General features: G+C 37.4%; 10 protein-coding genes and 1 pseudogene across 11 annotated transcripts; 8 read left to right on the plus strand and 3 right to left on the minus strand.

Moving 5' to 3' along the window:
• Positions 1-3,446: 3,446 nt before the first annotated feature.
• Positions 3,447-8,820, plus strand: LOC137742348 (phosphatidylinositol/phosphatidylcholine transfer protein SFH13-like). The gene is made up of 15 exons (XM_068482197.2): positions 3,447-3,753; positions 4,817-4,926; positions 5,078-5,381; positions 5,503-5,602; positions 5,908-6,174; positions 6,273-6,350; positions 6,501-6,605; positions 6,688-6,737; positions 6,844-6,943; positions 7,048-7,146; positions 7,246-7,359; positions 7,460-7,589; positions 7,726-8,111; positions 8,203-8,277; positions 8,531-8,820. Exons 2-15 carry the CDS (start codon positions 4,920-4,922, stop codon positions 8,549-8,551), a joined length of 1,836 nt encoding a protein of 611 aa, XP_068338298.2. The 5' UTR covers positions 3,447-3,753; positions 4,817-4,919; the 3' UTR covers positions 8,552-8,820.
• A 1,293-nt stretch (positions 8,821-10,113) lies between these two features.
• Positions 10,114-10,959, plus strand: LOC137743213 (putative CCR4-associated factor 1 homolog 11 pseudogene; annotated as a pseudogene).
• A 1,636-nt stretch (positions 10,960-12,595) lies between these two features.
• On the plus strand, positions 12,596-14,677 carry LLG1 (LORELEI-LIKE-GPI-ANCHORED PROTEIN 1). Its single transcript, XM_068483767.2, has 3 exons — positions 12,596-12,838; positions 12,969-13,025; positions 14,092-14,677. The coding sequence occupies exons 1-3, from the start codon at positions 12,739-12,741 to the stop codon at positions 14,451-14,453; spliced, it is 519 nt and encodes a 172-aa protein (XP_068339868.2). The 5' UTR covers positions 12,596-12,738; the 3' UTR covers positions 14,454-14,677.
• A 1,045-nt stretch (positions 14,678-15,722) lies between these two features.
• Positions 15,723-25,882, minus strand: LOC137741339 (putative disease resistance RPP13-like protein 1). Its single transcript, XM_088679410.1, has 5 exons — positions 25,800-25,882; positions 25,555-25,637; positions 25,042-25,326; positions 16,169-20,442; positions 15,723-16,005 (listed from the first exon to the last, which is right to left on the minus strand). The coding sequence occupies exon 4, from the start codon at positions 20,290-20,292 to the stop codon at positions 16,186-16,188; it is 4,107 nt and encodes a 1,368-aa protein (XP_088535536.1). The 5' UTR covers positions 20,293-20,442; positions 25,042-25,326; positions 25,555-25,637; positions 25,800-25,882; the 3' UTR covers positions 15,723-16,005; positions 16,169-16,185.
• On the plus strand, positions 23,111-24,352 carry LOC137743212 (uncharacterized). Its single transcript, XM_068483095.2, has 2 exons — positions 23,111-23,182; positions 23,420-24,352. Exons 1-2 carry the CDS (start codon positions 23,111-23,113, stop codon positions 24,350-24,352), a joined length of 1,005 nt encoding a protein of 334 aa, XP_068339196.2.
• Positions 25,883-26,397: 515 nt separating the features above from the next.
• On the minus strand, positions 26,398-31,190 carry ARP8 (actin-related protein 8). Its single transcript, XM_068483766.2, has 12 exons — positions 30,583-31,190; positions 29,876-29,961; positions 29,638-29,708; positions 29,405-29,472; positions 29,097-29,158; positions 28,874-28,971; positions 28,610-28,691; positions 28,085-28,227; positions 27,602-27,750; positions 27,179-27,312; positions 26,928-27,046; positions 26,398-26,671 (listed from the first exon to the last, which is right to left on the minus strand). The coding sequence occupies exons 1-12, from the start codon at positions 30,918-30,920 to the stop codon at positions 26,594-26,596; spliced, it is 1,428 nt and encodes a 475-aa protein (XP_068339867.2). The 5' UTR covers positions 30,921-31,190; the 3' UTR covers positions 26,398-26,593.
• A 2,263-nt stretch (positions 31,191-33,453) lies between these two features.
• Positions 33,454-38,155, plus strand: LOC137742580 (putative WD repeat-containing protein C2A9.03). Its single transcript, XM_068482489.2, has 10 exons — positions 33,454-33,707; positions 34,937-35,087; positions 35,285-35,452; positions 35,575-35,661; positions 35,882-36,016; positions 36,093-36,203; positions 36,605-36,696; positions 36,800-36,905; positions 37,171-37,257; positions 37,346-38,155. The coding sequence occupies exons 2-10, from the start codon at positions 34,959-34,961 to the stop codon at positions 37,757-37,759; spliced, it is 1,329 nt and encodes a 442-aa protein (XP_068338590.1). The 5' UTR covers positions 33,454-33,707; positions 34,937-34,958; the 3' UTR covers positions 37,760-38,155.
• A 960-nt stretch (positions 38,156-39,115) lies between these two features.
• LOC137742131 (photosystem I reaction center subunit V, chloroplastic) lies at positions 39,116-39,832 on the plus strand. Its single transcript, XM_068481891.2, has one exon. The coding sequence runs from the start codon at positions 39,225-39,227 to the stop codon at positions 39,714-39,716; it is 492 nt and encodes a 163-aa protein (XP_068337992.2). The 5' UTR covers positions 39,116-39,224; the 3' UTR covers positions 39,717-39,832.
• A 2,006-nt stretch (positions 39,833-41,838) lies between these two features.
• Positions 41,839-45,119, plus strand: LOC137743486 (high mobility group B protein 10-like). 2 transcript variants are annotated; one of them, XM_068483388.2, is made up of 6 exons: positions 41,839-42,227; positions 42,941-43,019; positions 43,398-43,560; positions 43,657-43,734; positions 44,123-44,478; positions 44,746-45,119. In XM_068483388.2, the coding sequence occupies exons 1-6, from the start codon at positions 41,980-41,982 to the stop codon at positions 44,833-44,835; spliced, it is 1,014 nt and encodes a 337-aa protein (XP_068339489.2). In that variant the 5' UTR covers positions 41,839-41,979; the 3' UTR covers positions 44,836-45,119. The 2 variants fall into 2 exon arrangements, with proteins under 2 accessions (XP_068339489.2, XP_068339490.2); XM_068483389.2 differs by having other exon boundaries at positions 41,900-42,227; positions 43,657-43,728.
• A 2,559-nt stretch (positions 45,120-47,678) lies between these two features.
• LOC137743211 (C2H2 type zinc finger transcription factor family) lies at positions 47,679-50,263 on the plus strand. Its single transcript, XM_068483094.2, has one exon. It carries the CDS (start codon positions 48,185-48,187, stop codon positions 49,940-49,942), a length of 1,758 nt encoding a protein of 585 aa, XP_068339195.2. The 5' UTR covers positions 47,679-48,184; the 3' UTR covers positions 49,943-50,263.
• Positions 50,264-53,521: 3,258 nt separating this feature from the next.
• LOC137742171 (WPP domain-interacting protein 2) lies at positions 53,522-57,375 on the minus strand. Its single transcript, XM_068481958.2, has 3 exons — positions 57,088-57,375; positions 55,707-56,897; positions 53,522-54,590 (listed from the first exon to the last, which is right to left on the minus strand). The coding sequence occupies exons 2-3, from the start codon at positions 56,812-56,814 to the stop codon at positions 53,854-53,856; spliced, it is 1,845 nt and encodes a 614-aa protein (XP_068338059.2). The 5' UTR covers positions 56,815-56,897; positions 57,088-57,375; the 3' UTR covers positions 53,522-53,853.
• Positions 57,376-69,193: the final 11,818 nt, after the last annotated feature.

The raw sequence follows: 69,193 nt of genomic DNA on the forward strand, positions 1-69,193 counted from the left end.
TGACAAATGATTAATAATGACGAACATACATTAGAATTATAACGGTGAGCAAAAATATTCCTGGAACTGATAACACTGTCATTCATTCATTCTGGGTTGGAGAGTTTGGCGTGCCAACTTCTTCCAAGAAAACAAAAATCTCATGATTACGAAAGGAAGGGAATCTCACTCAAAACTTGGTTAGCTTTTCCTTTTCCTCATTTTTCAACGAATCTATACCGCACGCGAGCATTAACAAAAATTCCTTTGACTAATTAATAATTATATAGGTTTTACACCTTCCGTTTCAAAGATAAGTTTATGATAAACTAATTAGGTTTTAGTTTTTATGAATTTCTTTTTATATACATTTAATGTTTTGTATATTTTCACCTTTTTTCTTCTTTTTTGGCTAGCACTTTTTTATTTTTAGACCTGTCTCACTTTCAAATCCATTAAATTAGTGGCAATTAGTTTGGTCAAGTTAGCCTTATTTACTTTCAAGTATATTTGGATTAAGAATATCATTTTTTATGTTTGTATTCATTATCAATACTATAATAAAACTGTTATTGTTTGGCGTAAAAAAAAAAAAAAACGTATTTAACATGGTAGGACTAGATAATAGGACAAATATTTTTGTGTTATGTGGGTTAACAAAAATAACAAAATTTGTGTTAATGTTGCTTTCATTTTCATCGTCATCAAGGTATGAAAAAACTACCCAATATCACACGCATTACCAATATGTAGTTTATCTTATTTTTATACTTGGTTAGCATAAATACGTACAAGGGAACTTATGTAATAATATAAGTAGTGAGACATTAAATAATAAACATTAAAAGTGAGACATATGAAGTATGTCGTCTATTTGTATAAAAAATTATAATATATCATCTTGTGTTTCAGGTACACATAAAACTTTCTTCACGTTCCATACGTTGACACAACATTCACCTTCTTAAAATATCCAACACTTTTGGAGTGAATTAATTAAAGTGATAGTGGTGCCAACACAAGAGATTTGTGAGTTGTAATGAATGCTTAATCTCCATCACCCATGAAGGAAGAAGTGGGACTGACCTAATTAAATTTGAAACCCTAGAATCTGTGGCTGTAGTAAATTCTCTGCAATAGTTTGGTGAATGAATATAATCTTTCAAGCATATATATGTAGCACCGTGCGGCGTATGTATGGACCGCAGTAACTAGGGTTTGGTGGTGGAAGTGTCGTCTTTGTTGTGTAGCTCCCGTTGTTAATAAATTTTTAACACCACGATCAACTAACTCTACAGAATTTTGGGGTGTCGGTTCATCATCCTGTACCATCCTAGGATTATTAATGAATGACTTGAACTAAACCTTGATTATGGTTGGAATTTCCAAGCCACACGATTGCAGCACATAATTGACCCATAACCCATCACTCATTAGTGAATGATTTTGTTTGCACTAAAAAAATTGTCATGTGATGTTATCAAATCACGTATTATGACCTGCTCGACATGTGAGTCTTACAATCAAGTCCCTTTATGTCTTTTGCACTCAAAGGCTAATCTCTATCTTGCCCGGGGAAACCTTTCCACACCTCTATCACCTTTTGGGAGAGCGACGCTCCCTACATACCATTTACCTGAGATCGTACCTTTGCCGGTTGGTCTTGACATACAAAATTAAAATTATAGCTCTTTTAGAATGGTATCTCGCTCATGGCTCATACAACATCAGAACTATGACATTCTTTGCTTTCCAACTAAGTTGTGTAAGAAAAGCCAAAAGCCACTCTCAGAGAATGAAGCTTTATGTCCAAAGTTTGACACGTTTACTTTAGAATTTATTTGAAACAATAACATTATGTGACGATATTTCATTATACGAAAAAGTACACATAACAGATCACTTATTTATCGCACATATAATTGGACGAGAGATGAGGATGTACGATCTAGCTAGCAGAACTGCCAAAAGCTGATGACTACAAAAGTCGTGCCAAGTTATAGGAACAACCAACCTACTATTTTGGTCGTATGGATATCCATTTCCTAATTTGGTCGACCTTTTATTACGCAACGATTTTTGTTGACTAGGAAATTGTTAAATTTTTTGACTTCTGTTTATGTTCTTCAGTTACTTGCATGCATGGATCCAACTTAAATGCAACCTTAAACTATACATTTAACACATAAAGCGAGTTGGAAGTAACTCTTCTCATGCAATTGCCGTAATTAACGACTACTTCAGGGATAGATCATCTATTACTGGTCTAATTAAGAGAATGTGATATATGTAGCGACTCCCTTTCTCTCTAAACTTTTCATGTATGTCCTTAGAAATTGTAGTGGGTAGACAATATATTAGTTAAGTTTTCCGTGTCAATTGGCAACGAAGTAGTTTGATTTGAAGAACCACCTGCTATTATTCAAGATCTTCTCCATCATTTGATGTAACTTGATTGAGTTCTTAATATATTGTCTTTTAAAAAAAAAAAATGAAACGAGTTGTAAAATCATACTTGTTGCTCGTAAAGATATGGATGCAAAAAATTGAGTTATATTGTTTTCACAAGAAACATTACCAAAACAAAGAGAAGGTCAAATTTTATCGTACATTACAACAAAACAAAGAAACCAATAAGACAAACCCTTTACAGTATAGAAATTCCAGAACCTCAACTCTCGTGGCACTTTTACAGTTGCACCGAAACCCCTTCCTCGTAGATTATTGAAGTGCGTTGTCCATATTAGATCCTCCTTACATAAGATTAATATTTGGAAGGGAAGTGTACGAAAATTTACAACTCAGCTTGAGGGCTCGCTTGGAAGTATTGATGTTTCTTACAGAAAGCACTTTAAGTTCTTTTAAATTTTAAAAAAACGTTTTTCTAAAAGAGTTTTTTATTTTAAAAACACTTCCAAACAAACTATAAATTAAGGGAATTGTTATGGACGTTCTACAAATCTCATTTTGTATTTCAAACTTTCTATAATTACAAATAAAAATATACTTGTGAGTAGTGTAGAATGAGATTTCTGAAGTGTTAATAAAAATTTCATAAATTAATTACAATTAGCTAATATAAGTGGCGGAGTATGACCACAATATTACTTATAAAAAAAAAATTAAAAATACATAAAAATAAGGCGCGTGAGTGATTAAGCAACAGCTAGAAAAAAAGTTACAACGAACCCTACGAGAAGCAAAGCGCACAAAACACTTTGCTTCATCCGACTCCAATCGCCACCGTCAATTCATTTTTCCTGCAAACACCTCCAAAATTAAATTAAAATTAAAAAAAAAAATAATTAATATACAAGTACAAAACACTAAAATTCTGAAAACGAAGGCAGAGGCCGCCACGTATGCAAATCTTTGGGGGCGTCGGTGCCAAATAAGCGGACCAAAAGCCATAATTTAATAAAAATAAAAATAAAAATAAAAATAAAAATAAATAGAGTGAGGAGAGAGAAAGAGAGGAGAGAGAGAGGACAGCTGGGAAAAAGGAGGAGAAGGAGAGAAGAGGAGAGAGAGCTCTTTCGCTTCCGAGAATTGTCTTTTGCTTTTTTCCTTTCCCTTGTGCTAAATTCTCCTACCGACTTCCATTTCAATTTTCTTGAGAAAATTCCTCATTTTTTTTCTCGGGAAAATCTCCTAGCGACTTTCAATTTTTCCCCCGTTTCTCTCTCCCGGCCCATCTCTGTTTCTGGATTAGATTCTCTGCGGGTGAAACCTATTGCCTGAGCTTCTCGGATTGCGATGCAGCTTCCAATCTAGGTTTCTTTTTTTGCTTTTCCCTCCTCATTTTTTTTCCTGTAAATTTTCGATCTTTTTGTGGGAAATTTACGTAGAGAGGGAGAATGCGTGTGATCCGGACGTGGGTTATCCGCATTGATGAGGTTTAATGCGTTTTGGGGATTCGAGAGCGTTTAAGAAGGTGTGAATGCGAGAGCTTGATAGTTCGGTTGCTATCAGATAGCTTTTGTGACGGTTTCACTGTTGTCACTAATTCGTAAAAGTTTCAGAGAGCTCCTGAGAGATTGATTGAGTTTGCGTGATGGGATTTATTTTTTCAGTTTTTTAGTTAGTCACCTGAAGTTAGAGAGATTGGTTTTTGGGAATTTGGCTGCTTTTTTGTGAGTTATTTTCTGTGTGTGTTAATATTTGTGGAAAAAGGATAGTGATATCTGGGAAAGGTGGCAAATTTGGAGATGATGAGATTGGAATCTGATTCTGGTGAAGGTAGAGAAAAATGGGGTTTTTGTAATTTGATTGGGGAATTTAGCTGCTGATCTGTCTGCCATTTGGAAAATTGGGTATTGAATATTAAAAGGGTGTGTTTTGTTGGCCTGCAGATGTTGGAAAGTGACATTTTTTTTTTGCAAGTTTTAATTGTCAGGAAGATGAGTTAAGAAGTTCAGGGGAGGCTGAATAGTGATAAGGTTCTTTTTATGAGGATATGAAGTTTTGGTGTAGGAAGTCACTTGGGAAAATACCAGAATACAATGCAGTTGTTTCTTTTTTCTCATTTTTTACCAAATGCAGTAAAGGAAATTTCACAAATGTGCATATATGATATATGCATTTACATTTACCTGGGTTGCTAATTTTGTGTTCTTTTTTTATTTTTTTGGTTAGAAGGATTTTTTTATATTTACACTTTGATGTTTTTTAAGGAGTTACTTTGGTTTTGTGTGCAGTCAAATTATTTAGTCATATTTCACCTTCTGCTGTAGATATAAAGTCAGTCAATATCAGTTCTTCAGCTTCAACTTCTGTATATTGAAGATGTATTTGTGTCTTATATTCGAATCCTAAGTCGTTGCTTGTATTTTGACAGAATATGGGACATTCATGTCAAGAGTTTGCGGTGGATTCGCTTCCTTTCTCTGAAGATTAAGGGCCAAGAGACAGTGGAAATCTTGCCTCTGCATTGGACTAAGATGTCAGGTATGCTTTCTGGTACGCTAGATGAATTTGTTATCTCCGGTTGAAGAAGGGAACATGATGCTTGTTTTATTAGAAAAACAAAATGCGAAATCGAGATAAAGGTTGCGTATGGTGGTACTGATGGTTATGCATGTTACTCTGTTCACTGAAGGCCTTGAAGGTTTTGGAGCTCTTGATGAAATCCGAGAGAGAAGATCAGATTTTGAGAATTCTGAAGAGGAGAGACGACGCTCAAGAATTTGCAACCTCAAGAAGAAGGCGATAAATGCTTCAAGTAAGTTTACCCATTCTCTTAAAAAAAGAGGAAAAAGGAAAATTGATTACCGGGTTCCAGCAGTTTCCATAGAAGATGTACGGGATGCGAAAGAGGAGAGTGTTGTCCAAGAGTTTCGTCAAAGACTCCTTGACATGGACTTGTTGCCAGCAAGGCATGATGACTACCATACTTTGTTGAGGTCAGTCAATATCCCTCCAATGTATTTGTTCATATTATTGACATAGTGGCCAATTCAGTTGACAATTCAGATGTAGTGGATTATAGTAACTTGATCTTATCTTTTTTTGACTCTCATGTAGATTTTTGAAAGCTAGAGACCTTAACATTGAAAAAGCACTCCAGTTATGGGAAGAAATGCTTAAATGGAGAAAAGAATTTGGAACAGACACCATTTTGGAGGTAATGAGGTTATTATTTTATCTGATGATGTAACTATAGATGTATTATCTTTTTAGGCAAGAGAATTCTTTGGTGTGCTAGGAAAATTTAAGGTCATCGTCTAATTAGGAAATTCGGAAGCACAAATTTAATTAATCTAAGACCTTGAAACGGGATGTCATCTTTGGAGATAAGCCATTATTATCTGAATTGTGATAGGGCTCTAACAGTCGGAATGTTGTAGCGTGTTCGAAGTGCAAGCTGTGAATAAAATTTTTCTTTTGTTGATTTAGTTCTAACTCATTCTCAAATTTATCAATTCGAAGGATTTTGAATTTGAAGAGCTTGATGAAGTATTGCAATATTACCCTCAAGGATACCATGGGGTTGATAAAGAAGGCAGACCCGTTTACATTGAGAGACTGGGAAAAGCTCATCCAAGTAGGTTAATGCAAATCACCAGTATAGAGCGATACTTAAAGTACCATGTCCAAGAGTTTGAGAGAGCTCTGCAGGAGAAATTCCCTGCTTGTTCAATTGCGGCAAAGAGGCAGATATGTTCAACAACAACTATACTGGATGTACAAGGCTTGGTATGCTTACATCTTTTCCTCCGCTTTTGGTACTTCCTTTCCTGCCACTGCTAATTTCCTGATTTTTAACTAGAAAACTAATGTTATTTGAAATACAGGGCATGAAAAATTTCACTAGAACTGCTGCAAATCTCTTGTCTGCCATGTCAAAGATAGACACCAATTACTACCCCGAGGTATCCAAATAACCTGAACAATATTTTGCTTTAATTTATTTTTGGTTTAAAGAAAAATATTTTTGTTTTATTTTATAAAGCAGCCACTTAGTGGGATAAGGCTTGGTTGTTGTATTTTGTAAAGCGCGTTTAACTCTTTGCAATACACAGACACTACACCGAATGTACATTGTCAATGCTGGTCCTGGATTTAAGAAGATGCTTTGGCCAGCTGCACAGAAATTTCTTGATGTAAAGACTATTGCAAAGATACAGGTAAAGGATACTGCTCTAGGCCCGTGGCATCGTATTTTCCTTATCCTGCAGCCATGATTGCTGATAATTATCTAAAATCCAGGTTTTGGATCCCAAATCCTTGTCTAAACTACTGGAAGTCATTGATTCAAGGTATTTTTAGCGCGTATATATATAATTATATATAAATACTCTGCAATATTTTTATCGACATTTGACAGTGCTTGTCAGCTCACTGTTAACATATCTCTCTTTTCAGTCAGTTACCAGACTTCCTAGGCGGATCATGTACATGTTCAGCTGAAGGAGGCTGCCTTAGGTCTAATAAAGGTCCATGGAATGACATCGAGATAATGAAGGTTATCATCATTTTACTTTCTAAATGAGTAGTATAGTGGCTTCAGGCTTCAATTTCTTTATTGAAGTGAGTAGCGAAGTTTAACCCAGTGTCTCTAATTTGTAGCTTCTGCATGCCGCCGAAGCAACATTTGTAAGGCAAATTTCTAGAGTGTCTGGTGATCAGGAGAAATTTGACTCATATATTCAAATATATCCACTGAAGGTTAGTTCAGAACTATTTTTTGTAGTACTTGATCTAGTATTGGTTCAGAAAAGGTGACACATAAATTCTTTTATTTATTTGTTTTAATTTTGTTATCAGGGTAGAACAAGCGATACATCAGTTGGAGAATCAGGATCGGATATTGACGATCCTTGTTCTTCACTAGGACAAAGGAGTTCTGCATTTCCTCCTTTGGATGCAGTTGATGAAGAAGTGAGTTTTAAGATTAATTTTCTTTATGATTTGTTTGGTTCAAAAGATGTGCTGCATATGTTGGTGTGTATATTGATTAATCTGTCTTGCACACGTCAAGGCATCAGATCCAAATGCTTACTACAGCTGTGATGATCTTCCTCTGGTTGAGAAAGCCGGAACAAGTGTTCAAGGAGTACGATGTCATCAGGATCATAATGTTTCTCTTGAAGCAACATCAAATTCCGAAGGTAACACATTATTATAACCTTATTTCCAGTTATTATTTACTAAATTCCTTTGTCGACACTTCTATAAATCTAAAAATTGTATTACCACTGCTTATGCATTTCGACTATTATTTCCTAAGTTCATGCGTCTTTTCAGGTAGTTCAGTTAACCTTAGGTTTGACGCAACTAAGGACAAAATTGAGAAGACGGACTTCACTCGTACGGCAAAAAAGCTGGTATCTTTCCTGGTCAGACTAATACCATTTTCTCATATTCTACAATTTGAATTTTGGAGAAAGCAGAACAACATTTACCCATCAAATTTGGTGGAAAGCAACACAAATAGTCATTTACCATCCCCTGAAGTTGTGAGTCAAGAAGACTATGTCCAGCCATGTTTACAGCGTCTTCAGCAACTAGAAAAAGCATGTGAGGAACTTAACAACAAGCCTGCTTCGATTCCTTTAGAAAAGGAGCGAATACTGATGGACTCGTTGGAAAGGATTAAGTCTGTTGAATATGATCTCGAGCAAACGAAAAGGGTATGCTATATTTGAATGCTTTTAGCCATTTGATTATTGATCTTTCAATTGCACAGATAACAATATTTTCTTTTCAATGTTGGCCTTACAGGTGCTGCATGCTGCAGCGGTAAAGCAACTAGAGATTGCTAGGTTGTTGGAGAATCTACAGGAATCTAAATTTCATGTAAGTCTATATGCAAAAACTTAACTTCCGTGGTTAAATTTATCTGAAAATCAACCGACTTTGATTTTCGGGTTATCAATTAAGCCTTTATTAGGAAAGTCTTATGGGGAGTTTTTGTCATCGAAATATGATCAATAAGAAGGTAGAAAAGCATATAGTTATAGGTAGCTACAATCAATGAGCTAATGTTCATTTCGTAGCATTTCGTTTTGTTGAGCCAAATCTGACATAGGTGAGGCCCTTTTTGATGCAGCGAAAGAGACCGTTTTGTTGAATAGGTAACAACTCATAGCGGGAAAGGCTATACACGCGTGGTTTAAGAATTATGATGCAGAGAAGGCCCCTTCTTTTTATCTTTTTTTTTTTTTTTTTTTTTTTTTTTTATTTTTTATTTTTATTTCTCTTGTTTTTTTTGAAATTGTCTCTCAATCAAAGCTATATGGAGCTGTGTAACCTTCTGCTGCTTTGAGACAAAAAGAAAAGTGCAGAGATAAACAGAAAAAAGGATTAATGAAATCTTGTACAATTTTGTACAATTCGGCATAGTGTTTTTTTTTTTTTTGGAGGAATTTGAAGGTCTAAACTCCCACACCAGATCCATTGCAATGTATATGATGGAATACTGAAATCACTAGAGTTCCTCCATGTTAATTGTATTCAATGGCGAACGCTGAGCTTGATGAACAAACTAGCCAGCATCATAACAGGGGATTTTTTTTCTAGAGTGATACTAACCACACATCCCTTTTTGGCCGTCTGAACGAATGTATTGAAGATTATTAAAGAACAAGAATTAACAGGAGGTGTACGGGAGGTAAAACGTGTGTAAATAGCATCACCCTCTTTTTATTTTCCAAAATTATCATATGCATTGTACAAAAACATGAGCATAAAATTTGTATATTGAGTGCAGGATGATCTTTTTGAAGTGGTAATAATAGTTCACTTTTCTTGGTGAAACTGTAAATCATTTATCGATTGATGCTCTGGTTATGAGAAAAAGACCCTCAGGTCTTATAAGCCTATGCAGTATTCCAAAGGACTCTCTTGAACACCATGGGAAATACCATTTGCATCCTGCCAATTTGATGTTTATGAGAAGGTAATGCGATTTTGACTTGGATATGATAAGTCTCGATGTTAAGATGATTAAGATTAGTTCAGATTAGTCGGTTAAGATTAAGACTCGCTCAGAGTTCGATTTCCTTTAACGTACCAAATAAAAATAAAACAAGCCTTGGATGTTTGGATATATCAAAGACTCGTCTTAACCAAGGCTTCAGTGCAAAGGTATGAATTTGAGTACAAAGTATGTTTAGAATGAAGGAATGAGGGAAAAAGATATTTGAGGCTACATATGATACGATTACAAGACATTTAGGTCATGTTTGGTGACAATGATTGAATTGGATTAGATAACTTAGGATTGTAGGATAAGATTTACTTAGGACCGGAGAGGTAACTTAGGATAGGAGTACCGGGATGATTTGTCCCACAATTTTGTAAGGATTAGTTGTCCCCTTGATCACCAAATATAGGATTGGATTAGCTAATCCAATCCTATATTACACTTGACTTTAGGTTTCAAAAATATCCGGGACTTCGGGACTTAGACGCGCAAAAGGTTTTCTATATCACATTTGCTTTCTTTTCGGCTAGGGTTTCCTACGTTCTCTTGGAACAAAGTCGGCCAGTAGGAAATAGAGACTACATATTTCCTAATTTCACCTGGATTCGGAGTATGAACTTCCTCTCTATATATATCATTATGCCAGGCCTCATTAGAGCATAACATCATTCCAAGAAAATTCAGCAAAAACCCTAATACCAAAGACCATGAAGAAAGTTGAGATTCGACATGTATGGCAGCACAATTTGGAATCCGAGTTTGCTCTAATGCAGTCCATGATTCGTTACTACCCTTTCCTCTCCATAGACACCGAATTCCCTGGCACAGTTTTCCAGTATTCCGATATCCACACCCCCTTACCAACCCCGGCGTCCAAATACAAGCTCATGAAGGCCAACGTGGACAACACCAACATAATCCAGTTAGGTCTAACACTCTCCGATAACAACGGAAACTTGCCCAGTTTCGGCAATAATAGCTGCTACATATGGGAGTTCAACTTCAGGGACTTCGATGTCCATCGTGACCTTCAGAATATAAGTTCTATTCAGTTACTTGAGAAGCAAGGAATCGATTTCTTGAAAAACAAGGAAAAGGGTATTCGTTCTTCCGACTTCTCCTTGCTGTGGCATAAATCCTCGCTGCTCTCCAAGAAGTCCCAGTTGACATGGGTGGGTTTCCATAGCGCTTACGATTTCGGGTACCTGATCAAGATGCTGACTGACGACTGGTTGCCGCCGGACATTAACAGTTTCATGTGCATGATGGACATATACTTTGGGAAAAAAGTGTACGACATCAAAAGCATGATTAGGGTTTCTCGAGGGATTTATGGAGGATTAGAGAGAGTGGCTAACAAGCTTGGGGTTGATCGTGTGGCTGGGAAGAGTCATCAGGCTGCTTCTGATAGTTTGCTGACTTGGCAAACGTTTCAGAAGCTTACACATGTGTACTACACAAGTATGCTAGGGGAAGACAACTTCAGTTTAGATTTGAGAGATTTAGATTGGTCCCAAAGGGTTTTGTATGGTTTGGAAGTTGAGGCTCATTGATCTAGCTAATTGCAGTACAAGGAATTCAGAATTTTGATTGTTTTCATTTATTTCATTCTTTTGTAGTATCCTTGATATATAATGAAATTGGATTTTTACCCTATTTCGAACTTTCATTTATGCATTTTTTTTTAGAAGTGCAAGATCTTGGTCAGGGGCAGAAATAGAAACAATTATTGGTATAAGACGCAATGGTTACAAAAAACCCCTTTCATAATAGTAACCAATTGGTTATGGTGGACTTTTTTTTTTTAACAAATAATAGTATTAGTGAGTTAAATAATTAGTCGTTAGAGGAAGAGAATCGGTAGGAATAAATGGACCGTATTATTCTATTAACATAATTAGATCATTATTTTCTTTGCGGTGACAGCAGCACTTTGGTTGGAAAAGGTTGATGCTAACGCGCAATTCTATTAAGATAAAAGCATATTGGTCGTTTTCGTGAGCAACGTGACATCCAAAACCCCACCAAATAACGTACCAAAAAAAAAAAAAAAAAAAAAAAAAACACCCCACCAAGTACCAAGTACAACTATAGAAAATGGAACAAAAATGATTTAGGTACACAAAATTTGCATATTTATTCACACTCTTTAATATGAATAGCATTTTACAAAAAATGATAGCGTATATCAATAAGAGCATCAATTTTATGCTTCCAAATAACATTATTGATTTGAATTTAAATGAATATGTGAAGATCGAGAGGTATTGGACTATACCATTACTTCAAATTGAATGGGATATGTATTGAATGTTATTGTTTAGGATATCCATTTTTCATAAAATTTAGATTCATAAAATTTAGACCGACAAGAGATAGAGATTTGAACTTGAGACATCTTTTAACATTGAGGTATATATATTAAAATGTGCTTTTCTTGAAGCAGTGGGGACGTAAACTTCACCATCTTTTGCAGGAACAAGAGAAATCGTAAAATATATCAGTTTTAGATTATTCACTTGAATGTAGTAGTATAGTTTTTTGTTGGCCAAAGGATGTAACAGTCCATTAGTTGAAAATCTCAGCCTAACATGATCAGAAACTAGAGATCAATATTTGACAATAAAAAACGACAAAAACAGAAACCACTAGTGAAATCCAATAGGATCCTCTCCGGATCGTTTTGGTGAAGATTCTAAGAATTTGTGAATCGTGTCCATTTATCGTATATTGGGCAGTCAATTTTTGTTAGATACTGTTTATGTTTAATTTTAAATAAAAATATTTCAAATGATTTCTGACTGCACGATATACGATAAACGGACACGATTTACGGATCCCCTTAATCATCACAAAGAGTATCTGAATTCTAGTTAAATGCTCAAAATAATAAAAGAAAAGGCTTAGTTTTAACTACAACACACGCACTCTACGCTTTTTATATTTTCTAACGATTACAAATGGCTCAATTTTCTGAAGATTGTCAACTAAACTCACTATTTTGTTGGCCAATCTCTATATTCGTTGTTAAAAGACCAAAGGGCACATACAAGGTTAGCAAAACTAATGGCTTCTCAGTTGAGGAAATGAGGTAAGGGCAGCACGAAGGATAAGGACTCGCCGTACTCACAGTTTCTAAATTCTATGGTAAATAAATAAATAACAATGTCTTTTTTGTTATCTTCCCAGAAAAAGAATATGGTGAATAAATAAAACAGAGAGAGCCAGCAGTCAGAGGAAAACAAAAGAAAGTAGTCCCCCGCTGACAAGAAAGAGAGATCTTTGATCTCTGACTTGGTTTCTCTTTTGTTCTCTCCAAAAACCCAGAAAGTATGGTGTTGAATCAGAGCTTCTGCTTCTGCTTTTCCGTTGTTTTCCTTTTCCTTTTTCTGGGTTTTCCTGCTTCTTCATCCTCACCAACTTTCATTTCAGGTACTGCCCGATTTAACATCTGAAGTTCTATATATGTATATGTATGTTGTAATTTTGCTGGGTTGGGGTTCAAATCAGCTTAGATTTAGCAAAGCTCTGAACTTTGTGATTTCTTTGTGTGTGGCTGCAGATGGTGTCTTTGAATCTCAGGCTTCTATTGGCCGGAACTTGCTGCAGGCCAAGACAGGTTTGATTTCCTTCACACCCTTCTCTGAAAAATTTGTTCTTTCTTTGTCGGTATCATATAATTTTCACTCTAGCAATTGAAATGCAGTGCTAAAAGGTGTAGAAGCGATTGTTTCTACTTTTGGAAAATATTGATTTGATTGATTTTTCTTGCTTCAGTTTTACTGTGTTGGAGGATGAAAGCGTATCGAATGTATGTGTTGTTTGTGAGCTATGATCTGTTAATGGAGGGTGATGGATTGGGCTTGTATCTTTTCTGGAATTTTGAGTTTTGGATTTGTTAAGTCCATGTCGAACTTATTTTGAGAAATTAATTGACGAAAATCAAATCGAAATTTAGTAATTAAATTGGATGAGTCTTCGTAGAATGATGTATGTTTGTAAATGCTTGGTGGCTCATCATATCTCTGCTTACATAGGATGTGATATATTGATATTTACTTTGTAACGCGCGCATATAGGAAAAAGAAAATAGAGGAGCTTTGGAGATGACGCTTTACCGCAGTGGCGGAAAACAATAATGCCTATGCACCCTAGTGCGGGTTCGATCTCCACCAATCCCCTTCCCATAACATTTAACAATTTAACTCACGAATGCTATTGTTTGTAAAATGGAAAGTAGAGAAACTTGAGATCGGGATCAATTTGAATCCAAGAAATCGATGCATAAACATTCTGCAGCTTGATTGTGCTGTGTGTATTGTCTTCCCATTGAAGCCTTTCATACAATTTGATTGCCCATATTCCGTATTGTAGTTGGAAAATGGTGTTACTTGCCCCTCTCTACTTTTTTCCATTGATTTGGGAATTATAGGTAGAAGGAGCTTATGTTTTGTTCCTTTGAGAGACCTCGAAGGCTAGAAGCATGTTTAGGATGGATCATGGGAAGTTTTTGGTTTTGGATTTTCTGATACAAACTTGGAAGCTTATGTCGTCACACCGAATCTCTTTTCGGTTCTGAATCACATAGACGCTTAATATCTTTCGGTTCCATTTTCCTTTTTGGTAGATCTTAATAGGAGGTAAATAACTTGGTCTGATGAAATTTTGGCTCCTGTTATCTGCAGGTTGCCCAGTGAACTTTGAGTTTTTGAACTACACGGTTATCACAAGCCAATGCAAAGGACCCCAATACCCTGCTAAACAGTGTTGTGGTGCATTCAAGGAATTGGCTTGCCCTTACGCAGATGTGCTTAATGACCTGACAAATGAATGCGCTTCAATTATGTTCAGCTACATCAACCTCTACGGAAACTACCCACCAGGACTATTCGCCAATGAGTGCCACGACGGTAAAGAAGGTCTGATATGCCCTGCATTACCACCATCTGCAGTGGCCAATGATGTAAATGGGGCTCATACCGCACACTATCCGTCTCCATTGCTAATGCTTGTTGCCGACTTCCTAGCATTGTCCCGGTTACTATAAATGTCCAGACCATTTTCCGGCAATTAGTATATTCTTATGACGTGAGAAATTTACAATTTTTTTCATTCATCTGGTTTTCATCTATGTTTTTCCTCAAGTGCTAGAGCTATAAGATTCTTTCCATTTAATTATCAACACTCTGTGGGTGGCATTTGTAATTTGCAATTTTATAAGTCCTTTTGTGCAATACCTTGACAGCCATAATACAGTGCAGAATCTTTCAATTTCTTGAGCTTTATCTCCTACTTCTTCCCTTGAACGCGTTGAATGATCTGTGTAAAATGAGCTGGATTTTGTGATGTGGGGACCACGCAGATTCAATTATCTTCATATCATCTGTTTGCTTTGGAATTTTGTTTCTGTAGCTCTATATAATTGCGTAACTCTCTTGTGCATCTGCAACAACCATTAACATTACATCCACTGACCGCGTTTTCGTGCTTTAGGCGGCTCCCATTTCGCTCTCCGCTGCCCTCCATTGCTGCTCTCGCTCCTCCGTCTCTTCCCAGTCAGAACAACTTGCCATCCTTCCCTCTGAAAATCACGGTTAGAATGCTAACCACTCTGGTTTTGCTTCAAATGTGCAGCAATTTCCAAAAAGTTAGACAAGCGCATGCTCAGTTGGTTGTCTCCGGCCTCTTTGACCACCCTCTAAATGCCGGGAGGCTTCGCCAGTTCTATGTGACAGTCACGCAAATTCACCATGCCTTGTCGATTTTCAATAGAATATCTTATCCTGATGTGTTTGCCTACAGTGTCATGAACACGGTTACGAAACCTTTTGGAAGATGTCACAAAAAGATACAGTTGCTTGGGGAGCTATGATTTCTGGTTTTGCCATACATGGCGAAGCTGAGAAATGTTTCGAACTGTTGAATGAAATGGTTGTGAACGGAATGTATCTGAACGAAGTCATTTTTGTGGCCATTTTATCTGCTTGTTCCCATGCGGGGCATGTCGAAATGGGATACGAGTACTTTGAACAAATAGTGCATGACTATCGAACATTATGGATGCATGGTGGACCTTCTTGGCCGTGCCGGGTGGCTGGAAGATGCGGAAGAGCTCATCATGTAAATGCCAGAAAAGCCTAATCCGGTAATATGGGGTGCGTCTTGGCGATTGCCGGATACATGGTGACCTGAGGAGAGGGAACCTTGCGTTCACGCACCTGACAGAGCTGGAACCAATGTCTGGCGAAATGAGGATTTACCGCTGCGACTGAGGTTTGGAGAAAGACCAGTAAAATATTCGATTCATTCATCATCGTGACAAATAAGATAGCTGTATATATTCAAACTTTATTGAAAGATTTTGTACACGGTAGAATTCTTACATAATCTGAGACGATCACAGTTATAAATATAGATAATAATACAATGATAAATGTATTCCAGTATCAGCATGTTCCTCTCTCTGCTCTCTGTGGGAGGATGTTATCAGAAGGTTACTTACCCATAGTGTCTGCATAAGCTCGATTCTAGACTTGTGCCGGAACTGGTTCATGTGTCACCCACGCGCTCATGCACCAAGGACCAGGCCGCTCGATCAGCTGCATGGAGAAAGCTCGATATGATCGGATAATGTTAAAAGAGTGTGTGGAAAACTTGCAACATGAAAGTTGTATATGGGTTACATGCCATGTTTTTGGCACATTTTGGACATTTGGATTTAAATAACATTAAATTCTTGATGTTGTTTGAAACAGAAAGTACCTGGATCTTTAGAGCGTCTAATCTATTTCTAGGTCAGGAATGTTGGATATTTTGGGCCAGTATCGTCCTTTTCCAGGTTGACATCTCTCTGATAGTAAAGGACACCCAAAGATCCAAAGTTGCCCAAGTGAAAGAGGCAGGCCCTCCTTTGGAATGGATGCGAGCCTTGGACAATTATATAGTCCCAGAGTCTGAAGAGAGGTGAGGAATTGAATGCCCTTGCCGAGTTTCTTCAGATTTGGGAAGCCACTAATTGTGAGTTTAGTGAGAGATTTGGGGAGCAACATCTCCTCCTTCCCATCAGGTGGAAATGACAACACATCTGGATCTTCACTTGTGATCGACAACTCTCTAAGAGAGGAGAGTTTGTGCAACTCCCAGAGCCGCTTACAACTCTTGAGTTCAGAAATTTCAAGTGATGTCAGGTTGGGAGGAAAGGAAGTCAAACCTTCCAAGCAGTCAATCTTCAATTCCTTAAGAGACGTGAGATTGCGAATGTCTTCCGGTAACACCTCCAATTTTTCGCAGTCGCAAACAATAAAAGCTTGAAGATTGGTGAGGTGGCATAGGCCCTCCGGTAAGGATTTCAGATTTCGACACATGGCAATGTTAATATATTCAAGACAATTATTAGTATTGTCGTGGAAGAACCGGTCTGATGCTATTAACTCTAGCCCTTCACATCCCTCTATCTCAAGGTGTTTAAGCGCCCTGTAAAGCTGGCCTCTCAGTGATAACGATGTCAGAGATCGACAAAAAGATATCTCCAAGTGCTCAAGAGAAACAGAAAAAGAAGATGAACAAGAAACAACGAGCTCCTTCTCCTCCTCCACTAATGATTTCAAACTTCCACACCCCTGTATCACTATTCTTTTCAGATTTTGGGGAATCTGATATTTTGCAATATACATCAGAGAGTCACAGTATCTAATCTCCAAGACTTTAAGAGAAGGTGGCAGGCCAACATCTGGAAAAGAAACTAGACTGTCACACTTGCTTATGCGAAGCTCTTGAAGAAACGACAATTGGTGCAACCCCTTCGGCAGCTTCGGAAGACTTCCACAATTCTTTATTTCCAGATATTCAAGCTTCCAAGCTAATACCTGCAGCAACCCCTCCAATTCTTTTCCTAGATCTTCAACCAGGGCAGAGTTGCCTTCAATAACCAAACGAACAAGAGAAATCAGGTGTGGGAAACATCTATCCTCATTTTTCAATGAAGACGTCAGCTCCTCACAACCACTAATCTCCAACTCCTTAATCTTGCCCATTCCCTTCGTAAGTCCCCTTGCTTGCAACCGCGGCTCCGAAATAATCGAAAGACGCAAGGTCTCTAATAAGTTAAAGTCAACCTCTGCGCTAGTATGCACTAGCGCTTTGCAACCATCGATGCGTAGTTCACTCGCGTGTTCGTAATTGGCAACTTCCACCACCAATTCCTTGCACCAACAAATCTCAAGCTTTGATAACGAATTAAGTTTCTTCGGCAACTCACCCTCCAGTTTAGGGCACTCTTCGATTGAAAGCACTTTTAGGCTAGGGAAAACACCACTTCCCTTATCCTGATGGAAAGGCAACCATTTCTCCCAGTGCTCCATCTTAGAAAACTCGAGAATCTCTAATACTCGAAAAGGCAAGCTACCCTTTCCGTAGAATTCGGGACCCACGGTTTCCACAGCAGTCATTCCTCTGATATGAAGTTCTTTAAGGCAAGGCAACTGTCCAACTGGTGGCAAGAGATGACAATTTGCACAATCATATAAGTTTACACGCACCATGTTAGAAAACGGAGGATCTCCAATCCACGATGAAAAATTCAATCCACCATAACGCGAAATGGTGAGCTTTTTGAGATTTTTAGGAGGTCGTAACATGTCAAGCACCAACTCCATTTCCTTCGATCCGCTCAAATTAGAGCATTCCAGCCCCATTTCCCTCGATCCGCTCAAATTAGACCATTCCAGCTTCAATGAATCAAGCCTCTCCTTGTCTATTAACTTGGCCCCACTAGCATGCTCAGCATCAACCACATTCTCCAATCTGGAGAGGCACAATGTCCCTCGGAGATGCAATAGGGACCCTATCTCTCTTATCCCAGACTGATCACTACCTTTGCCAACCACAAAATACGGCAAGGATTGCAGATTCGTCAATCGACCTAGATGCGGAGGCATTCCTTCCAATCCAATGGAACTGTTGAGATGCCGCAAACTAATTAGATTACTCATGTTTGCTGGCAATGCCTTCAATGTAGAACAACCTTCTAATAACAATGTTTGCAGATTGCAAAGAGTGGTTGTTGATGGAGGCAAACTCTTTATCCGTGTATAAGAAAGGTCCAGATACCGCAGATTCCACAATTTACCAATTGAATTGGGCAGCTCAGTTATTGCATAGCCATTCAAAGAAAGCACCCGTAAGATTCGCAGTTCTGGCAATAGATCAAATGTAACCCTACGAGTTAGACAGTTATACCTTGATTGTGGAAGCGGTAGGAATGTCCTCAAATGTTTAACTCTGGAAATGGCCTCAAATTTTTTAACCCCATCAATGATACCACTGACATAAGACATGTGACGAGCCATTGGATGCAAGTCACCATTTCCCTTGTCCTCCAATGAAAAGCATATTTCACCTGCAGCCCACCGCGCCAACTCACCAACAAGGTCATGCATTACATACTTATCATTGCTTTTGCTTGCCTTTTGAAATAATGACCGGGACAATAGCTCTTGAAAATAGTCACTGCCTACTTCTTCCAATTGTTTCTTGTCCTCTACTCGTTGTTGAATCAAACCTTCTGCCATCCATAAAAGGATCAACTGCTTCTCCCCAAATTCATAGTCATTAGGAAGTAGAGAACAATAGGCGAAGCACCGTTTCAAACTCGAAGGGAGATAGTGATAGCTCAATTTTAATACTGGGAGAATGCCACTATTGTCTGATAGACTCCACATCTTGTTGTTTAAGATTTCCTCCCATTCTTCTACTTGTTTACAACGTAGAAGACCTCCTAGAGTCCTTGCAGCCAATGGCAATCCGCGACATTTTGCAACAATTTTCTCCTTTATCAACTCAAAATTTTGCGGCCTTTTTGTAATGTCCAAGAGGGAATGCTGCTCAAAGACTTCCCAACATTGATCATCTGATATGCCACGCAATTCATAAATAGTGGATCCCATCATGTTTGCAACATTCTTATCACGTGTTGTCACAACTATCTTACTTCCTAATGCTCCAACATGAAAGGGGGACTGCAATTTTATCCACAAATCATAGGCACATGTATTCCAAACATCGTCCAAAACAATTAGAAACTTTTTTCCTGCGAGCTCCTTACTCAAACTTTCTTGAACCTGGTTGAATTCCTTGAACTCCTTTGCAAGACCAGATGTGGCGGATTCAAGAACTGCCTTCGTCACTTTTTCAAGATTGAAGTCATCCGACACAGATACCCATACCTTTAGGTTAAACTCTTTCGTCGCGTCATCATCATAAACATGCCTTGCAAGTGTTGTCTTTCCCACTCCAGGCATACCAACAATGGCAACTATATGAAAGTTAACGGCACGAGGTGCTTCTTTCAACAAGAAGTCAATAATCTTCGTCTTGTCTGTATCCCTTCCAATCACATGTCCTTCTGGCAGGTGGGAACTTGGCGGCATGTGCCATGCCTTAGTAGATGGCATCCCCTCATTTAAACCAAGTCCTTTTTTTCGTTCCAATATCTCATCTAACTGATCAGTAATCTTCTTTATTTCGGAGCTCAGGTTACAGTTAAATTTAACATCAGAAAACAAACCCCATACCTTGCTTGTGGTAGCCCCATGTTTCTCCTTTATTTGGCGTCGCAACATCTCGGTTGAAAACTTGTCCAATATGTCTTCCACATCATAGGCCAAGTTTGTGAGATCATCTAGCCACAATTTCACTGTTTGGTCAGTCAATTGCTTCTCCTCCGCATCATTCAGCACTGCTCGAATAGTACACAACATTGACTTCCATTTCTTCGGCTCTTTGCCAACGCCAAGTAGGCGTCTAAAGTAGCTCAGCGTCTCATGAGATGTCAACCTTTCAAGTAACACTTGAAGTAATCCAGAAATAAAGACCTCTCCCAGCGACATAGCTTATAAGAACTTCTTCAGGATAGTGTATATTAACAGCTTCTTCAGGAGAAATGAAGGTATCAAGATTGAAAGAGTGAAGTGAAGCAACCAATCCAAGAACAAGCAAGCAAATGTTATGGGGAAGCTTGAGCAATGTCAACTGTCAAACTGCAAAAAGTGAAACTCATTAAGAAAAAGTTACACAAAATCTAGTTTTGTTGTCTCACCGCATTTTCTCAAAGCTTTTAGTATTTACTGAATAAAAAATTATGATTTATGTCCTAGTTACAAGCTCAGAGATATGTCCTGAACATAGTAATCAAATTGGTTCGTGATTGTTTGAGTAAGATGTTCTTTTGTTTTTGCACATAAATTTGTAACACTTTTTTTTGCCAAAAATAAGAGCCAGCCATTTCCTTACCAACTTCCGTTGAAATCATAACAAGATGGTTTATGAAACATGATTCGTTATACATAGAGTTAGAATCAGGGGACACCCATGTCTTGAAACACACTTTGTAAAGCTTGTTAGGATTTTGCTCGTCAGTTTAGAGTTCTATTTTGTTTAGGATTGTATTAGAAAAGCTAAAGATGCACAAATTATTGTCGTACAAAGATTAGTAAAGAATCAAGAATATGAATGCAAGTGTGCTTTCCTATTACAAATAGATTAAGAGACTTAATCGAAAGATAGGCATGTAAACAGCACCTTGTACTTACAAATAGGGTGCGGCCAGAATTAGAAAAATTGAGACAAACAAGAGAAGAGAGGGAATGAGATTAGTTCTATGGTTTGCAAAAGTATTGTATAATCTATTATTAATTAAATAAGTCGTGATTTCTCTATCTAGAAAAATCACAACTAGGCGTAGGCAAAAGTTCTGCTGAACCAGTACAAATATTCTGTGTTTCTAGTTGTTCTCTATTTGTTGAGTTTAGTCTACTGACAAATACATCAAAGAACATAATCTAGAGGGCAGCTGAAATTTTACAATTGGTATCAAGAGCTTGGGTCAAGGTGTTTTGCGATGACAAGATGAATGAAGGTAGCAGGCTTAGGAAGCTTAAGGCCTACGTTAAAACATTTTGACGGCAAGGATGACTTCACGGATTGGCAAAGGATGATGAAGAATGTATTGATACCTCAGGATTTGGATGATGAACTCCTTGGTGAGAAGCCTACAACCTTGACAGAAACGACGTGGACCAATATTCTCAAGAAGGCCAAGAGTTCCATCGAGATTCATCTCACGAAATTAGTCAGGTCCTACGTTATAGAAAAGATGACTATTAAGGAAGAATAGGACAAGTTGGAGAAGGTTTATATGGGCAGAACCGTGTCTAATAAACTGTTTCTCAAGACTGAACTATTCGGTCTTTGTCTGGAAGAATGAGGTGATATTGAAGATCATGTATGCAGGTTCCATAATTGCTTAGCAAATTTTCAAAAGGTCGAAGAAACTTACAAAGACGATGATATAGCTATCATCTTGTTAAAGTATCTACCCTCGTCTTTTAAGCACTTTCGAACAACTTTAATATTTGAAAACGAGTCCCTGCAGCTTGAGGACGTAATTCAAGCCCTTAAATCAAGCACTTAAGAGTATCTCCAAATGAGTTGCCAAATTTTAAACATCAAAATGATATTTAATGGCTTATGTGGTAATTTGACATTTTGTACAATATTTTGCTTCATCCCATATGTTAAATAGTAATGTCGTTTAATAAAAAAAGTTATCTTTTTGTTGAGTCCAATAATTGAAGCAACCAATCAAATACATAAAAAACACAACATTTATTATATATTATATTAATCTATTAAAAAATCATTTAATAAATTTGACATCTGCTGTCAAACTTGGAGGATTGGGTTTAATTTGGCTATGCTGGCTAAAATCAGTTGGAGAGTGCTACAGAAATAGGACTTGATGCTTAGCATGGTGCTTGGGGATAAATATTTTCCAAACTCATACTTCCTGGAGGCGAGGAAACAAAATAAATCGTCGTGGGGGTGGAAAAGCATTTTCTTGAGGAGGCAAATTCTACACCGTGGACTATGGTGGAGGGTGGGGAACGGGGACACGGTCAAGGTGGCTGATATTTGGCTTCCTAAGCCTCATTCATTTAAACCGGTGTTGAGGAAGGGGGCTGTCACATCCCGGCCCGAGCCCCACCACATCTCAGGCTCAACTCCACCGTAGCACGATATTGTCCACTTTGGGCCCTGACCACGCCCTTACGGTTTTGTTTTTGGGAACTCACACGAGAACTTCCTAGTGTGTCACCCATAGTGGGATTGCTCTCGCGCGAACTCGCTTAACTTCGGAGTTCCTACGGAACTCGAAGCCAGTGAGCTCCCAAAAAGCCTCGTGCTATAGGGAGGGGAACATGTACATATAAGGCACAGAGGATCCACTCCCTTGGGCGATGTGGGATCTCACAATCCACTCCCCTTAGGGGCCCGACGTCCTCGTCGGCACACTTCCAGCTAGGGATTGGCTCTGATACCAAATTGTCACATCCTGGCCCGAACCCCCACCATATCCCGGGCTCGACTCGACTGTAGCACAATGTTATTCGCTTTGGGCCCCACCATGCCCTCACGGTTTTGTTTCTAGGAACTCACACGAGAACTTCCTAGTGGGTCATCTATCGTGGGATTGCTCTCGCGCGAACTAGCTTAACTTCGGAGTTCCTACAGAACTCGAAGCCATTGAGCTCCCAAAAGGCCTCGTGCTATAGGGAGGGGAGCATGTACATATAAGGCATAAAGGATCCACTCCCTGGACGATGTAGGATCTCACAGGGGGCTCCCAATTTAAAGGTGTGTGAGTTGATGACGGCGGATAGGCATGGGTGGAAAATGGAGGAGATTGCGACTATGGTGGACCCGGAGGATTTGGAATTGGTTCGAACTATACCGATTAGTTGAAGTGGGTGTGAGGATAAACGAATATGGCATTATACTAAGAATGCGTTGTATTTGGTGAGGTCCGGGTACCATGTTGAGATGGAGATGATGAAAAATGGCGAGTTTGGGAGGAAGGGGAGCGGGATGTCAAGTTCACCAGGTGCATTGTGAGGGATGTGGAAAAGGATATAGACTCTTGCAGTCCCGAATAAACTCCTGTTTTTTCTTTGGAAGGCTAGTAGAAAAGCTTTGGCGGTGAGGCACAATTTGGAGCGTCGGCGGATCCGAGTAGTGAATTGGTGTGAACTTTGCGGAGCGAGTGATGAAACTGAGGCTCATCTCTTCTTTGATTGTGAGTTTAGCCGTGCATTTTGGTTTGGGATGTCGTTGCAAATTAATATGGCAGGTATGGGGGTCAATGATTTTTTGGAGGGTTGGCAGCGAATCGTGAAGCACTTGGAGAAGGAGGAGGATGCCGAGTTGATATTGCAGCAGATGGTTTTTGGGCTTTGGCGTATTTGGAAATGCAGGAATGAGGTGGTTTTCCAGGGGGTGTGGATTCTACCGCATGTGGCTGTGGAATTATGGCAGCGGCATGTGGAGGAGTTTAGGGATGCTATGATTGATACGATGGGGGATGGAGGGGATCAAAGGGATTCTAGGTTGTCTGGGGAAGGGAAATGTCCAGGGGTGGGGCTCGAGGAGGGTGCGGGGCAATGGCAGAAACCTTCATTTGGGGAGCTAAAATTGAATTGTGATGCGGCATGGAGAAAAGACACGAAGGAGGGAGAGGTAGGGTGGGTGCTTCAGGATTTTGCTGGGATCCCAAAGCTTAAGGGAAGGGTAGGAGAGGGGCGGTTTGGGGCTGCGAATATGGCAGAGGTGGAGACGATTAGGCAAGGTTTGGAGACGGTTGTGGGGAGCGATGTTATGGAGGCCAGTACTAGATTGGTGGTGGAATCGGATTCCAAGGGATTGATTCAGATACTAAATAATGAGATCACGGTCGATGTGACTCTTGAGACTTATCCCCAAGATATTTGGAGGATGGCTAGCTTATTCCAGTTGGTGAGGTTTTGCTTTACCCCTCGTCAATGCAATCGTGCAGCCCACTCGGTAGCAGCATACGTCAATAAGCATGACGGGAGATTTGGTTGGAATGGGTAATGACTAGAGTTCCCTTTTAATATTTTAGCAAAAAAATGCAAATGTAACTTATTCGTTTTTAAGTTTAATAAATTTCCTATCTTTCAACTAAAAAATAAAAAAATAAAAAATAAAACCCTCAATGATGAGCCTTTGGCTTCTTTTGGAATAAGAGTTAAAAAGTGTTTTTGGATCATAGAAGTGCTTTTTGGATAAACACTTGATAGATGCTTCTTCAAGAAGCACTTTCAAGTACTTTTTCAATAAGCACTTGGATTTTTTTTATATGAATTCAACGTTAATGTCTCTATAAACACACTTCTAGCAACAAGCATTTCTAAGTGATTCCTATACAACCAATTCCAACTTCTTTATGTTGTTGAAACCCCCATTTCAAGTGTTTCCTATATTCAACTAACGTATTTCTAATTTTTTTCAAACAAAATGTTTTTACTCGTATAATAACTAATAAGCACTAATTATGCCAAAAGCACTTCCAATGAGCCCGTAAAAGTGGTTGAAACAGAACTTTTCATTATCATATAAGTCAATCGATTTTTGGATATTTTCCAATAGTAAAAAAAAAAAAATGCAACTCATAGCCTAAATATTATCCATGCAAATTTGAATAAGCAAGAATTCATCCCTACTATTTCAAATTGTAAATTATATAAAATGAAATAGATTACCCATGGCAAAAAAGCACTTACATGGTATGGAAGTAGAGAGACGAGAGATGGCTCGCTAACAAATCCGGACTGATATTGAAGAATAACTTGCACCTTCTTTTGCTTTATATCATAACAATTTTCTACTTCCTTTCTTTGCAGTCTACGGAATCCCTTTCCACCATACTACTCCATCTATTTGTATTGTATTAACAGCTTCTTCCGGAGAAAGGAAGGTATCGAGATTGAAAGAAGGAAGTGAAGCAACCAATCCAAAAACGAGTAAACAAATGTTACGGGGAAGCTTGAGCAATGTCAACCGTCAAACTGCAAAAAATGAAACTCGTTAAGAGAAATTTCTCGTTTCACTGATTTTTCTCAAAGCTTTCAGTATTTACTGAATCGAACATTATGGTTTATGTCACAGCCACAAGCTCAGAGACATGTCCTGAGCATGGTTCGTGGGATTATAATCACATGATAGAAATGCAAATTTTCCTGATATAGATTCATATTAAGGACTTGCAGATTTGGATGAGGAATAACAGACAATACCTTTAAAGGAAAATTCACACGAGATTTGTTGTTCTTGAAGATGGAGACTTGTTGTTCTTGAAGATGGAGAAACACCTGCTCAGCTGCAGTAGAAAGTAATGAAAGAGTGCTTAAAGAATGTTTAAAGACAGTTTGGGCATTTGGCATATAAGAATTGGTTAAGCTCTCTCATCAAAAGTGCTTTTTGGTTTTTTTCAAAAGCACTTTCAAATAAGCCCTCAGATTTTTCATAGTAAAAAACTTACATGGAATGAAAGTAGGGAAGTAGAGAGATGAGAGACGGCTCGCTAACAAATCCGGACTGAAAATTGAAGGAAGAATAACTTGCACTTTCTTTTGCTTTATGTCATAACAATTTCAAGTTCCTTTATTTGCAGGTCTACGGAATCCCTTTCCACCATGCTACTCCATCCATTCATTCTTTCTTCGAACTTGTTTTTGGTATACATTCTTACTTCAAGTACAAATGAAAGCATATCCTTAGGCCTTCCCTAGTAGTTTTTATGTGCTTGCGTTCGATTCCCGTTACATTGTTTACATAACGGTGTGAGTTTAACAGTTTTAGTAACAATATTTTATAAGAACCAAACTCGTGAAACTCGCACATTAAAACTCAACAGTTGAAACCACTCTGTTGGACTTGTATTTTTCAGCCTGCCGTGTTCGTTTGATTCCAACTTAACCATCACAACAAACAAAGTGTTATCTTCTTCTTTAAATCTTTTAAAGGGAAATGTTCTCTTGCAGAATGTGTTGGGAAACAAAAAATTATTTGTGTTATCGTACAACGAAATTAAACAGATTCTTACCTTACCGTGTGGTCCAGATAAAACATTCCATTCCTTCAACGTGAAATATGAACTTGCTTTATTTATCAAAGCTATCGTAAGATTATAGATACATCGTAGAATTCTTCTTATTCAAGGATGATTATAGTTACAAATAAATAATTCCGATTTCGACGTGTTCTTGAAAAGAAACTCTCTGCTCGAATCACATACAGGCTACGGCAGTGCTCCAATACAAACCAGAGTATTTTTCACCACATAAGCTTGATTTTGGACTTCTGCCGGAACTGCTTCTTTGTCATGCACCAAGGGCCGGGGAAGGTGCTCAGCTGCAGTATTTCCAGGTAAATTACAGCAAGCAAAACGTGAAACTCTTGGAGAAAGCCGGATATCTGATATTGTTCTAAAATTGTATGGATGACGTGCAATACGAAGTTGTAAAGGAATGCTTATATATAGTCCAAGAAATAAATATGTTCTTCAAATAAGTGTTTTTTAAAGATGTTTTGCAATGTCAATGTATGTAATGTTGTATGTTCGAGTCGTAAGTCATAACACTTCGACACAGATAATGACAGAGCTTACATTGCTGATCATCTTGGCCCCAAACCATGCTGTATCTGCACCATATGGAGGGGGAATGACCGTGATTCCATTAGACACAGATGGAGGGAGAAGTCCGTGTAATTCCTTCTCTAACCTTCCTGAATATATAAATATATATATTGACAGAAAGATGATAAACTTTGTTGGCCCAGAAGGTTAGTAAGATTCCCAATTCATATTCCATTATTTATCAAAAAATACATGGAAATTTACTCGTAATTGAATGATACCTGCGAGTCCTGGTAAACATGCGGTGCCTCCTGACAAAACTACAGTCTTGAACCAAGCATCGTCTCCTGTTAGTTCAGCCGAATGGCAATGTTCCATGCAAAGAGCAACAGCCTGGTGCAAACCCATAGTACGCCTATATGAAATATGACATTATAAGTTCCAAATAAAATTTCCCATTGAAATTCCGTTTTCCGAATAATCTAACCAGTAAAATTTGGAGAGAACATGATTAGCAATTTTACAAGACATGCTCGAGATCAGACCTGAACCAACCATAGGCATCAATTTGATGAACACGGCACAGAGTCGATACTTGTTTAGGAAATGGGTGCTAGAGAATTTACTGGTTCTCAAAATGGGAAAGGGAGACCAGGAGAGAAAAACAGAGAGCAATAAATCTAAAAATTTTGAGTGGTGCTTACACTCCTGCAAGCTTTGGCTGGAATAAGATCTCTCCTGTTTGAAACCGCTCTTTCGAAATAGTAAACCAGCCTTCTCCACCAGCTCCAAATGATGCTTGTGTATTTTTTGATAGCTCAGCTTCATAATCCTCAGCAACATAACATAGTTTCTGAATAGAAGTCAACCAATAAGACGTGAAATTGAAAATTCTTTCTTTCATGATTTACCATACTAATGAATACGCATCTTTTTTAAGTTTCCACAATCCAATCCTTCAACCAGTAAAGCATGGGGCAAACTGAACCTCTTACCCCATGATGTCGAGCTCACTTGGTAACTTCCTATTTATCATTCCACCAATAAATTTCCAAACAACTATGACATGAGAAGAAAGAACAAAAGCTAGAACTAGAAAAAGCCTTCTTTAAACAAACTGTGGCGTTCTACTGGTCACATTAACACTCACGGATAGGATTCTATAACAATAAAAATCCAAGCTATACCTCTTTCACAGTCCGAACAGTGTACAGTGAGTCAAAATTGATATTGTTCTGCTGCAATAGCTCCCTAAGGAACCCTGTAAGCTTCAGTGCTCCCAATCCCATAACCTCCACACCCACCTTGCGCATAACTTTACCATTTAAAACTGTAAACACAATAGTAACACTTACGTAAAAAATTTCAACAGTCCAAGCAACCAAAAATGAAGAAAACAAAGATCACCAGAAATAAGGATATAAATATGTACTGGAAGTCTGGAACGGAAAAGTACAGTGGAACAAATTTTTCTAGAGAATATCTAAAGAACAAAAAGTAAAAAGTGTGCCTAGAACTACAAGTCACAGAATGGCAGCTAAACTGAGATGTAACCCGACATTTGATTAATTGTGAAGAAAAAAAAAATTACAACACAATTGTAAAAGAGAAACTATGCACATTCCCTACGAAAGTATCAAGTATGACCTGAGATCTTTTCAGTAGTTAATAAATCTGAAATCACAAGGAAGATGAAACGTAGAATGGCTTACTTGGAACAATAGAAGTGACCTGGAAACCAATGTTTACAACAATTCCTGAAGTCTGTCTTGCTGCATACAAAGCTAAAGTTGCCTGCAGTTTCAAAAGCAGACAATGAATACTGGACCTAGACTCAATTAACCCATTTATACACTGAGAGATGCAGTTCCAGATGACATGACAACTTTGCACAATTGCAATGCATTTGGTCTGTTCTTCCCTATGGTTTATGGGCAACATATATATTATTATGGAGGGGATGGGGAACAGTGTACCTGATTAATGGCACAGACAGCAGGGACATTCATGTCAAAAAGTACTTTGTATATGGCTTCTTTGAGCTGCCTTCTCGATGCTTTAGCAGATTCAGTATCTAGAATAAAAATTACAAAAAAATAATAGCACATTAGATGGATGAAGACAATACTTTGTGAAGAATAACAAGACAATGAGAATTGTGCAACTAATCCAAGTTATAACTCTAGGGTAGCAACTCACCATCATAATGGCAGATTGGTATAGACAAAACCACGGGCTGTGAAGATGGTTTCACCTGCATCCTAAGAAGAAACACAATCACATATCAGCTATACCTGCCATCAAAGATTCAAAGGAATCGCAGTGAACCAGCATGCCACATGATAACGAAGGCAGTGCAGTTTCTTCTGTACTTTTAAACTGAAAAGAGGAAAAGTATCTCAAATGTGCTCACTTGTATTTAAGTAATTGAACATGCAGATTGAATAAAGAAATCTATGCAATTAACTAAGAGAAAGAGGATTGCATCAAAAAAATGTAGGACACACCTGCTATAAATAGTCACAAAAAAATGGCGGAGTCTAGAGTACATCGGCGACTCAACATTACCAAATTCCTGCGAGTCACGTCACTTCAGAACATTGTAGTGATAGACATAGCAAGAAAACCCCAAAGTATGGAATCAAAAGTGACAGGTATAATGAAACAATCTAACAATCATGTGGAATGGTAGTTATATGCAAAAGAACTTCTTGACTGTGAGCTGAAATAAACATCTCACCAAAAAGGTTGCCGACCGGCCTGATGGACATGCATATTTGCTCCAGCCAAACTTGCAATAGCCAGAGCCCCCTTCCCAAGAAATGTAAAGATAAAATGAGGGAACAGTTTATGTCGGAGCTACATAGACTCAAAGGTTTTCTAACAAAACAAAATCATAACTACTCATATTATTACGGATGGTAGATAATAGTAAAACTAAAATATTGTTACTGCATAAGGAGGCTAGAGACACTCACCGTCAATGATTACAGAACCAGGAACTTGAACTCGTTGACCATAAATACCCATGTAGGACAACTGGGGACTCTCACCCGAGAATGTTCTTCAACAAAAACAATATTTGAATAAGCACGGCCATAAAACTAAATACACAATTCAATGAACAGGCACGAAGCAGCATATGCATTATTTCGGCATCAAAGAACAAATTCACTAGACAAGTACAAGGTTTCCTCACCAAAACAATGGCGTAACGTTTTCTCCAAGATACTAACACTCAATTCCAACTATCACAACGAACAGATACAACCAATTAAATCCCATTCACAATTCTGACATTTTAATGTTTGACCACTTGAAAATCACACCATTGCACAACTTTGCCAAAAATAAAAATTTCTGTCAGTAAAAACTCCACTCTTTACTACCACTGATAATAATTTAAATATAAAAAAAAATCATTTAATCGATAATTATAGACTTTAGAACTTATGAACTGAGCTGCCGCAAAGTCTTGAACTTTCCCGGCAAAAAATAAAATAAAATAAATTTCACAGTAAACTCTCAATCTTTTAACAGTAATTTGAATTCAAATTATTTATATATAACTGATAACAAAGACGTTAAACTTGAATCCCAAAGTGGGATTTTTCAGCTGAGAACATAAAATTAAAAAAAATAAATAAAAAATTGAGAAGTGGGAAATGCTTGAAATTGAACATACTGAAGTGGGTATCCGAATCTCAAATGGGTTTCCGAGAAAGCAAAGGATTCCCAATAATTCTCCTCCTCCAGCTTTTGATTCTTTAGAAAGAAAATCCACAGCTCGTTCTCGGAGACGACGCACCGCCACGCTCTGCACACGACGCTCAATTTCACGGCTTCCTTGGGCCCCACCAGTCTCACGATTTGCATCAGTAGGTCTGTCGGCACTCGATCGAACGCCCCGAAACCCGCCGTTTCCGACGGAGAGCTCGAAGAAGAAGACGACGACGTTGACTCTGAACTCGAAACCGTGCGGCTTGACACCAACTCCCACACTTTTCTGATCAACGTCGTCATGGATTTCTTCGGCCCACGACGATTAGGTTCTTTCTCAATTTTTTCTGTGGATAATTTTCTCGGGAAAATTGGCCGAGAAAATTTTAGTTTCCATGGGAACAAATGGAAGCTGGGAGTTGTCTGGATTGGGTGGTACGTGCTTGGGGAAACTGAGAAGGCAAAATTGATGACGTGGGAGCTTGTTGTCGACACGTGGGAGCTTTCCCTGCCAACTACCAGCGGCCAATTCCGAAGCTCATACTCAAAAATTTTCAGGTTGGATTACCCAACTTTCTATCGTGATCAATACCGTTTATATTATTAATCGTTTTATAAAAATCATATTTGCAAAAATTGAATTAAAAATAAAGTTATTGAGTTAATTTATTGTAGTACGTACATAGACGGTTCGTAATGTTTGTAATAATTTTGTTCATCTATTTTTATATTATTCTATGATTAAACGACCTTAATTTTAATTAATTTTATTCAAATGCAATCTTTATAGAATGGTTTATAATATGAACAGTTCAATCATAAGTACGAAGTTTTGTAAATTGACAAGTGACAACGAACTTTTTTTGAGTATGAACTCATAACCATCTTTTGTGTAGCCAAAAATTATACATTTTAACAATGTGTAACTTATATGCATATAATGTTTTATTTGAACTGAAAATGATACTTTATCATAATGACAAAAAGTAATCATGCTTACGGATCTTGAGACGTGTTTGGTTCACCTCAATCTACTCCTTTAGCAACTAACAATTTCTCAATGACCCTATCGTTTGTCACATAATTATTCTATTTTAACTAATGGATAGATTTGAAAATTAAAAAAAAAATCTAATCGTTTATATCAAAATATGCATTCTAATTTTTATCTGGTTTTTCTAAAAGAAAAATTAATGAAAATGGCTTGAAAACTTTGAGTTTTAATGATAAGGACAAAATAAAGGATAAAATGAATAGTATCAGGTTTGACTTTTTAGTGTAAAAATATGATTTTTTCGTTAAAATGAACAATACCATGAGTTTTTCGTTAAAACTCTATTTTCTAAAATGTTCATATTCAAAAAGTTTTAGGATTCGAATTGGACCATTGATTGGCTGGAGCATAGAAACAAGTCCAGTCAAAAGCTCAGTTGTGGGTTTTTCGTAATGGAGAACTAACAAAAAAATTTCTTAAAATTGCAATTGCTAACAAAGTTTACCACATGTCTGTGATTAACTTTTTGACTATATGATACATTAAAAGTGTTAGTTAGCACAGAGACTGAATTGTACCCACACTAGCAGAAAAAGTGAGCTTTGGCATAACGAAAATATTGCTCATTTGTGATCGACAAATCACGGGTTCAAATCATAAAACAATCTTTTTGCAAAACAAAGATAATGCTGGGTACGATAAAGTCCCTCCTAATCCTCTCCAAACGAATAGCCTTGTTGGCTTAGAATCGTCCTAATCTGTATTCAATACAATTCGCAAAATTCATCAATACAATACGGCAACACAGTTGACAATAGATTATCTTGAGACATCGTGGCTTTAATGGAGAAATAGACACAACTTGGTAGTGTATCCACATCGTGGCTTTTATAGAATGCAGAAAACTATTCGGTAAGATCTGCACATAGTAGGCAATCATCTCTTCTATTTCAGCCGTTGCTGCCATTTTTATCTTTCAAATAGGCACAAAGCAAAAGCATGAGGGAGGTCAAGGTTTGTATTTCGGAGCCTGGAGAAGCGGCAAAAGGGTCTAAAAGAACGGAGTCGGTAAAACGTGACACACCCCTTAGCCGTCGAACTAAGGGCAGTGTTGTGCTAGCCATCACTAAAATGGCACGAAGCCATAGTTAATTAATAAAATATGTGTGACAACTTGAACCAGCGGCTCAGTTTATTAAAAAAACAACTAAATTATCATGTAACAAAATTCAACTACAACCTCCCAACTTAAAAGACACAGTAGGGTTCATCCCTATTATTACAAGTCACATCATGTTCAGAGCATAGAAGTAGTAAAGCATCAATATTCGCATAATAGTTTTGAACGGGGATGTTATCCACACACTCCTTTTTATATTTTTCATATACTCTTCTCAATTTTTGACCCTTGTATCAAATGAATTGAAGAAGATTAAACAACGAAAATTAACAAGGGATGTGTGAATAACATCACTCTTTTGATCAATATGAAGGAAATTTGTGTAGTACAGAATGGTAAAATGTTAGACTGTCGAATATTTTCTCTTCACTTATAAGTATGAGATTTAAACCTAAATTTCATGAATATCGAATTCGATATCAATTTAACAACCAATTAATGTAAATGCATTTACAATTCTAAACGCGTCATCCTCTATATTATTATTATAGTTTCGAGCTGAACTCTCTTAAAAAATTGTAAATATACCTTTCTATCAAAAGAAACAAAAATCCCTAGTCCAAAATAGAAAACAGACATTTGTTAAAAATGCAACCGACTAAGTGCATAAAAATACGACATCAAATACGGTACAAATACGGTAGAAATACGAATACGCACACAACAAAGAAAGCACGTCCTTTTCGTAAGGTTCTCTTCAACATTTCTCTCTTTCGCACGACAATCCGAAAATACCAGTGGATAGAGATAAAATAATATTACGCACTCTCTCTCACCTCTCTCTCTCTCTCTCTCCTCTCTTCTCCCTGGATCTGAACTTCTTAATTAGGGTTTGAGATTTCGGTTTCTCAATTTGGGATTTCCAGATCCGAACAGCTGCTCCTTCCGAGCTTCTCAATTCCCGGAATAACGAAAGGTGAAATTTTCATTTTTGCTGTTTAAATATTGTTCCTTTTTGTGTGAATTTCGATTCCCAATTGTGAGTTTTAGGGTTTTTTCTGATTGGTGTCTTCTGTCTCTTTTGATGATTCTGTAGTTGTTATCCCCAATTTCAATTTATTTTTTTTTGTATATTTGATTCGGGGTTAGGGTAAATTTGTCGATTGTTGGGTGCACCTGTTTCAGAATTTCACCTTTTGTTTTTATTTTATTTTAATTAGGGTGTGTTCTTGTTTTATTTTTTTAAGGAGAACTACAATTTGGGATTTTTCACCTCTTTTATTTTCAATTAGGGTTTTGGTTTTTATTTTAAAATTTTTGTTTTGCTTAATGCATGTATTAATTAATATGTGCCCGCAGTCAAGTTGCTACAACCATGGAAAACTACGAATTTCATGTGCATTGTATGTGCAATGTTGGTGAGGGGAATAAAGGGAAAAGCTTAATAATAAGACAACAATTGTCAAGTTGAACCCTTTTATATAAGGAGGTCATTTTCCTATGGTTTTGCTTTACCAATGATGCCGCCAAAATTAAAGTTTTAATTTTTAGGTGTTAAGAAGTAATTTGGTTACCCTGGTTATGTTTTCGGATGTGGCAAGTTTTGTAATTTTATATAAAGAGGTCATTTTTGTTGGATGTGGTAAAGTTTGTATGTCTACAAGTGCGATTTTTGCATAGTCCGAGATACTAAGTGTTACACGATTCATGATATTGAATTTCCATGCATGGTAACTCAGTGATGTATGTTGTGTAGTCGAGCGCATGCATGACATAGTTGTTTTCATTCTCCATTCTTGTTGTGATTCTTATTGTGTGAACATCGATCTAGTTGTTATGGTTTTCCTGATTCTTTTCTTCTCTGCCGTATATTTTAATCATGTTTTTGGAGTTCTATTTTGGTTTCTAATTTTTTTTGCCTAATTCACGTGTTAATTAAACATATTCCTGCAAACAAGTTGCTTCAAGCATGGAATATCATGAATTTCATTTGCATGTTTTATCTGATTATCCATTCGTAGTTATAAGTAATGACACAACAACATGAGTAGTTGAATCCTTTTTTTCTTTTGTTATGAAATTATTTATTCATTAAGTTAGAAGTTCAACCTCTTCACATCTTGGTGTTTGCAATATATGTTGATCTTTAGTATTGTTTTGTATTCTAATTCTTAAGTAACTGGCTTGAATTTTTGTTGGTGTTAGTTGTGGCATTGTTGGGAAGAATATGTCCCATTACGCTGGTTATGTGGAGGATGAATACGAAATGGAAGATGTAGATGATGATATGGATGATGAGTTTCGCGGTAGAGAAATGGGCGGCTCAGATTCTGATGTTGATGAATATGACTACTCGGTTTGTGATATACTTGCATGTCTTACTAGATTTGTCAAATATTCACAGCTTTAAGAAACTAGTCATGTCTAACACTATTTTACGTTATGACTTTTATACGATCAAGTTAATTCAAAGTTTGTATGAGCATTTCACTTTTCATGTTCAGTGTGGTTAGTTCTGTATGTAGCTGGGACTAATATATGGATCTCATGCAGAATAGTAAAGTAGCTGATACAACTGCTGCTCAAGCAAGAAAAGGAAAAGACATCCAAGGTATTCCTTGGGATAGACTTAGCATTACTAGAGAGAAATACCGACAGACTAGGTTAGAACAATACAAGAATTATGAGAATATCCCTAATTCCGGAGAAGGATCAGGGAAGGTAAATTACTACCGTTTTTCCACTTTTTTTTTGTTTGTTAACAAAATACTTGATCGCTACTGCAGTGTCAATTTCAACTGGGAAGAGTAACATGATGATTATTTCTTCTTCTTTATAAACAGGATTGCAAAGATACAAAGAAAGGATCTGTATATTATCAGTTCAGACGAAATGCTAGATCAGTGAAATCAACCATTCTTCATTTTCAGGTATGCTGGGTGCAAGCTGCCTTATTCCTTCTTGGCTATTTTCTTCATACATGAATCTTTAGATGAAATTTTCTCACTCAGATATCATAGAATTGATAGGACTTATATTTTCTGGCATAACTTGTAACCAGGGTGCAATGCCCCTAACAGTTTGACAGACACTGAAACATTTTGTAGTCCTTTGATGACTGATATGTTTTATCTTTGCTTGGTAGTGCAGTTGCGTAACTTGGTCTGGGCTACTTCCAAGCATGATGTCTACCTGATGTCACATTTTTCTGTCATTCATTGGTCTTCATTAAGTTGCACAAAGTCTGAGGTTCTCAATGTTTCTGGACATGTGGCACCATCTGAGGTAACTGTTTTTAGATCACTTTTGTTCGATAACCAAGTCTTTTTTGGAAACTGATCTTTCTATTCTTCCCATTTAGAAACATCCTGGAAGTCTCTTGGAGGGATTTACGCAGACTCAAGTTAGTACTCTTGCTGTAAAAGATAAGTTGCTAGTTGCTGGAGGATTCCAGGGTGAACTTATTTGCAAGGTGAGTTGCAAATAATTGAATTAACCAAGCAAGCAAATAAATTAATGAGCATTTATTGCACAGTTGCATACCTCTCATGGTGTCAACATGTCTTGGTCTGCACTTATCAGTTGACCTTGTACATGGTTCACCTGCACCATAAAGGTCGTTATTTATTCTTTGTTTTAGCTCTATGGGTGCTACTCCATTCCAGATGGATCTTCTGGATGACTCTTAACCTTGAATCTTCTGCTATCAGTGTCCAATTTAGGATTGACAAAACCTTTGATACTTGACTACATTCTGTCTGTCATTCGGCTGTCTCCACAAGATCCCTTTTAGTTTTTTTTCCCCCTTTGAAGAACTAATAAAGAGAAACGCTCAATGCTGACAGATTTACCTTATCTTTGACTGCTTTGCAGCATCTTGATCGGCCTGGAATCAGCTTTTGTTCAAGGACAACATATGACGAAAATGCCATAACAAATGCTGTTGAGATTTATGACAGTCCCAGGTACTTTTTTATTATTTATTTATTTTCCTCCATGAGATTGGGACTTGTCGTTTCCAAATTCCAATCATGAACCCAACTGATATAGTCCCCTTGAATTTTGCAGCGGGGCAGTTCATTTTACAGCCTCTAATAATGACTGTGGAGTCAGAGATTTTGACATGGAGAAATTTCAGCTTACTAAGCATTTCCGTTACCCTTGGCCTGTGAATGTGAGTCTCCTGCAGCTTTTCTGGAAATGATTGGATGTTTAATCTCATTGCATTTGCTGGCATTTCTTTCGTGTAGGGCTGGTTTTTTGGTCCTGCAAGTGATATATGATAGTGTTTGGGCAGCCATTTTAAAACTGCAAATTTGCAAACTACCTCATTTCATCCAATGCTGATTTTACATTGGGTCATTTTTACTTGTGCTCACTTAATGCTTCCTTTAGTCAGTTTTACTTAACTTTGATGCACCTCTATGCGTTGTTGGCAGCATACTTCTCTGAGTCCTGATGGTAAACTTCTTGTGATCGTTGGAGACAATCCGGAAGGGATGTTGGTAAACTCTCAAACTGGAAAGGTATATATATCTCAGACTTTCTCGTGATTTTTATTTGTCCTGAGCTAGGAAAGGAAAGTGTGCTGATTTGTATGAGTTCCTTTTGCAGACGGTGATGTCTTTAAGTGGGCACTTGGATTTCTCCTTTGCATCAGCATGGCATCCTGATGGTATGACCTTTGCTACTGGGAACCAGGACAAAACCTGCCGGATTTGGGATGTTCGAAACCTTTCCAAGTCGGTTGCTGTTTTGAAGGGGAACCTTGGAGCTATTCGGTCAATCCGGTATACTTCTGATGGTCAGTATATGATGATGGCAGAGCCCGCAGACTTTGTGCATGTCTATGATGTGAAAAGTGGGTACGAAAAAGAACAGGAAATTGATTTCTTTGGTGAGATATCTGGCATATCATTCAGTCCGGACACGGAGTCTCTTTTTATTGGAGTGTGGGATCGTACATACGGTAGTCTTCTTGAGTATGGCCGAAGTCGGAACTACTCTTACCTTGATTCTCTTATTTGACCAACTTCAATAAGCAAGCTGCGAATAAGGGTGTTGGCGTTGCTCATTTCTCAGTGCGATTGGTAACATATTTCGTGCAGTGGGAAGAGGCTATAGGTGTAAATGTGGTATTATGTGCAATTGTAGCTTTGTTGTTGGGTGTCGCGTCTTTTTTTCCCCAAAAAAAGTGTGTAAAAGGGAGGGATGTACAGAAGGCCAAGGCAATGGTGGTCGAAACAAATGGGAAAGAAGGACCGGTGTGTCTTGGGGCGAAAGACGTTGGCTGTTTTGCGTTTTAGAAATTTTCATCTCAATGTGGGACTTGTAATGTGAGAAAGAATCTACCAATCATCTTGTTGGTTTCTTGGATCCCAAGTGTTGAGTCTGATATAATTAAAAGTTCCTGTCTGCTCTGTAGCTTCTGGTGTGGATCTTCAGTCAGGCTCTGAGATGTGTGGATGTTTGCATGGTTTGCTACCCCACTCTTAGGGCATGGGTTTTTTTTTTTGCTTCACTTGGGAAGTAAATCCTGGAATAATTTAACTAAACAAATTTATCATGCAATTTTTGTTCCCCTTCTTAATAGAGTATTTGATGACATTGGTAAGATTGTAAGGTGGTGCTATCTATGATCTTCTTTTTATTTTTCACCACTTTTAATTTTTGATCTTCGGATTGAATGAATAAAAAAATGTCAAATGATAGAAATTAACAGTGTGCGGAAGGTAAATAGAGGTGTGTGCATAGAACCATCCAAAATGTAAAATGGGACTATTGACACGACGATGATAAGTTGTGGATAACATTGGTAGATAATATATCAATTGGAAAATTGTTTGTTGACATTACGTCAATAAGCCGTTAATGACAATGGTAGATAATACGTTGATAGCAAAATGACCAATGTGTTATCAGTAAATTATCGATATTATTGATATATGAAGTGATTTATACTCACTTATTCTTCTTATTTATTTGTGGTATTTAGATTGATTAAATCAAACTAGGATTAAGAGAAACAAGATTTACAAGCTGGCACGCCACAGAATTTCAGAGGTACCCAAAGGATTTGGATCCTCTTATGAGCAGAGGGTTTGAATCCTACTAACCAAGGAACACGGACCATTGGTTCAAAATTCAACGGCTACAATTATTATAACTTTTAGAGGGTTTCTGTGGTTGCAGCCGTTAGATTTTGATCCAACGGTCTGTGTTCCATGGTCAGTAGGATTCGGACCCTCTACTCAGGAGAGGATCCATACGTACCGAAAAATCTCTAATCCAAAAGGAACCAATAAAAGAATGCCAACTCACCATCCAAAATCTTTCCCTCCCACTTTCCCATCCTCACAACCTCCACAGAACCAGTAGAGATATATCACCCCTTCCCCCACTACTATACAAATCTCATCTCCTCCACAAAACCAACCTCCACTTTTCATCAAACTTCCACAGCCCAACACCCTCCTCGTCCACAACCAAACAAATGGCCGCCACCTCCTCCGCCTTGTTCTCAGCCCCATCCATCTCCTCCACCGCCGCAAGGCACAACCAGGCCCTCTCACCAACCCAAATCTCCTTCCAAGGCCTCAGACCCCTCACCAAGTCCTCCCCTCCCACCAAACTGGGTTTGATTGCACCCAGCACCAGGAGAAGGTCATGCGTTGTGAAAGCTGAGCTGAACCCATCGCTGGTCATCAGCCTGAGCACCGGTCTCTCTCTCTTCCTTGGGAGGTTTGTGTTCTTCAACTTCCAGAGAGAGAATGTGGCCAAGCAAGGGTTGCCGGAGCAGAACGGGGTGACACACTTCGAGGCTGGGGACACTAGGGCTAAGGAGTATGTGAGCCTCCTCAAGTCCAATGACCCTGTAGGGTTCAACATTGTGGATGTTTTGGCTTGGGGTTCTATTGGTCACATTGTGGCTTACTATATCTTGGCTACCTCTAGCAATGGCTATGATCCCAAGTTCTTTGACTGAAAGTTTTAATATTTTGAATTTAAATTTGAGTTCAATCCATATCTTCTTCTTGTGACTTCTCTATCCTGTTTGTAATTTGTATAGCTTATTAAATGGATCACTAGTTTGGGAGGTTCTTTTGCTTTTCTTTGTTTTGTTATTTTTGATAGAGTTTCTTCACAGTAACAGCACCGCAGCCAGGACCGGATCGATTCTGAGTTTGATTGTATGTGTTTTGTTGGAATTTGGAATTTACTACTTGCTCATGTTCTCAAGGGCATCCAAATCCATCAAGCAACGCTGAACTTGGAACATTTCTTTTCTATCGATAAAACGATGTCTTAAACTGCTCTAATTTATGATAAATAAGGTTTTAACTTGAGTGAAAAGAAGCGAACACTTGACTAACTGGCAGAGGGGGCGTTGGGAGTGTGCAAAAGGTGTAGTGGCACAGGACCTCGAATTTCTGAGGGATCCCCAATTTTTTTATCCTTCTCCTATATACTACATATGAGTATAAATTTCTAATAAAAAATCAAGTTTTTAACTAAAAAGAAAAATCATCATAATATGATTTATCTATATACAATTGATTAAGCAGAGCTTATACTTAATATATTAACTTTTTTACTTTTCTTTAGCAATAAAAAACTTGTGTATTACTTTCTTCCACTTTTCTTAAGCAATAGAAAACTAATTTATGTATTACTTTCTTCAACAAACAGAAACGTATTTCCATCTCTCTTGCAGTTATGCTCCATTTTTCATAGATGACCCTAAATTATGATTTCATGACAATTAGATATTATTCAATTAGTAAGAGTGGGATGTTGATTTCAATTAAGTTTGAATATTGAACTTTGAATGAATATATTGTCCAAATTTTTTTTTTTTTAAATAAGGAGGGTCTTTTTATTAAATTCACACAGGGTCCCTAAAATATCAAAGACGGCCCTGCTAACTGGACCAACTCACATGTGTTTAAAGCCAACATAAGCATAGTTTCTTAACTCAAATTAAAAGTTAGACAATACATAGTACAATTTATATTACTTTGTGGCTTTGTACAACTTTCATATAAACAAAAATACCCTTACAGTTTTGATACAAAAGACCCTTGCAGTTAAGTTTTAAACATTCCCTTTAATCACCGTCGATTAATTAGATTGTAAAAGAGGTAGCACTATTTATATGAAGTAAAATAGTAAAAAATTTGTAATTGAAGTTTTGAAGAAAAATCCTTATTATTTCACACAACGGTTATTCACTTATCTCATACGTTCTTTATCTGACACTCTTACTCGAACTACAATTGTAAAGAGTTTTATTAGATTTAATCATCATATTTGTAGATGATATTTTACCACAGTGATAGAAAGCAATTATGTCGACGTAACCTGGTGCACATTCGATCCTCACTAATCTTCATTCGCCTAACAATTAACAATTTAACCCTCTAACACTACCATTTGTAAAGAAAATCATCCTAATCGAAAATATGTGTGGTCTAAAAATCACACTCCATTAACAAGTTACCAATATTTTCCAGTACACAAGTCACCCCACCCCTTTGCCCTAGGAACTAATCTCTTCTTCCTATTTTTATTTTAATTTACAACCCACCAAGAAGGAGTAAAAAAGGGTCTAATATTGACAGATAATCTTATTAATTTTGGCCAATAAAAGTGAATACCTATCTCGGCTTTGCATTCCCAAATATGTGTGCTTCAAACCCATCAGCCCATCCCCGTATTCCACCAACTCATAGAATTTCTCAACACTCTCGTAGCTCAATTAGTTAATAATATATTTTCTTACATATGAGCTATTGAATTCAAACTTCCCTATCCATACGCTTATTTAAAAGAAAAATAATTGTCTTGCCCCTTATTCAAGTTCGAATTTCCTTACCATAATTTTATATTAATTTAAACTGTTATTTGTATCATAAAACCAAAAAACAAGTTTCAATTTTTAATTGTCGGGAAAGTTTTCTAGGTTCTAGAGAAAAATTTCATCCATACTATGAGCATTAGATGACTTGAATTAGTTTAAATTATTACTTTTATTATGGCCTCGTGAATTCAAGTCATACAATACATCGAAATATTTAATACTACGTAGCATTGGAGTTGAACACGTCATAGAGAGAGCACATCCAATATCTTATACAATCATATAATTTGGCTGATATAAAAAGGTCGCAAAAATACAATCTTTACCTAGTCTCTTAAATTCTTAATCCATCCATCAATCTTTACCCTCTCTTATTTTCTGTCTGGACATGTCTGAGGTCCCAACACCAAAAATTACAGAAAAGGAGAAGACTTCTTCTTCTTCCTCTGCAGCCATTTCAGCTCACCAACAACAACTCCTCTCTCTCTCCGCCAATGGGTCTTCTGTCTCATCCCCCGCCTCCGCTCCAAGGGCTTATCCTTCACCCACAGCAAAGTATGAGGAAGTCGTTCAAAGCTCCGACCTTTTCTGGGAAAAGCTCAAGGAGTTTCACGATTCGTTCAGAACCAAATTCATGTAATTTTTGGGTTTTTAACCTTTTGTTACAGCTTTTGATTTTGTATTTTGGGTCGTTTGGTGGATTGGGTTGTGTTTGTTTTGCTGTTTTGGGTCTTGCAGAATTTGAAATTTATGTTCTTGTGTTGTGTATTTATATGTATTGTATTTGCATGTTGCTACTCAGTTGACTGGTTTTATCAATTCATGTAATTTGGCTCTGTTCCCTTTTCTTACAACTTAGGTTTTGTTTTGTTGGGCTATTTGATGAATTGGGTTGTTTTTGTTTTGCTATTTTGGGTCTTAATATGTTGGAAGAATTGGAAAATTGTATATTTATGTTGTGTTTTTATCTTTACATTGCTTCACTTGATATATTTCCAATGTTTTTGCATGTTGCAAACTTCAGTTGACTGGTTTTAATCAAAACTATGCCGCCTATTCCTCTGTTTGAATTGATTGAATGGCGAATGACTGAAAAAATTGGACTGCAGTGTACACATCGTTTCGGATATTTTTAGCAAAATTAGGATTGTGTTTGGGATTCAAGATGTTTATTTGAACAATATTATCAAATTTCCATCCCCTGTGGTGGCTCTCCTCTACCTGAGTTTGAGTTGGGGATGATGGAAAAATAAGCAATCCAGACATTGAGTCAATGAAAGTTTAGTTTGGAGTACAGAAAAGAAACAAAAAGAAAGTCCATGACCATGTGCTTAATGCTCATTGTGTAGGATTCCTACTGTTGGAGGAAAATCTCTGGATCTACATCTCCTTTTTGTTGAAGTCACATCTCGTGGTGGGCTTGACAAGGTTCGTTCAGTTTATTTTTCTTCTTAATGATTGTTTATACATGAGACTCTTGAAGCTGAAATTAAACTTATTGCCTGAAAAATGGATCTTAAACTCAGTTGATCACTATTTAACTAATTAGAATTTTCAAGTGTGCCCGGTATAGGCTACACTCATTGTTTTTTCGGAAACAAGCTATGATGAATGGGGGCTGGGGTCTCGGCTGGGTGTAAACTAGGTTGACTTTAACTACTTGTTTAGTAGTATTCTCAGCTCAGACCAAAGTTGGTTTGCAGAATTTTGAAAGGGTCCAACTTTTTTTCCTGGAGCATTCCAAGGTCCCCTTTTTTTTATTTTGTGGCTTTTATTTAACTTCAAATTCTCTTAAACTGGTTACAGGTGATTAGAGATCGCAAATGGAAGGAAGTGATTGTGGCCTTCAATTTCCCAACAACAATTACCAGTGCTTCATTTGTCTTACGGAAGTACTACTTGTCTTTGCTGTATCACTTTGAGCAGGCCTATTATCTCCATAAAGAAGTTTTTAGCATCCCAGTGCTTGGTAATTGAAGACATGGATCTGTGTTGGTTCTGTATGTTATTTCATTGATTTCATCGATTAGAAAGATATATAGTTTTCAAGTTTCTTTTTTTCCAGAACCTGTAAGCAAGGACCTTTTCAATGGGTCAGCCACCGTGGAGGAAGGGGCGAGTAGAAACCAGTTTCCAGGTCAGGGTACGTTTAACCTCCATCTCGAACCCACAATGTTATGGTTCTAATAGTAGTTGCGTTCAAACTTTTGACACTAGTTCTAGAAGTAGAATCATATAACTATGTGTATATTTTCTCTTTGGTGTCTACATTAAACTGTGAGTTTCCAGAAAACCTTTTATTTACAATCATGGAATGTACCTCCAATTGACAATTCTCAGAAAAAATCGTATGAAATAGTTCGGTAACTTCTTAAAGTTGGATGACTTGCTATGAAAATTTAGTTTTGTCTTTCTAATTCGGTACCATCATTTCCTAGATCCTCTGACCTTATTTATAGCATCTGGTTATTTGATCTGTAAGGCGATGAATTAATTGCGATATGGATCTGTTTTCTCTATCTTATGTACAGAAAGTGCAGAAGTGCAGCTTGGCTCTTCAATCATGGGAACCATTGATGGGAAATTTGACAGTGGATATCTGGTTACTGTCAACTTGGGTTCTGACGAACTGAAAGGTGTCTTGTATCATGCTCCTACAGCTACATATGTTTCTCAGAGTTTTTCGGACATGCCTACTCGACGGAACCGAAAGAGATCCAGGTTGGCATTACGCGATCCCTCTCGGCCCAAGTCAAACAGGAGCGGTTACAATTTCTTCTTCGCCGAGCATTATGCTAGATTAAAGCCTTTGTACTATGGGCAAGAGAGAGCCATCAGCAAGAAAATTGGGTACCTATGGAACAATCTCACAGAGGCTGAGAAACAGGTATAGTGAATTGGTGACTCAATTTTATTTCCGGTTAGTCCTTTTTTGTTCATAACGTCCCAAGATAATGTCACTCTTGTATGTGTGTTCGGGATGATTTTGTGACGTGCATAGGTAATATCGATCTAAGGTTCGAGGAGAAGCTTCACATGCGTGGATTTTTACTATTTCCATTTCCTTTCTTCTTGATTCTCTACATTTCTAACTTGCGGTATGTTGGAAATCTTTGTGAAATCTTCATCATAACACACCATTTCTTCCGTGCAGGTTTATCAGGATAAAGGGACGAAAGACAAGGAGAGATACAGGACCGAAATGCTGGAATATAAATCTTCCTACAATCATCCACAGCAATAGCCTCCTTGTTCGTTACATAGGCAACTTGTTTCGTAGGCATCATTTTCCTCTGTTGTATGCCTTGTTGTAGTAGTAGGCTAGTAGTAGTCGTCTTTGTTGCCGGCATTTAACTTCCTTTTCGGTTTTCATTTTGCTTTGCTATGGTTACCCCTCAGCGTGCCCCATCCGCGGAAAAGAATCGCGGAAGGGGTGAAAGGGGGCAGCTGTGTAAAATATGTTGAATTTGCCTTCTTTTCGGATTAGTAGGATTTTACTGCAGTAACAATTTTTGATATTTCTTGGTATTCCAATGTTACAATAGTAATTCCCGGAACTGCAGTCTAAAATTTATGACAATCGGATTGAATAAATCACATAGAAAGCACAGTTAAGATTAAATAGTTGTACAGGAAATTTTCAGTACGTCAAGAATACGGTTCGGTATACCGTGTCATAATACTAATGGGAGGATATTTGAAAATTATGCAATGTTTACAACACAAGATGTACGCAGATCACTACAACCAAATGCTGCTATTTTCATTGTTACTGAAGGCCATCATAAACTTGATTGGCATGGAGATACACTTGCTTTTTCCACTTTGCATGGTAAGTCTAATATAAATTTCAACTCCCCATAAAAATATTCTGAATGTGAACTGAATTAACTTGAACAGGCACTACAAGAAAACGAGGCAACATCCACGAAGCAAGCGCGGCTGTTGTTACGTAAGATGGAACTCGTTATAGTAATTGAGTAGATTGGTCATGTAATCACACATAAGATTGATATATATATAATTTTTTTTTTTTATGATTCTATTTTTCAATCGAAAGTAGACGAACTTGAATGATTTTCTTAATTTTTTTTCTAAAGAGTTGTTCACCACAACTAACACTAAGAGTACATTTAAGAAAGAAATACTCAAATAGCGAATAACGTTATATTTATGCATAATCACGTGCACTCAAAAAGAACCTTTGTTGGTTGCTGAACAATTAGCAGGAACTCCTGCTAAATAGCCAATGTGAAGTGAGCATTGGAGCATTAGAGCATTGAGCATTAGAACAATTAGCGAGAACTACTGTCATCACAACAAGTTAGTCCAACTTCGATATCATAATCATCATAAATACTAGCATATGGGCACATACAAAGTGTGTGAGAATTTTTTTTTAATTTTGTTTTTGAAATAGAAGGAGAGAGGAATAAGTGATAGAGAATGTGGGGGTGAGAAGTTTTTATTTATTTATTTATTTTTTAATTAGAGATATGTTAGAATTATATATAGGTGAGGCTGAAAAAAAAATAGCAAAATTTGATTGTGTGAAATTACATTTCTGCCCCATATTCCTTATTCATTTTCTGTTTTAATTAGAGGGTTAAACTAATAATTTCATAGATTTTGGTTGATAATGAGTGTTTTATTAATTAGTAGATATATATCGTTTTAACAATGATGTGAATTGAACACTAGAGCTCGTAACCTCTAACATTGTACAACTAACGAACTTTCTTGACACATTTTCTTCGTCAAAGCATTAAGTAAAGAGTTTAAGATCATAAGTTGTGGATGTGACCCAATTCAAAATCCTTGCTCACACTCATAAAATTTAGCTCTTTCTAAACATTTGCCTCCCAAGCTTTCCATAAACATGGAGGCCATTCAAAGGTTTGAAACCGCGTGGAAAAAGGAAATAAATTGCAAAATTTGCTCCTGTAATTAATTTCTTGTTTAGAGACTAATGGACTCTGGTCGTGTGTGTGGTGAGTGGTGAATGGTGGTGTGAGGTGCGAAAATTCACATAAAAGAGGATTAAAAGGGATAATTATGACATGCATTAACGTAAAGGATGGAGATAAGCACGGATTTTGAAACTAATTAATCCAAGAGTTCCCGCTTTGCTAGGCTTCTTGCCCTTTCTTATCCTGTTGGGATTTCATTCCAAATAGAAAGAAGAAAAAATCCTAATATGCTGCGGAATATCTTGTGTACCGAGATTTTTAGTCGATATGTTATTGATTAAATATTTAACAATCGATGTTGTAACAACCAAAAATTTGATGTATTAAGCCACATCGAAGTATTGTCAAATTTCATAGAAATACAAGGAAAATAAGAAGAAAACAAACCTAATTTTTGGGATGGAGGAATATTACAAAGAAAAGATTTTTATCCTAATTTTTTGTGAAATCTGAGAGAATTCCGGATGATTGGCCTTGGAGTATCTTCGAAGGAAAATCAAAATTAAAATTAAAATTCAAGGAAAAAATAAGAAAAAAGAAATTAGAAGGAGGAAATTCATAAAGCCTTACTCCTTGGGGCAGGTATGGTTAGTGTGGTAAGTGGGGCTCCTAAATAGTCGTAGTGGGATAGAAGAAAGTGGCACGCTTCACACTGAACAGTACTATGTATGGATGGATTCTAATTCCTTGATTGAAGTAGGTTTTATAGTTGAGAAATGCTAAAAGAATTCTCTCCAAACTGAGACTCATCTATCATCGTACAGTTTAACGTTAATTTTTATGTTAATATTATAAAAAATATTATGTCAGAAGCATGAGATAACATAGAATTTTTGAAGAATCACAGGGGTAAGAGAATTCATTTAGCATTTCTCTTTATGGTTTTCAACTTTTGATAATTCTCTCCCTCTTACTCAAAATTTTATGAGAATTTGGAGATTCTGAAGAAAACGGATTAACAGGCTTTGACAGTCAATTCCCCACTATCCAAAACTCACGCAAACAGCAGTTAAACGCACAATAATAACATTAATTATGAAAAAATAAAACTAATTATGTTTATAAAAATAACAATTTGGTGACTTAAAAGACCAAAGACTGCCCAACTGCTGCAGAATTTGGAAAGCTCCCTCTCTCTCTCTCTCTCTCTCTAGCTCTTCTGGGTTTGTTCTTGGCTCCTTTCCTTAGCTATTTTCTAATATAATCCTTTTTTTAGCTGCAATCTGATGACATCATTAGCTGGATGCCACAGAGTTTCCTTGTTTTCTTTCCCCTCTTAGCGTTCTTGATTTTAGGGAGGTCAGGATTTTCAGGACTTATAATTACCCAAAACGAGATTATGATCAAAGTAGCCTAATTTTGCTTCTCAGCTAAGCTACCCTTTTTTCACATATTTATTTACATATATAATTATTTATACATGTATAAATATATATTCTCAATCTCCTAGTAGGGTTCCGCATACTCATATCTGCTGTTTAGGTTCAGCTTCTTTCTTTCTTTGTATATTCCCCAAGCACCAAAAAAAAGAAAACCTAAAGAGCTTGATCTTTACAACCCTCACTAGTTGCGGTTTCACACAATCTTTAAATCTCCGAGCTGGGTTTTTTTTTTTCCTCACATATGGATATCCAACACAAAGAAACTAGGTTTCCGCCACTAGCTGCCCGCTATCAAGAGCCAACGCCCGCAAAGAAACCGAGCCGGGAAGAGATGGAGAACAACAATGGAGGACTGTTTCCGAAGCTCAAGGTTGCAAAGCCGGAACCTTTAGACCAAAACCCGCAAAACTCCTCCGCTGCTCCACAGCCTCAATTCACCAGATTCTGCGAGGTCTGCGGCAAGGGTTTCAGCTCAGGTAAGGCTCTCGGAGGCCACTTGAGAATACATATTCAAGCTGACAGGGAATTGTTTAATCAGTCTCGCAAGAACATGATTTCATCAAAAGCCAAGATTTCGAAACCTAATAATTCCGATGTTGGAAGCTCGAATGCCGGTGGTGTTGTTGGGATTGGAGGTAATAGCAATAGCATCAGCGATATGAAGCCTGTTTGTTGCGTTTGCGGCAAGAATTTTCCGTCGATGAAGTCACTTTTTGGGCATATGAGGTCGCATCCAGAGAGAGAATGGAGGGGCATTCAGCCGCCTCCGGCCGCCAAAAACAGCTCTTCCTCCACTCTGTCAGATGCTGTGCCTGATCAGAGTGATAAGAAAGCTCAGGATGGTCAGATTGACTCTGATGAGATGTTTTTCGGGTCAAAAAGTTCGGTTCGTGATCTCTCCAAAACTCTGCCTAAATGGTCTCAAACCGCAAGGAGAGGGAGGAAGAGCGGCAGCACTGGACTAGAGTCCAACTCTGACCAGTCCGTCTCCGGTTTGGATTCGAGAAGTCCCAGGACTGTTGAAGAAGATGAAGAGCAGATGAAGGAAGCTATCCATGATCTTTTGTTGCTAGCTCAGGCCAATCCATTGGAAGGAGGAGGAGCTGATGACACCATGTGTGAGGCCACCAACAGCAATTTCTTGATCACTGCCAATCAGGACGGAGAGGGAGCACTTCCACGCCATGGGTACACTGCAACGACCACCGTGGGATCCACAAACAAGAGGAAGGGATCACCATCTGAGGTGAAGAGGAGTGAGAAAAAATGGTATGATGAATATGGTGGGGGTTTTGGTCAAGAAAAGTCAACGGTGAAGAATTTCTTGAAGCTTGGATTGATGGAGGAGGAAAATATAGGAAATCATAATAATATGGAGGATGAGTTGTCAGACAGTCAGAATTCTGAGAGCATTGCGGTGATGAGGAGGAACAGGAGGAAGATGAAGCTGGTGGACTTGGAAGGAAGGCTGAGGTACAAGTGCAATCTCTGTGTGAAGTGTTTCCCTAGCCACCAAGCTCTGGGAGGACACATGTCAAGCCACAACAAGCTCAAGGGGATCGCGGTGGCCCACCCATCTATGGAGGACCAGTCTGCACCCGCTGACGTGTCGGCCGGTGAAGATAGGGTGCATAATGATGAAGCAGAAAGAGTAGCACTAAATCATCAGCAGCACCACCAGTGTAAAATCTGCAACAAGACCTTCCCAACAGGTCAGGCTTTGGGGGGTCACAAGAGGAGCCACTGGAATGGCCCCACTGAGCAGCAGCAGCAGCAGGTGGTGGGGGGTCCCCCTGAGCAGCTACAGCAGCAGCTGCAAGCTCAGTCCAGTCAGAATATTGCAGGTGTCGGTGGTGGGAGAAGAGTTTTGGATTTTGACCTAAACGAGCTTCCACCAATGGAGGAGGATGACCAGCAAGGTGAGGGTGCAGGTTATCAGTATGGTGGGGCTGCGGCAGCTGGATGTGCACCTTCTTCTTACAATTCAGTTACTAATTAGCCAGCCAGCTGAAGAAGCTGAGGTTTTTTTTCTTCTTCTCTCAGTCTCTGGCTATCTGATAGTTCAGTTAGATTTTGTTTTTTAGTCTTAGAAACCCTACTGCTCTTTCCAGTTTGATCAAAGTGGGGTCCATTGCCATTGTCATTTTGGGTTAATTCTTTTCATGTAAAAGCATGATGATATGGTCCTCTCAAGGATTTTGCTTTAGTGGAAGGAGACTTCCAATTTCCAAATGGTCCTATAGCTATTACTTTGGGGAGGAAGATGATGTAAAGAATCTGCAGGACTTGTGCATATATACAGTGTTTCTTTTTGGTTAAATTAGTTTCCCTACTTTCTCTTTCATTAATTTTCTTGTTAGAGTTAAATTGTTTGGTTCCTTAAGTTTTAAGTTTCAAAAGCCTTTTGGTACTCAAATCTCAAATGTAAGTGCTCTTTTCCCCATAGTGATATCAAATTTACGGGATTTACATGACATTATTATACGGTTAGATTGTTTATTTAGACTATTACATGACATATATTGCCAAGATTTAAAATAGAAGATCAGGGTAGAAACAAATGGATTTGAAATCTTTCCTTGCATATAATTATTTTAAAAGTATTGAATCTCGCAAACATATTCAATCTAATTTTTTCTAATTTTTATAGAAAATTTACCAGTTTATTGTCAAATGCAATTCCTTTCTTAAGTTTCTTATTATGTGTACATGTTTGCAATTGATTATGATTTGTTTATTGGTGATGTGATGCTAATAACATATAACACTATGTAGTGGAGGCCACAAAACAAAGGAGACATTTTTCTGGAAAAAAAAAAAAAAAAAAAAGGTCAAGAGACTTCTCTCCCCTTAGGAGCTTTTCTCCATCAACCCAATTTGCAAGAATCAAACTTTTTTTCTGGATGGTGCTATCTAAACTTCTTGGGACAAGAATTGTCTACCCTCCTACGTCTGGTGTCCTCCTGTACCTTCTTGTTTTGTGTGGTCACGGTTAAGCCAAGTCAACATTTTATATTATTTTTTATAGAGATAATAAGACAAAAATGAATAGTAATATAAAATGTTGACGTGGCTTAATCGTGACCACACAAATAGAAAAACACCAAAAGTGGAAGGGCATACAATCCCTGTCCAACTTCTTGTGGGGTCTGTTTTGAAAAGGTGTGTACTGAACTACTGATAGAGATGTAGAATTGTTTCCAAATCATCTAATTTAATTGCAAAATCATCAAAGGTGTTTAAACATTGGTTATTTTAAGCACACAATTCTTAATTCCTCTCCAGCTTAAGCTTTTACCATCTCTTCTCACTTTGTGACCAGGTTAGCAAAAGAATAAGACAACAGATTAAGTCAAGTGTCTAGATTCAGTTAGGGTGGTGCTATTTACACTTATTTTTACTTCTTAAATACCTTTATCAATTTTTGATCGTTGGGTCAAATGAATTAAAGAAGATTAAAGGTAAAATATTAACAAGAGTACTATGGGAGGAAAAAATTAATGTGAGAATAACATTATTTAGTTTGCAAAGTTATTGGTATATTAGTTGTGTTGTGCACGAAAGTTTATGGTAACTTTTATTTTTCACATTAGCATTGTATATATTCCCTAAGTTTTATGTCATCACACCCCTGAAAATTCTCACCAAACATTCCTGCAAAATACGATGCTACAAATGTTCACATACTATAAATTTAAATCATTGATTGGACTGACTTTAGTCAAATTTTATCATCTAGATTCATTGTAAAACATATAAACATTTGTCTCGCAAAAAAAATGATAAATTTCATAGTTAGTTACTTGTGTGTGGTACTCATAATGCATTTGCGTTGAATGATGGATGCTTTGCATTTGGCATTGAAGAAAATAGAAGGGATATGATTCAACCGTTTTCTTGGCAATTTCTCGTGACCTCAAACTTTCTAGACAATCATTTTTTACTTTTATATCCATTGGCACCTTTCTCATGCCATTTTCTTAACTGCCAAACATGCAGTACCCTACCAATGTCCCATACGCTTTCGTGCCTTTATGGCCTTGGTACTAGGATACACTCATACACATATGCTTATTTCATTAACTCTGGATTAATTGTTAATTACAAGTTTATCTGTTTAATGCTAAAATTCTGTATCATGCACATCAGGGGCGAATTAATTTGATGAAGGGCCAGGAGGGGCACGTGTACCCTCTTGGTTTGTTTGCGTTGAAAACAAAAGAGCAAACAAAAGAGTTTAAGAAAAGTTAAACATCAACATCTCTTTAGTGCAACTTTATCACTCGATTCTCATTCAAGATCACTAAAAGAAAAACCTATATTTTTTCAGCAAACGACACTATTTTTTAAAGGAGTTCAAAGTTAATCATTTTTTCTTAATAATAAAAGACCCATTAATGCTCCATCCACTCAATATGGTAGAAAGGTAATTGATGCTTAATAGTAGCACTGGATTTGACGCGGCCATGGTCGATACAATGGAGACCAACTACGGAATTTGTGTCCTTCAAAACTTCTAAATCTAATCAAGCATTTACCTGTCACATGCGTTATATATCACTGTCACTTTTCTTTCAATTTCAATTTGCCTATGAGCAACAAGAAATTTCTAATATACCTTGGTGTATAAAGTTTTTTACTGTTAAATTTTTAGTCAAAATTTCGATGAACAAAATTTGACGACCATGTGTATCTTGTACAAAAAAGCATACAATTTTCGCTGGTTAGTAAACCTAAGAAAGTATGTGCCATGACTTTGAATTTCTATGTAGAATCCAGTGAGAAGGTCGAGGAATTGTAAATGGTATCTTAGCAGCAACTACCAGTGTCAGTTGGAGAATCGTTAGTTGATGTCCATGGTGGAGCCCAATGATGCAAGCAAAAGGAGACCCCACATTTGCCTTTGCCTAGCTTGGTTTGCTAATCCTGCGGGGAGCATGGACATTTCTAAGATGCTGAGTTCGATTCTCTTTTCTCGACTAATGCTTGTATTGAAAATAATAGTGAGAATGTTATTACGTATTTTTGGTGGATTCAAAATTGTCACTAATAGTGAGAAGATATAATATTGTCACTAAACTCTTTCATCTTTTTTTTTTTTTTTTAAATGAGACAACTAGTGTCGAACCACAAGTATCTACATCTTTTGGGCCTCAAGAGGGCTAGTTTGGAATTGCACCCTGCTCATGAGCACTATCAAGCAGATTCACAGTGTACAAGGTATCGAACCCAGAATCTTCCGTTAGGTCTTCCCTTTAGGAAGCTACCATTCGCACTTTTCTATTAAACCACTTGTCGTGGTTCGCTGACCTCTCTTTATCTTGGTGTCTGATTTATTAGTTATAAAAACGAATACGACAGACAAAATTAAATAAGGAAGAGCGAGATGGCTCTGGGTTTCTCCTTCGATTTCAGTCACTTCATATTTTTATGGATTTTACCTGTACCAAAACAAAAACCAATGCATCTACAAACAACTGGATCGTTTGATATACGAGCAATTTTCGACGGTAGATCGTTCTACACAGCTGTAAAACCACACATGCTTGTGCAAAACACACGAGACCTGCAAGCTATGTGCGAGAAAACCTTAATTACGTCTTAAACATCGTCAAGGTACATCCATTACAAGTGACTCGATGTTCCTTGAATTTCGACTCATAAAACTATCCGCCAAACCAAATCGAACACGCAAAAATTACAGTCATGGAAAAGTATAGAACGCTATAAGCAATCATTTTGAGATGCTTCTGTTCCTATGAAAACAAAAATTACAACAATGTTACAAAAAACGAAAACAGAGAGGAAAAAAACAGGTTCCACATGATAAAAGATCAAACTTAACCTTCCAATATTTGCCTAAGGAGGTTGAGAATACACAAAAACAAAATGGCGTTGCTACTCTCGGACTCAGGTGGGTACAGCCACCCCTTCATGGGACGACTGCGAGAAAAAAACCAAGATCGCCAAGCCCAGCAATACCAACTGAATAAAAAGACATGAAGTAATCTTACAAAATCTCTTCTGGATGGTGAAGACCTCTCCGGTCTCTAAAATATCTCCGGATAATTTTCCCAACTCCTCCGTTCGTTCCTTTAGCTTTGTGGCTCTAATTTCTACTTCTCCAAGCTTGTTCAGCATCTGTGCTTGTTCTCCAGCTACTGCTTCTTGCTCGTCAAGCAGTGCGATTTGGCCACCTGCAGCAAACTTCAACCTCTGTGTGGAACTTTTAATAGCAATAAACTCGACCTGGGCTTCAATCATTTGCCTAAACACGCCGTCAAGTTCAGTCTCTAGCTCTCGACTTTTTTCCTCCTCTAAACCTACGGTACTAGCTGAATCTTCTTTTGCAGACTTGCTAATGTTAATCATATCTTCGAGTTCAGCAACCCTGGACTCCTTCAACTCCAATATAGCTCTTGTCTCATCCAGTTTGCTTTCCAAAAGCTTCACATTTTGTTTCAAACTCAAGACCTGAGATTCCAAGGACTTAGAAGAAGTTTGTCCAATCTTATCAGAATCCAAATGGTCAGATAAGTTAGATTCATTGTTTCCCGGATCACTTGAATAGATATCGGCAGGTATACCACCACTATTAGAATCCGTTGACAAAGTTTCCTTCCCAATCTCCCCAAATTTCTGAACCTCTGCATGTGCACACATAACTCCGTTAATTTAATGTCCTAAAAGAAGCCATAATAATATAGCAGAAATCCCAAAAAAGGAAAACACAACCAAAATTCATATTTCAGACAAAGCAGTCACAAGTCGCTTCAGCAGGAAACAAACCATCGCTAATAAGAAACACAGACAGCAATAAGTTAAGAAAAAACATAAACCGAAACTGCATTGAAAAGTAAAGCATGCTCCATTAATTGTATCAATATGCAGAACCCGAGAAAACACATATCCTGGACGTATACCTTATTCAGGTTTTGACTTTTGTTTTTTTACTTTTAGATTTCTATAAAGTATACAATAACCAAGATGGATGGAACACGAGACAAGAAATAGAACAATACTAGTTTCCTTGAACTAAGCCTTTGGCATAGAAGAGGAAAGAGACCATAGGTGCCATTACACCGCCACTTTGGAGAATAAAAAAGAATGCAAAACAATAACTTCAATGATGATATAAATAAGTTAAGTCAACATCTAGGCTTCTCAAAATGCTTATTTGTCAACCAGAAAGATTCACCAAATATAATACGCATGAGGGACATAAGATGAGAGGTATTTCAAAACCCTTTTTACGAAGATCCCCTAAACACGAGGAAAACTGAATAAACTTCCAAGTGTAAAAGTATAACCTTAAAAGAAGATTAACATATGGCTGCCATGGAGACTCTCCCACCCATTGATTACACTGTCTGCAGAATAGTCAAGAGGTCCTTCAGACTACTCTAAAAAGGATCAAAAGATTTGCTTGCAGAACTCCTAAATCTATGCCCTCTATACCACTTGGATCCAACGATGGTCGATGTGTAATAATGATGGAGACTTGCACTTTTACAGAAAAAGAAATTGACGTGTTTAGCACAGAACACAGTTTTGCGAGATCAGGTTTTCCAAAATAACTGACAATCAAATGAAGTAGCTGAACAAAAAATTCTAATTAGGCAATGAACAATAGGGTGATTCATCAAATTTATTAAAGCACCAACACGTTGAGAAAAAAGGACTGGAAAGCAGCAATGCAAGACAATAACACTATAACTTTATCTCGTAATTTTTCAAATTTGAGCGGTTTTAGGCAGTCTAACCTTTAGCAAGTGCTTCTTGTACAGAATGGAGATTAAGGATAGACTCGACCAGTGGATCTTGATCTGTCAAGGACCTATGATTCTTATTTGTTCCTCCATTAGCCATCCAAGGCAAGTCTGTTGGAAAGTCACCCTGAGAAAAATCTTCAACATCTCCCACATTCTCTTTGCTATAACCAGTTTGAGCTTCTTCACTGTACTGTGGTTCGCTTGCATGAACTTCATCACTGTTTTCAACATCATGATTCATTGACCTTCCACTTTGCTTCCCGTTACTAGTCAAAATCGGACTCTGCATAAAGACAAAGTTGGAGCTTCTTGAGTCAGATTCCATGCTTGAATAAGAGTTTTCCTTCTCGATTGTGCCCCTGTCTCCTCTATGCTTCTTACTACTTTCGACTCGTGTGTTTCCCTGTTGAGCCCTTTGAGCTGAATTACTCACACTCTTCCCGCTAGTACTCTTCATCTTGCTCTTATCCCGAGCATGCCCAAATGTTGCAGGCAGCTCAAACTTGGGCTTTGGAACACTGGCAGCAGTTGAAGACTTGCTACTCCGATCCTCACTGTTCTCAGAATCTGCACCAGCAGCAAATGCAGTACCAAAAGCAAATCTAGAGTCCGAACTTGAACCAGGAATGGCAAAGACATCGACAACTCCCACATTTCTTAACATATTCACGGATCCAACAGAACCTTCACTAGTATTATGCCTGATCTCAATGGGTGAATTCTTCGGCTTAACTGGGCTTCCATTACCGGACAAACCCCGCTTCAAAACTTTACTAGAATCATCAACTGCATTGTCATTATCACCCTTGGCAAAATTTCTCTTAATTCTTCTCCACTTCCTTAAGCCGCGCCCTTTGATGGTTGGAGGTGACCCCCCACCGGGAGATTTGGCTGCCAGCGGACTCGAATTCACTACCTGTTCAGTGCCACCATCATTATCTCTACTCCCTCCTACATTTCCAATCTCATTACCACATGACCCATTGTTCCTAATCGAACTACTACTGTCGCCATCGCCATCAGCAGCAGCAGCAGCAGAATTGGAAACTGTTCGTGGGTTTACTACAACATCTTCCACCGATTCATTTTCCAAATCCATAACATAGAAAAAGTTAGGTTCTTCCCTCACCCCTTCAATCAGATCAAGAACAACAACTACACTTCCAGCCCATGACCCAAAATCTAGCAAATACAAAAAATTGAAATTAAATTTCGATCATGAATCTAAACATACTTAAATAAACGAAGAATTAAACAGATTCAGACAATCAAATGGTTAAGCAATTAAATTCCGTGTAACTGAAATTCAGAAAATTACTAATACGAAACGACGAATTCTAAATTTGGGATTTTGGGGAATTGGGAAACTTACCGTTAGAATTAACTGCCTGAACAAGCCTAGAAGAAGACGCAGGTGGACGACAAATTCGAAGGGCATTGAAAACCCAAAACTGTGATCGGATTTGCGATTTTAAAGCGATGAAAACTTAGTTAGGAAAATTTAATTAGGAAAATTAATTCGGCTAATTATTAATTAACGGGACAAAAATGATAAAGAGAGGAATAAATAATGGCCATATGCACGAGGGGTGGGCCCACCCGCACCGCACACCATTGGTCACCGCTGGCCATCTGATCTGTTAGTCTGACAGGGTGGGCTTTCTGTTGTTCTTGTTGGTAATTTTGTTTAAAGGTTTGCATTTACGTAATTAGCCCCTAACTCCCACTAATTATCTGATTATCTTACCGACTCTAAAATGCATTACCGGTAAAAAACTTGTACTATGGTCTAGTGGTATTCTTTTTTACTTATAAGTGAGAAGTCTTAGGTTCAATTCTTGCTAAAGGCAAATTTAAACCACATTATTACTAACCATTGTGAGGCTTAGCCAATCCCTCACCTCCTTTGGTGTAGATAACATCGTTTGTTTCCCAAAAAAAAAGAGGCTATACCGAAGCTTGTACCTTAAGTGGTTATGAATGCTTATCTTGCACTTAAGGAAAAAAAGGTTAATGTGTATTTTAGACATGGGTTGAGAGCATAACAACTAAGCTTGGCAATTCATTGGACGACCTCGTTAATTTGACACGAAACAACTCGAAAATAATAGACTTCGAGTTAATCAGTTAACAAGTCGGATCATTATTGGGTCATCTCTTAAGAACTCGATAAGATATCTTTTGCCAGATTTAGACATTAGGCATAACAATTTCTTGTAAGACCTATTAACGACTTGGGTCATTATTGGGTCACATGTTAAAAACCCGTAAAAATAGTTTGTATGACATGAAAACAACACGAACAAATAAACACGACATGTTTACCAAGCCTAATAACAACTATGTGTGATCACTCGCTCTTTGTATTTGAGTGTAAATCTCCTTTTCTATAATTATAGCAGTTTGGAATAAGATATCATATTATTAAAGAACAAAACATTTGACACTCCTCCGTTATAGATATATAAGGAAATGGAAGTGTTGGCCACATGTATTACTCTTTTCGTAGTCGAGGTCGGATCTCTTTTTCCGTAAGCTAGAGCATTTTCGAATCATTGTTGGAAAAAAAAAAAAAATTTGTTTCACACTCCTTCGTTAAACATGTAAAATGTATAAGAAACTTCCGGATGACTTTTTAGAATACTAATAATTCATATAATCAATCTAAAGATTGGAAACCAAATATATTAAATTGATATTAATCTACGTCGTAAACTCATAGTAATAAGTGATAAAAGTGAATTTATCGATCTAACAGCTGTAAATGCGTTTATATTCAACCTAAATTCACATTGGGGAAAATTTTCATTTTCAGGCTCACATAGGAGGTACAATTGGGCCATATTTAGGCATTGACTGTGATGGTTTGGTATAGAACAAGGCCTGCCACTCGGCAACAGTCCAACCTTTATGAACAACTTGATGTATACTTTCTTCAACTAGTGTAAAGTTCCTTTGAGATTTTGTGTCACTTGGGACAAGCAAAATCGAATATGAGCGGTACTTGGAATTTGTAATTGAAGCATATTAGCTAACTTCTACATTTACCTTTCTCTATTTATCTTTTGCTTTCGTTGTCACTTGATACGTGTGTTTCATTCAAATTAAACTACATAATTAATGCATTAAAATCATAAGTTGTAATTTCCTAATTAAGAGAAGGGGGAGGGTTCGACAATTACAATAATTTAAAGGAGAGGGAGTTTCGAACTCAGGATGCATGCTGAAGACTCAACACCCTATTCTCTATAATATTGGACCTTAAAAGCATGAATTATGTTGTTTAATTTATTAGCAGATTACACGTATCAAGTGAGGATAGGAAAACGTAGATAGATAAAAGGCAAATGGGAAGGGTACGTAGGAGGAACTTGTCCAAAATCCACAAGTTTTTTCCATTTTAATCTTTAACTTTCAAGACTCGGAACATCTTCAACAGATATGCCAAACTATTAGTGAATGATTTAGAAGTTGACACCTTATATGGATACTCTCCGTTAGTCCATTGAACCACATAAAATCACAAGCATATATCATTTTCTTTCCATGTCGAAATGATCTGAAGCGAGTCGCTCTCGAAAATAACATTGTAAAAAACCCTTTATCTACACCAAAACCAAGCTTTCCCTAAAAGCTAAAGCCACTGCGTGAAGAGGGGATGGAAAAAGTTGAAGTGTCCGATAGCCCTTGTAACAAAATTTCCACGGTAGTCACCCACCAGCACCACAATTCCAACACCTTTAATCTTGAGATCCTTGTTCCAAGCACCGTCAATGTTCACCTTGAGCCGCCCCAAAGGTGGTCTTTTCCATTTGAACTCTTCCGGGTTAGAAGGTCTGGGCTTAGGGGTACTTGAGTTGGTACTAACAAACTCAAGCCAGAGACATAACACGAGAGACAAGGATGTTCGTGGCTTCAAGCTTGTTATTGCAAAGCCTTGAGTTCCTTGCTCACCATATTCCCCAACTCAACATAATGAGGAGGGTGGGAAAGAATGCAGTCGTAGCAAGCGAGTGACTAGAATCGTAGTTATTTACTAACTAGTTAGCCTTTAAGCACTTACGTGCATATATTTAATTTACGATACTAAGTATGATGGTTATTCATGTATCTGTCTTTCTAAATAGTCTACTTTGGTCATCAAAGAGCAAAGGGCATGTGCAAAGAGGACAAACCAACTCTAACTTCAATTTTTCTGTTGTGTTTGCGGTGTAAATGTAATCATGGGACAATCAAAACAGCAAAGATATATAGGATAGGATCATTGGAGAGTGATTAAAATATACAAATTAGGGTTTTAATAAGGTGATCTAAATATGTAGGACCCATAAAATAGAAATTCGGAAGGAAATGAGATTAATTTATGAAAAAGAGACCAAGCTTTCAAGGGAGCTTGAGGACTGCTGTGACATTATTTGTGTCAGTAGGACTTTCCAGCTTTGCTCCAATCATGCCTATCAATTAAATGAAAAAAAGATCCAAAACTATATAGAATTTACTTAATAGATGCTCTTTTCTCTTAGCTTTGATGAAGGCCATAGGGTTTATTTAGGAGGATACTTGTATATGTCTATTTGATATATTTGGATAACTAAACGATATTCAATTTGAATGATTTATTTGTAAGAATGAGATCTTCAAATGAGGATTAAGAACTTGAACGACTCCGATTATGAATTTATACAATAAAAAATACGTTATTCGTAAATGGTAAGATATGTACATTAATTCCTTCCTTAAATGATAAGTATTATCAGTTTAGTTATTAAATTGAAGATAAATAATATGGAAGCTAGAGATCATTTATTCTTTTTTTCCTCCATAAAAAAACTCAACATGAATTAATTATATCAATTGATCAAAAAAGTGTGCATATCTTTTTAAATTTGTGCTCGTATCTTTCTTCTTATGGATCGAAAGAATATCACTTTGTGAAAAGCAAAATTTCTTTTGGAGAAAACAAATCAATGAGAGAAGGTAGTACTAGCACATCATATGGTGTCATTTATTGGATTATATGAAAACACATAAAGTCGTACAGGGACATATGCATGCTCTGTAACTCTTACAAGTTATATGGTACATGAAATAATTCAAATTTGAGTAATGCATGGGTAGAGAGTACTATATTTAGAAAGGGGTGTGATATCCACACACCATTTTTTACTTCTCACACATTCTTCTAATTTTCGACTGTCAGATTGGATGAATTGAAGAAGATCAATGGACAAAAACTAACAAGAGGTGTGTGATGAGTAAAAAATGGTGTGCGCTATCTAGAAAAATAATTCATGACATAATAACGAATGATAACTCTGCATATGCAATGAGTATTAGTATGACTATTTACATTAGTCTAATACTCTAAACCAAGTAGACAGGGTGCTCAAACAAGCAAATGAATAGACTCCATCAATGCCTTCTGAACGGCGAAAATCAGTTCTCACGTACTAGTATCGATCTCGATTACAAAAGATTAATAAATGTTATGGTCGTAGATCAAGACGGTTTGTTTAAAAATAAAAAAAAATAAAAAAAAAGGGTAAATAACTAGCTTAAGTTAAGCTACAATACAAGAACTCACGAGAAAATAAAAGTACGACTGTGATGCCGACCTAAATACACAGACTGTTTCTACGCATAGACATCGATGGAAAAAATCAGAAGTACATGTAAACACAATGCGAGTTTTTTGTATGAAATTTTCTTTTGACAAATGTTGTTACATTTGTTTTTATCTTAGTACTTAGTAATATGCATTATACACGTAGCCACCTATATTTTCTATAAATAAAAACCACTACACATATGTCTAGATAATATACTATAAATAAAAACCACTAAACATAATCATAACATTAATATATGAGTCTGAACACTCTTTCACATGATTATATATCTAAAGAAAGAGGACAGGAAAAACTATACTCTTTCAGATTTTATAATTGTTAGAGACTGGTGTATTATAGCCACCTGCATGCAACCAAGTAAACAAACTTGGGAATGAAGAGTCAAATTCTTTCTAGATCTCGCAATCTGAACTGAATGAATTGAGAAATTCGGACAGTTTAAGAGAAAAGAAAAGATCCGGACCTTTAGTTTGTGTGAAGTAAACTAATGGAATGAGTTGATAACGGCCATAAGATATAAATAAGTAACCTGAATTTCTCAACCTATCTATTTTGAATTTCAAAATTCAGAAAAAAAAAACTCGATTCTAGTAAAAGAACTTGTAATTTCTACATTTATCCTATCCATTCCAATGATCAAGCCCATTTGAGACAAGTAATTTTATCTTTCTTGGAATAGGGAAGAGATACAATGAATGTTTGGAAAATTTGTGAGAAAAAACGATACCATGATGTGAGTACTCTGTGTGAACGAAAAACACTTGCATGCAAATGTGTCAGTTTCTTTAATCAATAACACAATATTTAAAAACTGTAGTACATATGGCGATGCACTATATACTTCATATGCCACCAACTTAGTGTTCCATTTACATATTTATTCTCTGTTGCATGTACATTTTTCTGTTTCGATTGTACATAAGTTTTTTTATTTCTATTGCATGTGAGTTTTTCTTACCCAGAATCCGACTGTACATAATTTTTTTCATTGCTGTTGCATATAAGTTTTTCTTACCAGAATCCATTTAGGTAAAAGAAGGTTTTCTACAATATCACTTTTCAATGATTTTACGGAGCCTTCCTCAGGAAGTGAGTTGGACTGGTCTTTGGTCCAATTCCCCATGCAAATATATTCAAACTCTGTGAGATGACTACTTGACAGAGCACAAAGCTTGCATTGTAGTAATGTTGAAGAGATTAAATTTGTATAAATTTGTAAATTAAGTTTTATGAAAATTGATAATTAGATTATTAATTAAATATTAATAAATATGTTTAATTTTATTGATAATATATCATTTAGTTTATAAATTTTATCTATAAATTTAATTTTTTTAGCGTAACCTTGTCCAAATATATATAGTTTGGTATTAGTTTATCAAATTTGAACCCATTTGGACACGAACCCTAGTGTACAAAACAAGGTGCTTGGTTAGGATTCCACTCCCAAAGTCCTTTTCTCTGAAGTGCTTTCTGACCAATCTTTGGCTTCTGTGAACCAAGTGAGTGAGATTAAGATGTAAAGCACATAAAAACAAAAAGAAGTTGGAAAACTCCAATACAAATTATTATTTGATTATTCAGGACAGCAACAAAAATAATATTAAACAAAATACCATCCAACCATGCATTAACAATTAGATTCCCCCATCCATCTCTGTCCAGCTTGTTCATCGAGAGAGAGAGAGAGAGAGAGAGAGAGAGAGAGAGAGAGGGAAAAGAGAACATTAAGAGATGGGTTTCCTGTGTTCTTGTTGGTAATTTTGTTTATTTAATGGTTTGCATTTACATGATTAGCCCCGAACTCCCACTAATTATCTTATTATCTTATCGACTCTAAAACGTCGTACCGGCAAGAAATCTTTTTTTTTTTTTTTGGAAACTTTGATGGTACAAGGATAATTTTATTGATAACGAAAAAATAACTTATATATAGTCATGAGGGATATAAACCTTACCCCTCAAAAAATAGAGACAACAAAAAAGAATACACGAAAAAAAAAGGGGGGGGGGGTAAACCTTATCCTTCTAGAAACAAAAACAAAAATGATACAAATAAAAGAGAAGGGGGACATGAAATCTAACCCTTCTAAAACCAAACCTAAAGGTCTAAACCTGCAAAATAAGTTAAACAACACCATAAAGTTAGGAGGAAAAAAAAATAAAGTGAGACAAACCTGGATGCTGACATGCATATTAATTTGAGAAGTCGTAGCCAGACAAGCTAACATAGTCTGAAAACAAAGCAGCACAAACCACCATCGAAGGAGAATCATGTCATGTTAAAGATGGAGAAGACAAGCCCATGTTAGCAAATTGTCCACAACAAAATTTTCTTCGCGATATATGTGAGATGGGTGTAAGTCATTTTCCGAATGCGATCCAAACAAATAGACCATTGCGTATGAAGAGGCCAAAGTGATTAGTTTTCTTTTTCTTCTGGTTATCACCTTATTCCTAGGAGACATAGTGATAATGCTTGGGCTAAAGTTATCTGGCAACATTTTATTCCGCCACGACTATCTATTTTGACTTGGAGGCTTTTTCATGATAAACTTCCTACAGAAGATGCGCTACAACGACGTGGTATTTCTTTAGCATCCATTTGTTGTTTATGTCGTAGTTCTGAAGAATCTATTGCTCATCTTTTCTTTGGATGTCAAATATCTAGGCAACTTTGGAAGTGGTTAGCATGCCAATTTGATACCTCTTTGCCTTTTTCAGATTCTTTGGCTATTTTTTGGGATGTCCATGTCTGTAAGCCCTTTTCCAAACAGTTGCACAATCTATGGATTTTTGTGGGTCTTTTTACTATTTCAGCTATTTGGTAGGCTCGAAATAAATTTATTTTTGAGGGTCGTCCAATTTATTTTCATCGTCTTTGCATGTCTATCAATTCGGCAATTGTTCATGGTGGGAAGTTTATTCATAGTTATTCTCAGGATTTTAACACTCAAATCATTTCTTCTTTGGGGATCCGACCTATCCCTTGCAAGGCACCTATTATTCTTCATGTCCTTGGGTCTTCTCCATGGTTTCCTTTGGTCTTCAATTGTCGTAGTCATTTTCTTAGAGGTTTCTGTCAATGGATTAGTCATAGCAACTCTTTTTTTTGCAGAGTTATCAACAATTATTATTGGTATTGAATTTGCATATCAGCAAGGTTGACATTGTCTTCAGTTGGAAAGTGATAGTTCTAGTATTATTTATGCTCTTCTGTTGTACCGACAAGAAACTTGTAGCTTAAATGGTTATGATTATTTATCTTGCACTTGAGGTTTCAAATTCGATTTCTTCCTCCTTCACTATTGTTTGTATAGAAAAAAAATGTTCAATCTGCATTTTAGACATGGGTTGAGCGTAACAACTAGCCTGACAATTTATTATATGACAGTTAATCAGACAAGAAACGACGCGAAAATAACAGGTTTCAGGTTAACCTGTTAACGAGTTGGTCTTTATTGAGTCATCCGATAAGATATCATTTGCTAGACCTAAACATTAGATATGACAATTTCTTACATGACTCGTAAATGAATTGGGTCGTTATCAAATCACTCGTTGAGAACCCGTTAAGATAACGAGTTTGACACGATATGACACAACCCGTTAAGATAACAGATATGACATAAAGTGACATGAACACGAAAAACACAACCCATTTGTCAAGCCTAATAACAACTATGCATGATCACTCTCTCTTTGTATTCGAATTTAAATCTCTTTATCTAAAATTATAGTAGTTTGAAATAAATTAAATATCATATTGTTAAAGAGCAAAACATTTGACACTCCTCCATTTTAGATATATAAGGAAATGGAAGTATTAGCCACATGTAATCGCTCCTTTTTAGTCGAGGTTGGATCTCTTTTGTGGTAAGTTAGAGCATTTTTGAATCATTATTGGAAAAAAATCATTTCACTCACCTCCATTAAAAATAAGAAATTTGCGAATGATCGTTTTACAATGCTAATAATTTATAATCTTTTACTCTTTTATGAATGAGTTGTTATGCTTGTAAAACTGTAACACTCTTAGGGTTTCACTTTAATTGCATACCCCAAACAGTAATGGGATGCATATATTTATAACAACTTCAGGATTACAATATGAACTTGAAAACCCTACAAACTAGGAATATCAGAAAAGATAGGAGTTGGATCAAAATCACAACTCTACGTACAACAAACATTTGAAATACAAAAACCCTACAAACTAGGAATATCAGAAAAGATAGGAGTTGGATCAAAATCACAACTCCTCAAATCTCGGTGAGAACAGCTGGAGCTTGACTTCGTCTAACACCCCCCCGCAAGCTAACAGGTTGAGGAACAACTGGAAGCTTGGACACCAACAAATTGAATCGAGACGAAGACAGACCTTTGGTAAATAAATCTGCAAGCTGATCTTGTGAACAAATATAGTTAACCAACAGTTCACCACGAACCACTTTCTCCCTGACATAGTGATAATCAACCTCTAAATGTTTGGTTCTAGAATGGAATACCGGATTGGAAGCAAGAGCAATTGAAGACACATTGTCACACCATATTTGAGGTCGAGTAAGATGTAACTGCAAGTCACGAAATAAAGACCTCAACCACGAAAGCTCAGCTGCGGTGTAGGCAAGTTGCCTATACTCGGCCTCAGCACTCGATCGAGAAACAGTTTTCCTGTTTTTTTGAACTCCATGAAACCAGATTTGAACCAAGATAAATACAAAACCCCCCAGTTGAATGCCGAGTATCCGGATTCCCAGCATAGTCCGCATCTGAAAAAGCAGAAAGATGGGCAGTACCTGGCTTGTAAAGGAGACCATGGCTATGCGTCGCCTTCAAGTATCGTAGAATCTGTTTGACTGCCATCCAGTGAAGAGTTGTTGGAGCATGCATAAACTGGCATACTTGGTTAACTGCATAAGATAAATCGGGACAAGTTATCGTTAAGTATTGTAGAGCACCGACAACACTACGATACATTTCTGGTTTATCAAACGGATCTCCAACATATGCACTGAGTTTTTGACCAGAAGACATGGGTGTAGAAATCGGTTTGGCATCAGTGAAATGTGTGCGTGACAATAAGTCAAGAGCATACTTGGATTGGCACAAATGCATTCTATTTCCATCGTACTGAACCTCTACACCCAAAAAATAATTAAGTAGTCCCAAATCCTTCATGGAAAACAAAGTACCCAGCTTTTGAATTAACTGAATGATGTCAGAAGAACTGTTGCCAGTAATCAGAATATCATCCACGTAGATGAGCAAGATAAGATACACCCCTTTTTGGTTGAACACAAACAAACTATAATCACAAGTTGATTCCTGAAAACCAAGTTGAAGCAGGAAATCTGAAAACCTCTGAAACCATGCCCTCGGAGCCTGTTTAAGACCGTAAATGCTCTGTTGAAGTTTACAAACATGATTGGGTAACTGTTGATCAACAAAACCCGACGGTTGACGAATGTAAACTTCTTCGTTCAAGAAACCATGCAGAAACGCATTTTGGACATCAAGCTGCCTAACTTGCCAACCTTTTGAAACTGCAAGACTTAAAACAAGCCTAATGGTGCTGTGTTTAACCACAGGACTAAAAGTCTCATTATAATCCACACCAGCCTTCTGATGAAAACCATTTGCGACAAGGCGAGCCTTATAGCGCTCAATTGTGCCATCTGCACGTCTTTTCAATTTGAACACCCATTTATTTGGGAGCAAATTCATCTTTGGATGAAACGGGACCAAACTCCACGTGCCACATCGTTGTAGCGTATTAAATTCCTGTACCATGGCATTTCTCCATTCCTGAGACTTGACAGCTTGACTGAAACAAGTCGGTTCAATTGGAAACTTGTCAACAGTTACATGCATAGCATATTTAGGGTTAGGTTTTTGGATGCCAGACTTTGATCGTGTAGTCATTCGATGGCCATTATTTTCTGACAGCACTTGTACTGATTCCATGGATACCACAGCTTGTTCATTTGAAGGTATGGGTGATGACAGAGGTAAGGCCGACACGGGTGTAGTGGAAACTGGACCCGATGTGACAACTGACGGGTTTGGGACAGGTGCAGTCTGTGCGGTGGGTGGGGCAGGTGGAAACTGTGTGGTGTTTGGAGGAAAGGATGACACGGGTGTAGTAGAGGCGGGACTGGATGAGACAATTGAAGGGTTGGGGACAGGTGCAGACGTTGCAGTGGATGGTAAGGAAATAATTTCATTAGAAGGACAATTTTGACGGAGAGGAATAGCAGGTACATTAGGTGAGGGAGATAAAGGAGACGTGCTAATATCATCAAAATTAAATAATACCACGGGAGAGTTATATGTACCTGAATCGACGACATTTTCTGAGGTAGATGTGAGTCCCTTAAAAGGGAAATAGTCCTCATCGAAGAGGACATGGCGAGACAAGTAAATTCGTCTTGTGGACAATTCCAAACATTTGTAGCCTTGGTGATTCAGTGAATAACCTAAGAAAACACAAGCTTTTGATTTTGGTTGCAGTTTATGTTGTGTGTATGGGACTAACCATGGAAAACATCGACAACCAAACACTTTCAACATGTCATACTTTGGAACTCTTTTAAACAACTTCTCATAAGGTGACATATTGGATAAAAGTTTTGTTGGCATGCGATTTATCAGGTACGTAGCGGTAGAACAAGCATCAAACCAAAACTTATTAGGAACGTGAGATTGAGAAAGCATAACTATACTGGTTTCGATGTTTCCTTTCTGCAAGTCCATTTTGTTCAGGATGTTTTGGGCATGAAAAACGTTGTGAAATCCCACTGTCAGAAAGAAACTATTGAAAAGCACGACTTTTATATTCCCCCCCTTCATCACATTGAAAGGTTTTAATTGCAAGATTAAACATGTTCTCGACAGTGGCTTTAAATTTTACAAATATCTCAAAAACTTCACTTTTATTTTTTCATGGGAAAAATCCAAGAATACCTAGAGTAGTCATCCACAAACAACACATAGTAACGAAAATTTTCATTAGAAATAACTGGAGAAGACCAGACATCAGAGTGCAAAAGTTCCAATGGAAACGTAGAAACAGACTCGGACAAATTGAAAGGTAACTTTTTACTCTTTCCTAAGGGACATGACTCACAAAAGCTGACATGAGGAGTACCATGAATTGGTACTAGTTTATTGGAAATTAAAAACTTAATTATTGAGTTGGCAGGATGACCAAGTCTAGCATGCCATTTTTGCACTGAACACCGTACCCCTACCAAGGCTGACATTGAAGACTGGAACCGTCCACTGCCATTTGGAAATGGGTATAACCCATTCTCACATCTCCCTCGGAAAAGTGTCTTCCGAGTCTTGAGGTCCTTAACAAGAAAAAAATATGGGAAGATTAGCAGGTAGCAATTGTTGTCTAAAGTAAACTTATGGGCAGATATGATGTTTTGAGAAGCAGTTGGGCAGTGAAGAACATCATTCAAATCAAAAGAACAAGCTTTAGTATTTAGTTGTTGGGAACCAAAATGAGAAATAGTGATGCCAGAATCATTACCTACACCCCCAATAGTTTCATTACCATTGTACTCTTTGGGATTAACCAAATTTTGAAGGTCAGGAGTGACATGTGCATTCGCACCACTATCTAACAGCCAGGTACCATTGGATTGCTTGTTGAGAGTAATAGGCGAGGAGGACATGGCTGTGAGTTTGTGAGCAGGAATCCGACCTTCATAAGCAGAATTCATCCTTTGGAAGCAATCAAGCGCAGGATGACCGGGTTTGCCACATATTTGGCAAATAATACGCTCACCAGAAAAAAAGGATTTCTCACCATTAAACTGCTGGTTGCGCTGATTGGTG

Source organism: Pyrus communis, chromosome 11, assembly GCF_041283825.1.
Source record: "Pyrus communis isolate YQ-2024b chromosome 11, ASM4128382v1, whole genome shotgun sequence".
In the NCBI taxonomy this organism is placed as follows: Eukaryota; Viridiplantae; Streptophyta; class Magnoliopsida; order Rosales; family Rosaceae; genus Pyrus; species Pyrus communis.

Bases quoted from the DNA above. Each gene is read 5' to 3' on its own strand.
- LOC137742131 (XM_068481891.2), top strand. From the start codon at position 39,225: ATGGCCGCCACCTCCTCCGCCTTGTTCTCAGCCCCATCCATCTCCTCC.
- LOC137742171 (XM_068481958.2), bottom strand. From the start codon at position 56,814: ATGGATTTGGAAAATGAATCGGTGGAAGATGTTGTAGTAAACCCACGA. The intron at 54,591-55,706 runs GTTAGACTGCCT...GTGCACATGCAG, and splicing joins ACAAGAAGCACTTGCTAAAG to AGGTTCAGAAATTTGGGGAG.
- LLG1 (XM_068483767.2), top strand. From the start codon at position 12,739: ATGGTGTTGAATCAGAGCTTCTGCTTCTGCTTTTCCGTTGTTTTCCTT. The intron at 12,839-12,968 runs GTACTGCCCGAT...GTGTGGCTGCAG, and splicing joins CTCACCAACTTTCATTTCAG to ATGGTGTCTTTGAATCTCAG. The intron at 13,026-14,091 runs GTTTGATTTCCT...TGTTATCTGCAG, and splicing joins CTTGCTGCAGGCCAAGACAG to GTTGCCCAGTGAACTTTGAG.
- LOC137742580 (XM_068482489.2), top strand. From the start codon at position 34,959: ATGTCCCATTACGCTGGTTATGTGGAGGATGAATACGAAATGGAAGAT. The intron at 36,017-36,092 runs GTAACTGTTTTT...CTTCCCATTTAG, and splicing joins GACATGTGGCACCATCTGAG to AAACATCCTGGAAGTCTCTT. The intron at 37,258-37,345 runs GTATATATATCT...TTCCTTTTGCAG, and splicing joins TAAACTCTCAAACTGGAAAG to ACGGTGATGTCTTTAAGTGG.
- ARP8 (XM_068483766.2), bottom strand. From the start codon at position 30,920: ATGACGACGTTGATCAGAAAAGTGTGGGAGTTGGTGTCAAGCCGCACG. The intron at 28,228-28,609 runs GTAAGCCATTCT...TTGTGTTTACAG, and splicing joins GGTCACTTCTATTGTTCCAA to TTTTAAATGGTAAAGTTATG. The intron at 27,313-27,601 runs GTAAGCACCACT...TATTTCATATAG, and splicing joins CAGCCAAAGCTTGCAGGAGT to GCGTACTATGGGTTTGCACC.
- LOC137743211 (XM_068483094.2), top strand. From the start codon at position 48,185: ATGGATATCCAACACAAAGAAACTAGGTTTCCGCCACTAGCTGCCCGC.
- LOC137742348 (XM_068482197.2), top strand. The intron at 5,603-5,907 runs GTAATGAGGTTA...ATCAATTCGAAG, and splicing joins GAACAGACACCATTTTGGAG to GATTTTGAATTTGAAGAGCT. The intron at 6,738-6,843 runs GTATTTTTAGCG...CTCTCTTTTCAG, and splicing joins CTGGAAGTCATTGATTCAAG to TCAGTTACCAGACTTCCTAG.
- LOC137743486 (XM_068483388.2), top strand. From the start codon at position 41,980: ATGTCTGAGGTCCCAACACCAAAAATTACAGAAAAGGAGAAGACTTCT. The intron at 43,020-43,397 runs GTTCGTTCAGTT...AACTGGTTACAG, and splicing joins CTCGTGGTGGGCTTGACAAG to GTGATTAGAGATCGCAAATG. The intron at 44,479-44,745 runs GTATAGTGAATT...TCTTCCGTGCAG, and splicing joins TCACAGAGGCTGAGAAACAG to GTTTATCAGGATAAAGGGAC.
- LOC137741339 (XM_088679410.1), bottom strand. From the start codon at position 20,292: ATGTCGCTGGGAGAGGTCTTTATTTCTGGATTACTTCAAGTGTTACTT.
- LOC137743212 (XM_068483095.2), top strand. From the start codon at position 23,111: ATGACGGCGGATAGGCATGGGTGGAAAATGGAGGAGATTGCGACTATG. The intron at 23,183-23,419 runs GTTCGAACTATA...TTTCTTTGGAAG, and splicing joins ACCCGGAGGATTTGGAATTG to GCTAGTAGAAAAGCTTTGGC.